The sequence below is a fragment of the Procambarus clarkii genome, chromosome 21, assembly GCF_040958095.1.
Source record: "Procambarus clarkii isolate CNS0578487 chromosome 21, FALCON_Pclarkii_2.0, whole genome shotgun sequence".
Classification (NCBI taxonomy): domain Eukaryota; kingdom Metazoa; phylum Arthropoda; class Malacostraca; order Decapoda; family Cambaridae; genus Procambarus; species Procambarus clarkii.
Genome location: NC_091170.1, coordinates 32,926,554 through 32,998,642, shown reverse-complemented (window position 1 = coordinate 32,998,642; position 72,089 = coordinate 32,926,554). Strand labels below are relative to the sequence as shown.

The window sequence follows — 72,089 nt, the reverse complement described above, 5'->3', positions numbered from 1 at the left end:
TGTTTAGGTTCTGTTCTGTTTGAAAATGTTCTTTCGAACACTTCCGGAACAAGTGCTTCACTGACGAATTTTGTTCGAACCACAACGCTATAAATGCTTCACCCACGTTTTACAAATACAAATAATCGCCTACAGAACCTAAACACCTAACCTAACTTATGCCTATAGCACAATTTGTTAATATATTATAATATAAATTTGTTTGCGAAAATTCCCGCTTTGAATGAACAGCATGTACAAATTTGTCTGTGGGGTTGACCGCTGGATGTAATGAACTTGAGTCGAGGACGGGTTGTTTCATTCATAACAGGGGGGTTGCCGGGTCCACGGAATCACTTTTGTGTCTTTGTTTGGAGGACGGGGTGGTTTATGAATGAAAATCGGTTTACGCATAACTCGACTGATGACGTTCTAACTTTTTTTAGAACAGTGCTTTGCCGACGACCTCTGTTCAAACCGTAACGCTATAAACGCTTCACCCACGTACTTAAAATACAGATAATCGCCAACAACCTAAACACCTAACCTAACAACCCATTTTTTTAATAAATAGTATGTTAAAATTTATGAATGCGTCTGGGGTACGTGTTGGCTGCACCTCGAACGAACTGAAGAAGTTACATAAACAGGGATGTTTGGCGGTTGGATTAGCTAGCCTTTGCCCTTTGTTAATGAGGATTGGCTGAGTTTAAACCTGTAGATCCTCAGGCCAGGCTCGTTAAAGCTGCGGCTTTCTTCCAAGGTGGTCATAAATTGTAAGGTATAGTGTATTAAAAATCGGTTTCTCATTTGTATATTAATATTATAATACATTAAAGTTTTATGTGCTACTTAGGTGTAGGTTAGGTGTTTCGGTTCTGTTGGCGATTACGTGTTATGAAGGGAGGCGAAGTGACTGGGATGAGGAGATATAATGTACCAAGAAACAATCCTCAAATTATGCCTCAATGTACCTGTCGATAATCCTAAAATTTTGCTATAATGTATCTACTAATTTCAAATTAAGTCATTACGTCTATATAGCACTTGGAAGGGATCGGAATAAGGATTTGGGATGCAGTCGATGAGTCACAATAACGTGGTTAAAGCATGTTGACCAGACCACACCTAGGTGAGGGGACGACGACGTTTCGGTTCCGTCCTGGACCATTCTCAAGTCGATTGAGAATGGTCCAGGACGGACCGAAACGTCGTCGTCCCTTCACCTTCTAGTGTGTGATCTGGTCAACATATTGTTCCGTTTTGGGTCCTTTGGTAGGTTAGGATAAGGCACTGTAGTAAAACAGTTTCTTAACGTTTGGGAAATCTTAGGAGAACAGGCCGATTTAAGACCGTAGGTCTGGCAGTCAAATAAGTGAAAACAGTTTACCGTGGCGTTGCCGTGATTGAGGAACGAATTGTCGATGTCTGCGAGGGATTGGTGGTGCTGACCACCGTCAGCTTACTCGCGTGTGTATATATATATATATATTGACACGCATGCGCTTCGGTGGGTTATTATTTATTGCACGCATGCACTCGTAACATGTATCCAACACACATGCAACCGTGACGTGCAGTGATACGCATGCTCATTTACATGCCACATACGCAACTGAAACGCTGGGCGTATTAGTGGCTTTAGGTATTTTATGTACTTGCTCTATCTATAACTCCAACATTATGCTTGTAAATCAACTGTCTGTATTTTTACCTGAATAAACATTTGATTTGAAGCAGTTGTTGTTATAGATTCAGCTGCTCGGAACAAGTTCCAAGTAGCACGGGCTATGGTGAGCCCGTGGTGGACTTACCTGGCACAGGAGCAGGGTTGAAGCAGTATATATAAGAACTTAATTAAACTGCAGAAGGTCTATTGGCCCGCACATGGCAGCTCCTATTTATATCTACCCAAACTCATACATACATATATACACTATGCTTGAAACAATCAAAGGATCCCACAACTCTTATGTTACCTGGTAATTTGTTCCATAAATCAACAACCCTGTTTCCAAACCAGAAATTACTTATGTCTTTCCTAAATCCAACCTTATTTATCTGTTTCTTGTAATATTTTGTTTATATATTTACTAATAATGAAGACAAGGTACAAGAATAATTTCACTCCAATAAATGTGTAATAATAAGAATAGGTGAAGGAGGCCAATAACGTCGTACCAGCTGAGGAGGAGACAGCTGACTTGCATAACCAACTGGGTTTGATCTCACTTGAAGATAATAATACTTGATGAACTTGAAGATCTCATTTGATGAACAAGATGATAATGACAGTGGTGTTTGCAACATTTTGCAAACATAAGACCAGCTTTAAGTATTCCTAACCAGGAATCATTCAGGATACTGTACATCAGGATTGGAAAATTGAGATTGGAGTGTGCAGCACCAATTGACGTGCAAATCACTGTTGAACATTATTGGGTCCAGACATTAATTGGATGGGTGACCGCGTTGTTGTTCTTGACTAGAGACCAAAATAAGCCTAACAGGCTTCATGTCCCCCAACTCGTCCTCCTAATAGTACATTGCATTTTGATGCATTTGACCATTTTCTAGTACGACAGTTTTTGTCCTCGGGTAAAGTATACGTCAAAATGTGACGACCAAATAGGAGAACGGTTTGAAAACAAAGCCATAATGAATAGCCGGAGTCCCCAGGATCCTGCCGGAACCCATATAGCTCTTCTAGAATCACTAGGCTAGGGGTTCCAATGGAGCCATGCTAACCCCTCCCCTGTTCAGCCAGAGGCCTCTGCGTTGTGTCAAAGTGCCCAGTGTTCAAGAACCCCCAGGGTTAGTGCATTGTTGGGACTGAGGTTGTAATTATTTTAATAGCAAAAGGTCTAGAGAATGTGGGGCTACTCATTTCCCTCGTCCGTTTTCTATGGCTACTGAACAAGGGAGAACCTATTCAATGCAACAAAACAAAACACAAAGCCCTAAATGTTTAACCAAAGCTCCTAGGTCGGGCTTGGGGGACTGGAATAACTCTCAGGGCCCACTCCAGGTAAGTGTTCAGCCAGAATCACCGGTGTTCAGCCACATCAACAAGTGTTCGGGTACAGCTTCCCTTCCCCCACAGTATTCAACCAGTACCTCCTTCCCCTAAATGTTCAGCCAGCACACCCCCTCCCCCCCCCCCCAGTGTTCAGCTAGAGCTTTCCTATGTGAATCGTTGCACAGATGAATATAGAAGCAAACGTGGCATCAGACAGCTCAGTAGATTTGCAGACAAGAATCGGAATCTGAGGTTAAGGAAGGAAATTCTATAGTTGGAGACTCTTAAATGGGTGCTCAACTTCACAAAAATGCTAGCCATCCAAAAGGCTTTGGTACATGACAACACATACATAAAGATTCAAGAATTGCCATAGAAACCTTGCAACATTCATCTGACCACAAATGTTATAACATTAATCTGACAATAATGTAAACTGTAAAGCTCTTGCTTGAAGTGGCACAAAAAAAAAAAATCAATCACAAATCGGCTGATCCAGTGTGAATGACTTACTGATTAATGTATTGTTAGACTTACCGGTTACAGGATTGTAGTTTATTTATTAGAGTATAATATAACTTGCCTCTTAACAATACAGTACTGTATTACTGTACCTTACTAACAAAACATTGGTTAGAAAAACTAATCTGAGCTTGTCCCTTTTATTTTTATTATAAACTTTGTTGTAATTTTTTGACTGTTGGGCTTCCAACGTTTTTATACTTAAATATAAAAAACATTGCACAAAAATATTGCTGAAAATAATATGTATTATTTCATCAAACAGATCCAATACATTCTTTTATAAAACTGCACATAAATAACTGAAATGATTTGTATATGAGGTTTATTTCACTCGTATCTTTTACGGCCCCACTCTGCTACTTTTAAAACACGCTTAACTTTCATACATCTAAATTTCTAAACAGTTGAATGCCATCTTACAATACCACCCAGACATGTACTATATACAGTATATATATATTTTCCTACAGTACCTAAACACGCATCTCACTCTTATGCATCTCATTGGACTGCAGTATAAACATGTAGCCAGGCTGAAGTACAAAAGATATTGACTAGTATACAAAGAATAATTTCAAACTAGAAAAAAAGATAGTGATAAGTGCATAAAGAATGTCAGGTTGAAGGAGAGGAAGAAGAAATGCTGACAAGTACAAGGAGGACAATGTCTGGTTGAAGAACAAGAGGTAACGACAAATACATAAAGAATGTTTGGTAGAAAAACAAAACGTACTGACCAGAACATGAATTGTTTCAGGATTAGCCTCCGTTTTAAGACTGCGCATGAGTTATCTTGAGCTTTATCAAATGATTCTCAAATTACAGTATCTTTCTATTCCTTGACCTGTTTTTATCCACATTTATGTGGATAGGAATTTGCAACATTCTCAATAAAAATTATATTTTAAAATAATTTTGCATGAAAATTTATATACATTTCAAAAGGAACAAAGCTAACAAATATAAATGCAGGATTATCAAATTATATTTCTAAAATATAATGTCTGAAAAACTGTAGTGACTTTCCATGTAAAGGTAGCATCATCACTCTAGACACAGATAAGTATACTGTACATTTACTTGAAATCATTTGTATTGCTCTCAATGCTGAAAAAAACTTATGAACACATTTAGCGAGCGTGCACCTCTCTCTCATATTCAAATACACACTCTTAGAACTGTTCATATATTTTATTAAACTGATTACTTAGTTGTGCAGTAAATTGGTACATGCACAAATCAAATACAGTCCACATTCTGTACTTTATAAAAAGTTCCAATAAGTAACAGAGGCATTCGTACATCATGTATATGTAGTGTATATACAATTCACCCAGACATCTACACATGCATACAATGCATATCATTCATTTATTAATGAGCAGTTATATTGATATTTTGTACCTTTGATATTTTACATACTTTTTTTTTTAAACTGAAACTGTGTATTTATCTTTGTTGTCACCGTGGATATTGGCATATAAAATACACAAAGGTACTTTGAAAGTCTTGAACATGTGTTTTGAAACTTGCAAAACACTTGACAAATAATTTTTTTAAACAGGTAGTTATAGCCTCTTAACCATTTTGTCAAAATTTGCATTATTGTACAAGTTCCCTTGGAACTACACAAAACTTGCATTATTATATATGATCCCTTGGAATGACACAAAAATGACAAATCTAATATTTTACCATCTGACAACCTGGCCGCTCCCAAACCTTAGAGTAGTCATTATTCCTGCTGGTAAGATTTTTAGTATTTTTGTTACGACCTAAATGCAGTGATGATCTAAAATAGAATAATGATAAATGATATATAAACGTATAATGATTGTAAAGCTGACCAACTGTCGAGAGGCAAACCTAATTTGGAATGTATGTGTGGATCTTACAGAAAAAGGAGTGAAAATGCTACATTGTACATGAAACGCCAATTGGGCGAAGTTATAAATAAATCTTTACTACAATACTCAGTGCTACTGCTAGAGGTACATGTGACTAGGGATTGTAACATCGTGTGGCAAATCTTAATGTGTCATTATTTGATTACAACCGATGAGTAAATTATCATCAATACAATGTGATATACAATATTAACCAAAATATTTCATCAGTTATGTCATACTGTATCAGAACTTGAAGAGATATGACTTCAAAAATAATTACTGTATACTGCATATGTAAACTGAAATACCTATGCCCACAAGTTAATTTAATTACTGCAGGTTTACCATTCATAGCTATACAGTTTTGGATTTTTTTTTAACAATAAACAGCAAAATTTTTGAATTCAAAAGCAACTTAAATGGCGGGTATTACTTCAAATATAAATCTTTCTTAAAAAGCTTCCTCTTAATATAGACAAAATTAAAAAATCTATAACATTACATGCCTAAATTTTAAAGAAAACCTTTTCTCCCATTTATGTTTCCTTTAAGTATGAATCAGCCAAAACAGTACTTGCCAATACATTTTAAAATGCTGTAATGCCTTTTGAAGTGAATACATTCATATAAGATAAATAAATCCTATTATTTTATCTGGCTTTCTAATCTTGCATTTCCTTATACACATCTTGTTTTTTATACTCAAAAGCATTGGTAAATTCAATGATGTTACAACACAGCAAAATGTAAATTTATAAATAAATAGTTTAAATCTAATGTTTAACTTTCAAAACTTGAATGTGTAAAGGTACTTTCAAACAGAAATATTCATTTAGAGGTTGTAGGCAAGCAGACCAGGAAAATATGATGCCCATATCTTGACTGAGAAGGCATCAAACATACTGGCAGTTTAAGACCTTAGGTATTAACAAAGTAAATATGAAGATATTTGCCAACATAAGAATGCTAAAAGTAGTAAGATGTGAAACAGAATTTGTCATCATAACATCAAAAGGAAGAATTTGAGGAAACTTGGGACAGATCTGTCTGGGGGGAAAAAAAAAAAAAAGAGATTCTGCTAAGATCCCATTCCTTGGGATATGGTAATGATAAAGCATTTAATACTTTTTTGACCAAGTAACATGACACAAGACTGAACCTACAAAAATAAAAATACACTTTACATCCTAAATTTTGTTTAATATTGGATATGGATGATATGTATATAAAGAAAACATTTACACAACATAGAACACATTTGCACTTTATTCAAATTAAGATGCTCATGTGTAATTAGTAATTAATTTTTTTTTGCCATAGCTAATTGTTCCTATGAAGAAATACTCATGTTACAATAAAAAAATGTGTCCTCGAGCTAAGTACAATTATCACACAGTATGGCACAATTGGCACTGAAGAGCTGAGCAGACCCAATATAGCACTTTTTTTTTAAATCATTTGCAAGTCATTTCTCCCAAATTACTGGAAAATTACACACATTCCATGCGATGTAATGCAATATTCATTTGTAAACCGAGAACACTAGGGCAAAACTTTTTTTTTAATAAAGTAATACCCAGAATACAACTCTTGAGCAGTAAGAAACGCACACAAACTTGAGCCATGGTGTACTCGTATCTACAACTTGACAATATTGGAGTACTGTACACAAATTTTTACAGCCACACACACACACACATGCCAATTACAGTACAGTACTATCAAAACACTGTCACACAAATATATTGTCTATTTACAGGTCTCATATAAATACAGTATACATATTATGTACAGTACAGTACACATCAACATGTGCCCAATTACTTTGTAATATTCAAGTGCCAGAGCACCGCTTGGGGTCTACAAAGCTACTTTAAGAAATCCTGATCACTTCTTGAATGCCTGTGGCATATTATACCCGCTCATGGGATGACTCTTAAACAATTTTGATTCAATACATAGTATTGCTATATTGTAATTAAAATATTATTTTACTAAATATTTTTCATGAGGTGTAATGTTCTCCACCAAGAAGTCATGGGAATATTCTGAGCAAAAGTCTATGAACAAAAGATGAAGCTATCATACAAGGTAAGCTGCCACAATGAGCTGCTTAGAATTAAGTGGATAAGCCTCTTATGTAGATGAGCTGCAATGAAAACTGGATGCAACATAGCTCACATGATAAGCTGTCACACATTTCAATTTCCACAAAAACTTATTTTAAGGCATAATTTTGATGACTAATAGCTGTCTCAAGTGAGACCTGATCACTTCTGTGGTCTCAACATCACAAGATTAAGTAAATCACTTTTTACAACTTGTACAATGAATGGCATTGCTGCAATGTAAGGAAAACCCACTGGTATTCACCATTCTTGATCTGCTTTGTAGACTGCTATGTGGGTGCAACCGAGGTACAATCACTTACTACACCACCACTGCTACCAGACAAGGCACATGCAGCTGATATAAGTGTTCCACGCATGCGTCCTCGAGTGGGCCCCAATCCTCTGACAGGGAAGATTGGGCTAGCTGAAGCTGATGCAGGTCCCAATCGGTAAGTACGAACTGGCACTGGGCTTGGACAAGCAGATACTGTTCCCCTCAGAAAAGTTCGGGGACCAGCAGTAAAGGAGCTGGCAGATGGTGGGTGTTGCACTGCTGGGTGATTATCTTGCTGTTGCCAGCTTTCAATGTAGAGATTTGTATCTACAGATGATGATGGACCCAACACTCTTCGCTGTTCTGAAACAGACATGAAGTAAATAATCACTTTCTTCACATCATTCTATCAACATATAAAATATGTATTCCATGCTAATCCTGTCTTCTCTTCACTAGATAATGAGATATAATGAAAGATGCAAGTTTATCAATACAGTAATAATTGAACTTTTATGTACATGTACTATAAACATAATCTGAATGGATTTTATGGACATTGGGAATTTGCTCAAATGGATTCCAATTTTATGAAACAAAACAGATCTGATGCAGTTAACAACTCTGGAACAGTGGCAACACAGAAGAGTAGAAAACTGTGCAGAAACCTAGAATAAGTCCTGGAAACCCCCAACCCCAAACCACAGTCCTGAATAAAGGACCTGCTCACAAGAACCATGTTTTTGACTGACTTCGCTTCAACTTGTTGACTCGCAAACAAGAAAAAGCAAGGGCATCCAGTGTCTAAGAAAATGTTGAGAAAGTTACACAACACTATCAGGTGAGACCAGCTTTAGCTGAATGAGTCATGTATTCACACTTGTGATCAGTAACCCAAAATAGAATAGAACCAGTGAAGAGCAGGGATGTCATAGACACAATAAGAGAACACAGTATAAACATCAGAGGTCTGCGGCTGGTCAACATTCTCCCAGCGAGCATAAGAAATATTGCCGGAACAACCGTGGACATCTTCAAGAGGAAATTAGATTGTTTCCTCCAAGGAGTGCCAGACCAACCAGGCTGTGGTGGATATGTGGGCTTGTGGGCCGCTCCAAGCAACAGCCTAGTGGACCAAACTCTCGCAAGTCAAGCCTAGCCTCGGGCTGGGCTTTGAGAGTAAAAGAACTCCCAGAACCCCATCAACCAGGTATCAATAAAGTGTGTACTCAGCACTAATGCCTTGTCCTGAGACCAAGTTCTACAGAACTGTGAAAGTATTGACCAAACTCAAGAAGAATGAACATAATCATAAATGTAAAGGATGTTTACATAATGTAATGTTAAAGGACGTTTAAAGAACATAAACAAGTTTAAAGAAGAATGACCATACTGTAGGCACAACCCAATTAACTTGCAGGAAAAACAAACATCAGTCAGCAAGAATAACCAGACATGCAAACGAGTGTCACTGTGATAGTAGCATCCATTTAATGCATAACCTTACTGCATATGAAACAACAGCTTGAGTCGCTTGGTTGCTTAACTGAACTGTGACCTGCAGCACCAGACACAGCTGGTGAAATAGCCAGGTTGAATCTGAGGATGATGATTTCCCGAGATATGCTGACACCTGGTGATGGGCTGGAGTGAGCCTCACTTAATTCAGCTTGTACCTAGAAGTACCATCATTTTTACCTTAAGTGTACATATACATATGCAACTGAAGTGAGTAAAGTTTGATTTTTCAGCATTTTAAATTTTTCAGATAATGATTTATTCTGCAAACTTCTCACATTTTGACAGATACTGTACTTCTATGCTCCTGCTACCTCGGCACACTCACTTCTTCCCATATAATATGCTTAATACTATGGCACTTTATAAAGTGCCTATCCCCGTGACAATTTTGGGCAAACAATGTTACATTGAATAAATGCTTATCATGTTGATTTCATGTTACGCGAATATATTTTGACTACTGCATAAGCAATCCATCATTGTATAAATACAGTCCGTACTAATGTTTACAGTATTTACTTAAGGAAATACAGTACTTGGCCTTCTCCTGGATCTACTGGTTTCTTTGTTTCATCTTGTGATTCTTTATATGACTACAAAACAGTATCATTAAAACATTTAATTTTAGCCTGGTTCCCTGCTTCCTTTTCCTACATTTTTATATATTTAGCTCTCGCTTTGAGCATAACAAGCAAAGACTTTATCTTTAGCCTTAAATACTGTAGTGTATTGTAAAAAAAAAGGCTTTGCTGACTCTTAGTTGCTTGTAACTACTTTGTGTGCCAGATTCCATTTGCATTTATAAACTCATGATATGCTAAAATGTTGTCAAGTCTGCTGTTTGTCAACATTTGGCCAAAGTTTTTCCTGCATTTCTCAAGCCATAGAAGCAGAGTGTTTCCCATTTTCAGTAAAATACAACAGTGTGAGAGCAGATCTTCAATAACCATGGGCACACACATTGTACAGGCCGACCAGCAAGTCAGGCCCAGTGTCGTGAAGGTGATCATGCATGATAGAGGACTATGCCAATGTAGTTTGGACAGAAATTAATAAATGGACAGTTCACAGTGGGAATTTCAGAAAGTGAGATTGTGACTACAGTATTACATTAAAATTTATTTTTATTTAAAAGCTGCCACGATTTTATTGCTGCATCAATCAGCATTAAGACAGGATAATTTTCACTTGAATAATGTTGCTAAAATTATTTTGAGCCTAATTAATTATATACTAACGTTTGTGGTGGATGAATATTAATGAGTGAAAACCTAAGATGTAGTGTATTATTTATTAGTTTTGTTGTCTTGCATAAATAACATTGTAATATGAGGTACAGTACTGTTTATATTAAAATGGCCTACAAAATGGTTAAGCTTAAGAGGAAAAATTTACAAGAACCTACAAAATTTCAAATCAAATCAAATCAAATGTTTATTTAGGTAAGGTACATACAAGAGATTTTACAAAGAGTGATGGATTTATAGATAGGGCTAGTACATACAATGCCTAAAGCCACTATTACGCAAAGCGTTTCGGGCATCTGTCATGCAGTACACTTAAGTTACCCTCTGCGACGAATGTTTATTGATTGTGCAAACAAATAAAAACTACACTGTATATTTATTAAATATTTTCCATACTATTAACATACCCATCCAATGGTGATACTGGCATAAAAATTGACCCCATGAAAATGGTACTGTATATATAAATGCTTCATAGTCTTACTAACCTAGTAGTCTATCCATTGTGAATGGAATGGGTGGGTATACATGACCAGATATTTGTTCAGAGTCCAGTACTGCCACTTCACCAGCCGTGGTAGTGGAAGCTGGTGGGACAGGTGGGGTGGTGGCAGAAGATCTCACATAAGTAACACCAGCTCTCCTAGTTGTCACTGTTGATCTGCTTGTAAGTGCAGCAGGATGAGATGGCAAAAGATGTTCCATCACTCTCATCTCTCCATTATTTTCTTCAGCAACTGTATCATTGACTCTTTCTATAATAAATAATAATTATTGAATTAAAATGTTCTTCTGTATTGAAATAAAGTATGGTACAAAACTAAGTCATAAGGTATTCAACTGATATGATGGTAAATTTGAGCAAGTTAGCCTAATTTTCTCTGTAAAACTGAAGCATTTTGCACACCTCGAGTTTAAATTACATATCATTAATTCCTATAAATAAAATTTGTTACAGTATTTATTTCTGAATAATTTTGCTTCAAAATAATTTTAACAAATTTTAATTTACATGATTCACGTGGGATATTTTTTCATCCTGCAAAAAGGAAAAAATTTAGACATACAAACTACAAACATGCTATATTAAATTCTCAAGATTTTCTTGAACCACATGGGTAGTAGAGGGTGGTAAAATTCTACAAACAGAATGATGAATAGTAATATAGCACTAAAGCATTTATCAAATTCCTTCACTTACTGAAACTGATCTAGAAAATAATCATAATTTTCCAAACTCGCAAATTTTCCCCATTGGTTATTTGCTATATGGATTTAGTATCATTAGATCCAATAAGAAATTCAGTACTATGTATTGTATGTAACTGTGGACTGAAGTTAATAGTTATAAATTAACCACTTATAATTTTGTTAATATATGTTCAAGCTTTATGATTACGGTATTGTAGTCCAATTCCGTTTATCCAAATTTCATTATCCTAAATATCCACTATAATCTAATGAAATACAGAATATTAAAACCAACTGGAAAAATTAAATTGCCTTGCAGCAAGAATCTGTCATGCAGTACACTTAAGTTACCCTCTGCGACGAATGTTTATTTAACACTATTACTGAGATAACCAGACTGTGGATATGAATGCATCCATGGGTTTGTGATCCATGAGGAGCCAGATGGTCAGGCCTCAGGGGCATACTCCCAAACACACCAGAGAAGTAACCGTCAGTGGAAGGACAATGCTAGAAGAGCATCCAGGAAAGGAAACCCTGAGCTTATGCAACATGGAGCGTAAATACTGCTAGGTCCACACAAACTTGCCAAAATATAAACGCATGCATGTGAAGCAAGTACCAAAAGAAAACAACATACAAGCAAATAGCCCCCATAGGACAAAGTCTGAAGGATCACTGGCACTTAATTACTTAATTTAAAGTAGTGGGACCTGCTGCAATAGACTAGCCCGGAGAGCACTCCACAAGTGGACAAATCTACATCAGCGACAGAACTAATCCTGATCCAGAATGATTTGCTCTGAGCTGGGACCTGGGTTGCCTTATGGCAGCTATTGGTATTAACTTTATAGGGTTAGAGCTACTTTTGAGTGAATCAATTGTTTCATTTGAATCATTGTGGAGTTGTTCAACAATTTCAAGGCATCATTTTCTATGGCCCTTGCAGTTGTCCATAAAGTTTTACTGGCTTTTTGGATGCTTTCCCGGTGGGGTGGCGGATTGTCACTCACTCTCTGCACCTTTTTGAGGTGACCAGGTTCTGGCTCTGGTTCCCAGTAGGCTAAACATAACTTGTTTAACTGATGTGACCCAGTAGAGGGGAGCCATCTCAGTGAGATAGCATCACAGATATACCAGAGGGATCTACAGAAATAGAATATATAAAACCCTCTGCTCAAAGAAAAAGATGACCCTTCACACCGGGCACCAGAGTTCAACTGAAGTTAAAGAGCACCCACGGACCCTACTCAGGCTCCTCCCTAGAAGCCCTGGGAAATGGAGGAAGACTGGGGTAGAACAAAGTCGCCAGAAAAAACATTGCAGGCCACAAGAACCAAGACCCAAGACAAGAGCAAAAACCCCTATTACTGAAGAAGAGCAAGAAGCTCACTAACTGGAGAACAAAAATCAAGGGCCACCAAGAAGGCAGCCAGAAAATGATGACCAAGAATGAAGGGACCATAGATGAGAGGACAAAGAAAATGATAGACAAGAACAAGAAGGCTCAAGACAAGAGAGCCACCCTGAAATAAGACAGGCTAAAAATAACACCCAAAGTAATGTAGACAATGATAAATAGAACAGAATTATCAATTATCAACCATTAGACTTTCATGCTCATCAAGAATATTTTAATACTGTATACAGTTGTCCTTATTTACAAAGAATTTTTCTACTATGGTTGTCATAAGAGAGCACAAAAAATAACTTTTTTTTTAAGGATAAAAATTCTGGAGACCAAAAAGACCAAAATTCAATCCAGTCCTAAACAAGATTCAGATTAATGGAACCATGCAGAGTTTTTCTATTTTCTACACAGACTATGCAACACGAAAGGTATATAGTATGTACTTACTCAATTTTCGCTTAGTGATGATGTTTCTTAGATGACTAAGTGTAGCGATGGTGAGCCCAACAACACATATACTAATAACAATGACAACTGTGAGAAAAATAGTTCTTTGCCAGTCTGCAGTATCTGGCCGATGTGAGTCACTGTCTTTATCCTTATCACTATTAGCACCATCACTGATGTCCTTTACTGACTCCTTTCTATCACCACCACTTTCTCTGGTGTGGTTAACTGACTCACGAACACTTGTGTTCTCATTCACTGATTCACTAGCACCAATTTTCTGACTAATGTGGACACCACTTACAGCTTCCTCTCTGTTCACCATAAGAGATTTATTTTGTGCTCTATGCTCAGTGCGTTCTCCACTGTGTCTATGACGGTGGTGGTGCTTTGATTTCCCTTTTTTGGTCTTTTCCGAGCCATTTTGGTTATGTAATTTTCTGTGATTCTTTTTGCTATGCATGCTTTTATTGGAAGGTGCCTTATTTGTGCCAGATTTTCCTTCCTGATGACCAGAAGTTTTTCTATGGTTATTCAAATGCTTTCGCTTATCATTGGAAAATGTTGAAATCCTTTTCCCGTGTCCATGTTCTTCTTGTGTGTGGTTTTGCATGGTGGTTGGTGTGGAGAGGGTGATGGGGGCTTGGGGTTGAGTGAGCCGTGACCAGGTAGGAAGGAACTGAGCAGCAGGGGCACATACAGCATCCCGATACACGTAGCATGGAACCACCACCACCTGGGAACCGTGGCAACGTGTACATGACACACACCGGCCCTGTTCGCTGTCGTAAAACTCCTGACCCTGTTGACAAGACAGCCCTCCACATACAAAGCACACTGTCCAAGCAGCATACACTGTCCACACCAGCAACCACCACCCTCTTCCTACCATCTGTAAAATTGATTTCAAATTAGTTTTCATCAAAGTATAAGATTAAAATACTGTACAGTATTCTGATACTTTCTAAGCAGTCTATAACCTATTATGCTTGCAGTACAATAAATAGATGCAAAGATAAAAAAATTCCACTTATGCAAAGTATGGACATGTTGGGTGAGTGTATAAGGAAGCAGGAATTGAAAATTAACATTGCACGGTATATGATAAAAAAAAATTAGGCTGGACGGAAGCTGTTTGTAAGGAATGTGTAAATGTATTATTTGTACATACTGTATATGAAAATTTATAAGGAGCTCTGTACATCATCATGTGAAATGCTAGGGTGCTGCTGCTATTAACAACTGCTAGTGTGGTGGCTCTTGTTTACCCTGTGATACTATACAGCATTAATAACATGTCAAACTGATGACTGATATTATCTTAACATATAAAACCATGATTTACATTTTTCTATACAGTCTTATGACCTGCTCCCATGAAAGTGGGGGTAAAGGGTAATGATAATAGATGAATGATTGAATGAATCATAAATCTTAAGGTCAAGAATGTATAATAAATGATTACATACTATGGGAAGTCATTATCAATGTAGTAACTTATCTTTATGGAGTGAACATCGGTACAGTATTGAAATAGTGGTATGAAATCACAACAGGTCTTCCATGCCATATACAGTACCCAACACGTCATTTTGTTTTATCTCAAGGGGTTCATGCACTATATTAAGCTAGGATAGGGTAGGTTAAGTTGGGATATACAGCATTAGGCTTAATTAGGTTAATCAGAGTGCAAGTGGCTAGAATTATCACCTTAGTAGTGGTGATGTCTGTAGCGAAGGAAAGCAGCTATGTCAAGCAGTGTCAGCCACTGCTATTTGCTGTCAGAGATGGAACAGCAAATAGCCTTGACCTAGAGGTGGACTTCAATAAACTTAAATACAGTGCAAGCTTCCTGTCCACAACAATGGAAAACCCTGTCATCACACTACCACCACTGGTGATTTTGCCGGGATAAAAATCTTCAATGTGTCTTGAGGTGTTGATTATGTGGTGCTACTTGAAACAATTAAGCAAAATTAGAATTTCAGTCAACATCCCAATTAACACCGTGATCTTTTGACATACCTAGGTATATCCTAACTTAACAACTTATGGTACATTTTTCTGTGATACATTTCCCAGCATTTTTCTTTTTCCATATTGTCTGAAAATTATGCACAAGATATTTTCAAAATTAATAATATTAAAGTTGTACTGTACACAATAATTGTATTAGACCATGGAGTTCTAACATAAGCCATGCATAACAAAATTTATTTAACACTTTAGTGCTCCGATGACACTTAAAACGTGTCATCCATACTCAACAGTAAACGTTCCGATGACACTAAAATGTACATTATTATCCAACTTAAATTTACTGAAAGTCATCCGTTCACCTGGACTCTAGGAGATTCAAACCACGTACCCCACGTGTGTGAGGCCGAAGCTCTATTAACCGAGGTATTGAGTAGACTTAGTAAGGAGATTCTGGAAGCAGCATCCTGCCTGCCAAACTGGAATTGACTTTCTATGACTTTTGCTGAAGCTCAGAGGAATTAGTGATCCACACCCACTTCAAATAAATTGTCATCCACACTTTTGTGGAAATAAACATTCCATTCACCTGGGCTCTAGGAGATTCGAACCGTAGACCACACGCATGTGAAGCTGAAGCTCTATCGATAGAGCTATTATTATGGTGAATTTTATGGTTCGATACTGTTTACTTATAAACTAGTAAAATTTATACTTTGACAATGCCTGTCATCTGCATAACTAATTTAAAGACAATATTTGCAATTTTAACAAAACCCGAGTAGAACTTTAATAAAAATGGTGAATACTGTACAGGGTTAGAATAATAAATCTTTATCCTAAAATGAGAAATTGCAAACCGACTAGGGTTCCAGATAAATAGGCGCTGCCTTGTATGAGCCAACAGGCCTTCTGCAGTGTCCTTTTTTTCCTTATGGTTTCATGTTTATAGATTTTATTGAACAAGATTCTAATTAACGATTATCTTAATTTACCTGAGGGCATCCACATCTCTAGTAGCCTTGATGGGAACAGGAAGCCTGTAGCTTGTCAAAGGTACTACCCCCTTTTGAACTACATTAATGTCTTGGCATTTACAGCTTCAGTGAGTAGGCAATTCCATTGGGGATTTATAACCCTTTGGGTGAAAAAGCATCGTCTATTTTTGGATGCAAAATTGTGGCTTATTGAGCTTGAAGTTGTTGCATATTACACAAGGTAGATGGAAAATATTTCCTTATCACATGCAGTCAAGTTTTAGTGCATCTCAAACTAATGACAGTACTATAATTTAGGTACAATTTTACTCTGAGTTAAGGGAGTAAAATCATGCCTAAATTATAGTACTGTACTGCTGTATCAGTAGTTTGAAATGCATTAAGACTAGACTGTACTGTATGTGATAAGGAAATATTTGTCCTTCTTTTACCCAACATCATTTATTTTTTCTAAAGCTCAATGTATTTTATATTAAGGTGACATTGTACTGTGGGTTGGATCCCAAGCAACATAGATAATCAAATTTGCTGCTTATGTATCCAGGCTACGGGGACACTGGTCCTTGGAACCATCTTAAGGTAACCACCATGGAAAGTGCACCGAGCCTTAGATTTTCTCTCTATGAATGAACATATTTGAGCATCATTCTTGTCAGAATCATTTCAAGCAATACTTGTACTCCTGTTTACTCTTCCTATTTGAATGTCAATATTTAAGTCTTATCCATTACCTCAATATGAAAGTGGTATTAAATTTTCCATTTAGCAAGAACATGCTATTGAAAACTGCACAAGAAATACCACGTACAAAATACCTATACAGTACCAGTAATTGCCTTCATGTGCCAGGCTAATAATCATGAGTGAGATGCCCTTCACAGTTTCTCAAATTTTGAGAATTATATTTACCTGAGAGCCACTAACACTAGTGGCCTCGACAAGGACAGGAAGCCGGTGGCTTGTCGAAGGTCCCACCATTTGCCTTGATGATCTTTTCCAGCTGTACTTTAAAACTTAACACAGTTTTGGTATTTACAGCTTCAGTGGGTAGGCAGTTCCATGGGTTAATAACCCTGTGAGTGAAAAAGCATCTCCTATTCTCAGTCCTACATTGTGGCTTGTTGAGCTTGAAACCGCTTCTCGTTGTTATATCTGATCTTTTGAAAAAAAATTCCATATCAACATCCTCCAAATTGTTCAGTATTTTAAGTTTCAATGAGGTCCGCCCTCTCATGCCTGGTTTGCAGTGTTGTTAGCCCTGTGGCCCTCGACCATTCCTGATACCAGAGTTGACTTAATTCTGGAATGATTTTTGTTGCCGGTGCTGCACTTTCTCCAGATTGATTAATGAGGATTAAGCTACCCTAGAGGTGGCCCGGGCATGAATAGCCCGTAATTTCTCTAGAGCAGTGATGTCCTGAAGATGTGGTCTCCATGCTTGGATACAGTAATCCAAATGAAGGTGTACCACAGATTTATACAACTGAATCATTACCTTTTTTCCTTTAAGTCAAAGGTACACTTGATTATTCCAAGAGTTTGATTAGCTTTTTTGACTGCTGTTCCTACCTGCTGTGCAACTTTCATCGAGTGATGGATTTTGACTCCAAGGTCATTTTCTTCATCAATCTGCTGTAATATTGTTATTAATTTGGTAGTTGTAGCGTGGGTTGTTATGCCCAACATGCAGGGTCTTGCACTTGTAAATATTTAAAAGGCCTTTGCTAGTCTTCTGACCACATGTAGAGTTCACGTAGATCTCTTTGTATATCCAAAACTAACGGGGAAATTTCATGAAATGGTTCTTGATCTTGATGCTAAATTAGTTTCACGGGATTGTAATTAGCCAATATAAACAATTTGTATGCATTTCACATTTCTGTGAGAGAGCAGAGAAACACGCCTCCTGCCCTCTCTGTCTCTCTCCCACGGCCCTATCTCGTCTCAGTCTGCCCTTCTGTCCCCACACTTGGCAAATTCACCAGTTATATGGTCCAATTGTAAACATCTGCATATACATTCAACATGCCTTAATTAAGCATTTCTTCTTGGCTAAACCACCTGTTACTTGGCGACCTGCACCTGCCGAGAGTAACCACTTAAATTGCAATGCTTCTTCCCTTGAAACCTCCCTTTTATTACGTAAGGCAGATTTTAGCACTATGCCACAATCCCTTACCTTCGTCCTGATACTTAGTATTTTCCGCTTTTAATCCATCTTATCGGTAAATTCATCTTGGCAAATAGGCATTCACAACACACAAACATAAGACATCTCGCTATAATTACATTGAGACTCGCTGTCTAGTATATGCCCCATACCCAGCCTATGCGACCCTCTGATGAGCTAGCCGACGAGCCTCGCTATAATTTCATTCATTAGGTGTACAAATAGTGACGTCACAGGTGAGGCGGCCAATGAGGGTGCCGTGCCGTACAACCTCAAGGCTGAGTCCTCGCGGGCACTCACTCACACTTCTGGACCTCTGGAGTGCATAGTATGAATGGGGTTACCGTGCCACTAATGTTATCTACACCGGTTCATACGTCTCATCTTCCTTTAACGTTGTATAGATTCGAAAGTTACTGTCGCTAGACTTGGGTATCATGCCCGGGTGAGCCTCCAAGCGCCCGCCACCACTGAATTATTCATGTACTTGTCGGACTACATAATGGCCCACATACCATTTGTTTTTTGTTGTTTTCTACAATTGCACGTTATTGAAAATGTTGATGAACCAGTTGCAGAAACCGTGACATGATAAATGTTGTGTGTTATCTTATTGGCTATATTGCATAGTAATTACCTGTAATAGACTGTAATTACCATATTATGTATCCTCACATTCCCAATGTACCTTCTTGTATATGCATAAATAAATAAATAAATAAATAAATTGTTAATTTTAGCCACATTTGTCAGTTTTCCTGAAATAAAGTCAAATAGGAAAGACAACATGTATATTATATATATATATATGTGTGATTATTATAGGGATGAGATCGCTAGGAATAAAAAGCCATACACTTGACACGAATAAGAGTTAGATAAATATACTGTATAGGCACTCCGTCTATGATCAAACAAACGTTGGCTCGAATTAGTTTGTGTATCCCGTACGCAATGGGCAGTGGTAGAAGGGTTTCAAGGCATAATAAATTCAGAAACTGGACACTCAACTGCTATTTTTGTACAAGAAAATAACAGCAGTAATGAACTACTTACCAATTAAGGCAAGATCTACATTAGCGGGCACTGCAAATACAAACTCAATGTGTACACGATTGATATGCAAAATTTTAATACGTGGCTAAAATTTGTAAGTAGTAGGTACATTTAAATGAATTATTTGGGTAGTTCTTGGATATTTGTTATAAAATTGCCTCTAAATTCTCGAATTTGTTGTACTTCAGTCAAGCACAGAAGAATATTAATATAGCTTTATAGACATAAGAAATACATTTATATTAGATACTGGTAAGTTCAGGTACATTCCCATTAACACACTAGTGGCCTCGACGATGACAGGAAGCCGGCAGCTTGTCAAATGTCCCCGCCATTTGTTCTGATCTACCAGTCATTGAAAGTTGAAGCCGGCAGCTTGTCAAATGTCCCCACCATTTGTTCTGATCTACCAGTCATTGAAAGTTGAAGCCGGCAGCTTGTCAAATGTCCCCACCATTTGTTCTGATCTACCAGTCATTGAAAGTTTCACAAGTGGAAGCTGCCGTATAAAAAAAAATCAAACCTTAAGAAGAGTTAAACGAACTTTTGACTACAAGAAAAAGAAAGTAGCTATTCAACTGTACAAGGAAGTCCCTGGTGTGCCTTCATTTGGACTGTTGTACCCACTATCCAAGTATGGAGAACTCGCCCTCAAAAGGACATATCCTGCTTATGAGAAAGTTCATCTGAGAGCGACAAAAATCATTCCAGAACAAAGTCAACTCCAATACCAGGAACAGTTGAGGGTCACAGGACTAAAATACTGAACAAGTTGTAGGATATTACTCCAAGTTCAATAAGCAACAATTTGGCTAGAAAACACTATATGATTTTTCGCCCATAGACCCGAAGATTCCATAAACCCATGGAATCACTTACCTGCCGAAGCCATAAATGGCAAGACATTACTTTAGCTCAAAATACAGATAGAGAAGATCCTCAGGAATAATAGGGAGACCTTTAATAAGCCGCCGGCTTCCTGTCCCCGTCGAAGCCCTTAGAGAGAGATTGGCCCTCAGGAAAATTGCCTTCATGAGCTAAGGTTAAATCTTGTAATTGTCTTGATAGGCTAATTAATTAAGAATCACTTCCAATTGCCATGATGAGCTAAAAGTTACTCTCATAACTGTCTTAATGAGTTAAGGGTTGCTTATACATTTGCCTTTGAGAGCCACTAATTACATTTACATTTTATTTCACATTTTTACATTATTATTATATTAACATTATTTGTCTGAACTTTGTCATTTTTTCCTCGTTTCACAAAAATGGCCTAAAACCAGCATGTCACAGCTGGAACCTTTGATTTGCATGTCAACTATGCATTCTGTACACAAAGCTGTTGGCAAACGGGAATTTTACATTATTATAGGCACAGTGGTCTACGCCTTCGACTCATTGGTCGAGAGACCCGGGTTCGGTCGCTGGACAAGACGGAAATGGTGGTCTTTTCCGAGTATTTCATTTTGAAGATTACACCTCATCTTCAAAATGATATATATCTGCTTTGGAGAAAGTTCAACACCGTGCGACAAAAATCATCCCAGAACAAAGTCGACTCTCTCATACCAGGAATGGTTGAGGACCACACGGTTAACGACACTACAAACCAGACATCATCGAAACTTTTAAAATATTGAACAATTTGGAGGATATTGATTCAGAACACTTCTTTAAGAGATCAGGTGTAACACAGACAAGGAGCAAATGCTTTAGGCTTAACAAGCTACAATGCCGAACAAAAAACAGGAGATGCTTTTTCACCTATAACGTTATAAACCCACGGATCCACCAACCGTAAGTGCCAAAACATTGCTGCAATTCAAAATCCATCTGGATAAAATATTTCAGGACAAATGGGAGACCTTTGACAAGCCACCGGCTTCCTGTCCTTGTCGAGGCCACTCATAAGACGATGGTCTTCAAGTTCGTAAATATGATGGGTTGATTGATATCACTCATCATGCTGAAGGAATTTGAATAACAACACCTGTCCTTTCATTAGTTTTGTCCTCAACTTGCTACCTATTTGCTACTATGTGGTACTGCACATGCATTTCACATGAATGTTACAATCAACTCACTAGAAAAAACTCAATGAATGTACCATTTATCTATAACAACATTACCCCCATTGTGTACATTATTTCCATAACGTTTCCTTCAGTGAAATATAAATGATTCTGGAAAAGTTGAAGGGTACATCAGACGAAAGCGCTAAACCAGTATGACTATATATCACATGGAAGGGATATGAGGACGGGATGAATGATAATGAAACTAATATACTTACATCCTAGTGTGTGTGTGTTGATGAGCAAGATGCAAAGTGGTAGCTAGGAGAATCCGGGTGCTTGTCTCATTAATGGCTTGCCACTGGGCGGTGTGGCCTTGACGCTGTCATATCAGGAGATACCTGCAGGTGGACTGGTCGAACCGCTCCCTCTCACCATACTAATTCAATTGCTACTTTTGTTGTAAGGAATACCTTTGCCATATATGATTTTGGTTCGCTTCCCGAGCCCATTATGTTTTTTTAAACCTTTCTCCCACCTCTCATTGGATGGATAAGAGGTCCATAATAAATTAACTAAGAACCTTAACTACAACATAATGAGTTACATGCTCGTTATTTTAATAATCTTTAATATTTTAATAATCTAATATTTTATGTTTATATTTTAATAATCTAATATTTTATGTTTATATTTGAATAATTTAATAATATTTTACTTAATATTTTAATAATATAAACATTTCTTCTTACAATAAAAATAAAGAGAACAAAATAATAAAGGATTTAATGCAGACAAAATAACGATATTGCAAAAACCGATTACATATGTGAACAAGATTGTATAAAAAACTATTTAAACTTCCAAATATGTTTATTGATTTTAATAAATGAATTATTCCATAAAAAGATTAAAGTATGTTTAAATTGAAAATTAAATTGAAACAAAAAATCATCTGCAAATAAGTCTTATACAGTACAATTGCCATATTTGTTGCTTTCCCACTTGGAAATTTATAAATGTACAATTTAATTTGTTGTCCTCCAACTCCACTGATCTGCATGCTCTCTTTCATTCCTTTGCATCTGCAATTCCTCCTGCAGTGATAGCAAAGGTGGCTTCGTTTTCGGGTAGCTCTGGACTGTCATAAATTTTGGCGATGCGCGTTTCTCCCCGTCCTTTACGTAACGACACGCGGGTAGTGGAGGCGTGAGCCAAGATGTGGCCACCGATGGGTTTTTTGGGATCAGCTTGGAAAGACATTGTGGCACCTGGGTCAGCAGTCATTTGATTTGTAATAAAAACTGAGACGTTGTATTCCTCACTGATTTTTTGGAGCCGGGACAAGTACTGTGCAAGCCTTTGTTGCCTATCAGCTAGCTCACCCCGTCCACTGAAATCCACTCTGAACAATGCCATTATTGAGTCTACGATCAGCAACTTGAATATGCCTGGCTCCTCGTGGAACTGTGCAGCCACGTGGTCAAGAATGTCAAACTGATGCTCAGATGTGAACGCTCGAGTATACAGCACGTTATCCAATACGGCTTCTTGCTCCAGGTTGAAGCGATCAGCGATAGCACGTAGACGGTCGGGTCGAAAAGTGTTTTCCGTATCAATGAAGATCACCTAACACGAGAAAGAAAGTGATAGTCTTTAGATAAGATGAGCAGTAATTAATAAAATACACAGAAGGATAGGAATAAGAACTTCATCGTGTTTATTTTCATCAAAGTCTAGTCTTCTGCACGTTGTCAAAAGGTAAGATAGAGTAATTCTCAGGAGAAAATACTAAGCCAATGCGACTATACAGAACCAGTTCCTTAGACGTTCTCTCTCTAATACGCTCACTTAAAGTAAAAGTAGACAATCACTCAGAAATACCAACCCTAATGCATACAAAAAAAAGAGATTCAGGTATATCAACACCAGCAATAGCATATCTCTGCAATAAGTCACTACAACTTCAAGCCTTTCCTGACATTTTTAAGAAAGCCAGAGTAACTCCAGCCCACAAAGGATGTGATCATAATAATATTAGTATTCCATGTATGATTAACCACCTTGCGAGATAGGGATATTAGATGAACCATTAGCAAGCTCTTGATCTATACTCTATAATCTCTTAAATTTGCTAATATGTAAAAATATATAATATTAAGAATGAGCGATGAGCATGATGGTGTATTCTACAGGGAAGAATAAAACATAACAAGGAAAGCAGTACTTCTAGCTGAATACTTAATATTATTACAGGATTACTGTACAAAAATAATGGCTTATTAACAATTGTTGATGAAACCACACTGATACGAGCCAATGACCAAAGTGAATGTGATCCCCGATAGCCCCTGAATCTGCACAATTCAGAGACCAATCAAAATTTTTTATTTTTGTCTATGTAAGTCTCAACTTTCAATTTAGTTTTTGTATTTTATTGATTTTCTGTCAATTTATGTGCCACCACTCTAATTGTAAGAAATATGTTTTTAATGCAGACGAGGAGTCACAATAACGTGACTGAAAAATGTTGACCAAACCACACACTAGAAAGTGAAGAGACGACGACGTTTCGGTCCGCCCTGGACCATTATGACAATTGACTTAATAATGGTCCAGGACGGACCGAAACGTCGTCGTCTCTTCACTTTCTAGTGTGTGGTTTGGTCAACATGTTTTTAATTTACCTTCAAATAAAGCTTCATAATCATATTGCTATGCCTCGTTATACAGTTATAAGTTAAATGTTTTTCTATCTTGTCTTTTTAAAATATTAATTAAATGTCATTAGAATTGTAACAATTGCTATGGCTTGAATCGTTTTTCTCATTTATTTGGTATCCTGTCAGAGCAACGTCATTCCAGAACAAAGTCAACTCTAATACCAGAACGGTTGAGGACCTCAGGGCTAACAATACTACAAATCAGACACGGCATGGCTGATTTCATCAAGACCTTTAAACTACTAAACAATTTAGAAGATATTAGTCCAGATCACTTCTTTTAAAGATTCAATATAACCCAGATAAGGGTTAATATCTTCAAGCTCAATAACTGAGCCACAATGTATAGGCCAAAGCAGCTGCATTTTCACCCATAGGATCAGTTACTCGTCAAAACAAGTTATTACTTCTGTTAAAAATTCAGCTGGTAGAAAATCTTCAGGATTTTCAAATAGTCACAAACCCCCAACCACCGGCACCAAGAGTAAGAAGCCCCCAGCTGTACAAACCTCCCAGCGACCTGGCACTTTTTACTGAAAAAACAACACATAAACCACATTCTCCCACGACACATCCTCCGACCACTCCCAGATATTCAACACGGTGTACTACTGGCAGGTCAAAGAAGACCGATGTAATCACATCCCAGATGTAAAAATTCGAAATACGACATCATAACCCATCTTCAACTAACCTACTCCAATCTAATCTTATACACATTAACACCATGTTACTAAATGTAGTCTACCTTACCCTACCGAAATCTATCCTAATCTATCTGAATTGCGACTAACTCCCAAACATACTTCGACTCACAAACTCAGTCTCTTGACTAAACCTCACACTTTTTTCGAAAAAACAGCAACACTTTGATACAACCATTAGCACAACTCCTCATCTTTGTTATCCCGAGTCCATTTCCACTCATATGTATATTTTTCTCATTATCCTCACACAAATAGAATACATTGATAACTTCCAATCTCTGCCAAATTATGAACATTGAACACTCTGTCAACATCACCACTCGTGCAGTCAGCGGGAGGAAAACCCTTCATGCAAACTGCACGTATCCCGAAAAAGAAGAAAACGCGGGTCAGTGTACCTTGCCTCCAGTGTAAGTTCCGGCTTCATTGGGAATCTGCGCAGTGACACAAAGTGTGTGTGAAAGTTGGGTCTTGCCGGTGCGGAACTCCCCGAAGACCTCGGTGATGGCCATACTCTCTATGCCGCCCCCCAGCAGGGAGTCAAGCTCCGCGGACCCGGTGCTCACCCGAAAGATGTGTCGACGGCGTTCACACACCACTAGAGCTGTCACGAACCCGTCTCCACCACTCAGCTTGGCTGCTACCTAAAGGAATTATATATATAACTGTTAATTGATGATATCACTGTTCATTATTAACATTGCAATATATATAGAGATGCATCACAATAATGTGATATCTTTGTACACGTGTAGTGAATAAAACTGGTATATCACGTATAATAATTATAAGAAGTTTCAAATTTGTCAGCATTAATATTGAAATGTACGCACACTTTAACCTATATAGTTACACTATAACCTATACAGTGAATATAAAGATATATCAAGTACGCCAAGCTGAGACAAGCTGCGCGGGAGGGTTAACACAGTAATTCCAAGTTAACTAGTTCCTTCCTTCTATGTCAAGTTCCTTAGAATTTGGCATAACCATAGAGAGTATTAATTAAATATCCTTAAACAAACAATATGGCATAACCTAACATGACACTTCCTTAATCATCACTACAGCCCTGCCAAATGACATATCTTAGCCTAATTATAGCATCACTGCGTCGTGCTGCTCAAAGTCATTTCTCACGCCCATGATAAACACTGATTCTCTTCAGCACACTCAATGGTAAATCGTTATAGTAAATATACCACCAATAAATATGTCAGATAAGTTGTCAATCATCATCTTGTTACGTAACCCTTTAAACACTACTAGTTTTGCGAGTCAAAATATTTCCAACCAAAATAGGCTTGGTTATACACAAGAATTGTGTTAAATGTAGGCTTGCAAAGAACTTAATTATGAAATTTAAACGACAAAACCATACAATACCTGTCGTACCAAACCTAAGTTACATTTAATAGTCAAGACATATAGATTGTTGTAATGTTGCCTTTCAATGAAATGAAATAAACAATTAGAGAAAATAGAAGATTGTGATAGCTTGAGGCGCTGGATCTCCACATACATCACATATTATTGATTATTATTACCCCTACCTCCTTTATCTTATCTACTTTAGCTTCAGATAATCCCTTGATAGTGCACATCTTGCGTCGAGTCGTCATCTGGACTCCGCGGACAGTGCAAATTCCAGCAGTTTTCAACTTCTTGATGTCAGCAGCGTTGATCCCGTGTGACTGTAACTCGTCTATGTCCGTGAAGAAGCTGACGTCCTCCTCCAGGGCCCCCACCTCCACGTCCAGCGCCTGGTCTTCCATCGCAGAGAGCTTGTCTTGCTATTTGCAGTAATAAAGCCAGGGAATGAGAAAGATGTGGACGCCTTGGTGCCACTGTTTTTCTAGTCCGTCAATCACTCGACGCTGGAGTCAAATTTAAATCTATTCCTATTTTATAAATGTTATTATTCCAGAATAATATATTGTGGGAAACTTGGTTGTGAATTAATAACATTAAATATACTTCAGAGATTCGTAGAATTTAAATTATGGGATTATATAATGTGAATTAATTTGCAAATGAGGATGTTATTTGACTTGGCCATTTTTCCCGCCCATAGCGTCATCGGTAACTTAAAAAAACTTGTTTGACTATGTTTAATCTCGGTCTACAGTCAACCCATATACATTTATTTACAGGCGTCCATATTTTATCATGCAATTGCCGGCTAATATATAGACGCTAATTGGCGACATCACCTTTAAATTAGTTAGATGGATACCATTAAATAGACAAAAACAAATGTTATTATGGATTATACAGTTTGCATGTGTGCTCAGCTGGGAACGAATTTATAGACACGTACGTACAGCGTTTTTAATGCAAATCTTAAACCCAATTACACATGGTTTCGTAACAAAGTTTAAAATTATTAATATGGCACAATTAATATACAGTTTAATACCGAAAAAAAGGTTCTGAGTAGGGCCGGCCCTAGGGTTGCTGGCGCCGAACTTCAGCGCCCTGATATAAACTATAGCTGGTCTGGGCGTTAAAGGGAGATTATTGCACTGGATAGGGCGACGGGAGACATCTCCCATCACGCAGGGTGCACTCGCACCTCCACAGATATCCAGTATTAGCTCTTGATACTGGTAATGGCTCGAAAGGGCCACCACTTACGGGCTATTCATGCCTGTGCCACCTTTTGGGTGGATTTATCTTCATCAATCAATCAATCTGGATAGGGGATAATCTTCATGAGCTCAGATGTAGTATCAAGGTTGTATTTCAAGTGTAAGATCTTTTGAGTTTGGTACGCCTAAAGGAGGAGTATTAAGTCCACGCTGTTTAATATATTAATGAATAGGATAGCATCCGGCAGTTACCACTTACGGTTTATTCATGCCCATGCCACCTCTTAGGTGGCTTAATCTTTATCAATCAATCATCCGGCAGTTCTGTCCCAACTGCTGTAGAAGACGAACGTGCGTCGGGAGCGCTCCTGTAAGTTGTGAACCTGTGCTGGGCGCTACAGCAAACAAATGCTCTTCGATTGATTGATGAAGATTAAGCCACTACAAGATGTGGCACGGGCATGAGTAAGTAACCAGTAAGTTTTTTTTTTTTTGCAGGGATATTCCTGCGCGGACCCTGAGCCTCTAGCTGGCCCACTAAGTGTTGCTTGTTTTTGTTTTACTTGGGCGGAGTATGAGTATGTATGACTCGTATGGTCGCTTCAGTAAGATTTTGTCCCATGTGTTTAACAACTTCTGCTCTGTTGAATCTAAGTTGAAATCTTAATGGATTTGTAACTGTGCGCTGTGTTAGATAATGTTCCAGTGGTCTGTCGGGCATTTCTCCACAGTGCTGACATTTCCTCTCATCTTCAGGAACTTGTAAACCTATTTCCAATGCACATGGGTAGCCAAGCCTGATGCGATGTAAGTGTACTTCTGTTGCTCTACTGTTCCCTTTCATCAAACTAAGTGGTTCGTAGTTAGTTGAATTCTTTTGGTTGACATCTTTTGCATTACTCTGTTTCTAATTACTTTCTTAATCTGTGATAGACTCTGTGGTATGTAAATATCTCTTACATCATTTTGTTGCATAATTTTTAGGGAAACTTTGAAAATTTGTATTATTGCACTAAATACATTTGGGATAGAAATCTGGCAACAAAACCTTTATTATATGCTAATGTGATAGCTGAATGTCATAGAAATGATTTCGGTTGACACTTGTGTTTGTAGTTACACGTTGAAAAATGTTGAAAAATCGCCTAAAGTACGTATTATTTTTCTCCCTTTCTATTTAGGCTGCGATGCTGAAACTTGGACCAGCTGCAGCCCTTTTTACATATAAAACGTCAATAAATATTGATTGTACTAGAACAACTTAATATTAAACCACATGCCCCTTGAAATGTGTAAAAGTCTCCAAACTTGATGCATTAATTGTAAGTGACTCTTTATCATCCTTAATGCTCTCAACTCTTTAAGACATAACTGTAACATGCTCGTGTCCGAAGCTAGACACAAATACAACAAAATTATTAATGATGGTAACAGAGTCCATTTCATGTGGTCTCCATCTCATGTTGGCCTCCGAATGCATGATAGAGCTGATGAGTTAGCCAAAGAATCTGCCTTTAAAGGAGACGTTGAGTGTAACCTTGGAAAGTCAATGAGGAATCTGAGAGCAGCAGTACACCAAAAACTTCAACAAAATCTTGTAGATCTGAGGCAAAGTGAAATCGACACCAGTAATTCCATCTATCATAATACTTTCATGCAAGAGGAGCCACATATCTATGGTTCATCCAATAAAATCAGCAGACTTCTAGATGTTACTACTGCTCGGCTTAGACTTGGTTACAAGTATCTCTGGGAATTCTCATTATCTACTGATGTAGACCTGACCAAATGTAAACTGTCAATAAAATTATTCGCACACCTTCCGTCACTATGTGATGGAGTGCGAAAAGATAGGTGAATTCAGAGATAATTCTATAACCAATGTTCCAGCAATGTGTAAATATTTCATTCAAAATGATCTGCTACCAGAAATTTTAGCCAAATATCCCCAGTTTGCTAACTAGGTAGTAACTAAGTGACCTATCCACCGCTGCGCACTGGATGGGGGGGGGGGGCGGTGTGCAGGACAAACATATCAATTGTGACACAAGCTCTCCTCATATGTCAGTTGCTTAATTTAGAAACTGTACTTGTGGTCGATCTCGAACCTATTTATGGTGTGATAACTTATACTGAATTTTGTAACTAGCTCATCAAGATTGTAACTTGCTTAGCTAAATGAATTGTGGGGTTCAGTCACTGAGCCCATTATGTGCCTCTGTAACCCTTTCCACTACCGCCCTCAAGATGGGTATGGGGTGCATAATAAATGAACTAAACTAACTAAAATTGATGACCAAACAACCCACCAAGAGATGAGGAAATGACGACGTTTCGGTCCGTCCTGGATCATTTTCACAATCAACTTGATAATGGTCCAGGACGGACTGAAACGTTGTCGTCTCCTCATCTTACGGTGTGTGGTTTGGTCACTAATGGCCCTCAGGTAAATACTGTGAGATCCATTATCGATAATGCTGCGTGTGTCATTTCTTGTTTTGGTAAATGTAGACCATATAAATTGGAGAAGGTACTACAAAATGAAGCTATGTGAATTATGTTAGTATGGCCAATAAATGCTAATATTGAAACAATGAAGATGAAATTGAACTTATCGAGTACAGTATTGGGGATAAGATTTCGAAGATCCGGCAATTAGACTAACGAGAGGCGGGGACCTAATGCGATAACCCTCTCAGTTCAAAAGAAGTAAGGAATGAGCAATGTATTTTATGGTATAATAAAAGAGCATATATGAGGAATTTATGTTCTGTTACAAAATATGTTTTGCAAGAATGTATTTGCGGCAATGAAACAATTAACACCACCATTGGAGTAATGCAAAGCAGAGTTAGTTTAGTTTAGTTCATTTATTATGCATCCCATACCCATCATGTGGGCGGTAGTAGAAAGGGTTACAGAGGCACATAATGGGCTCAGGGACTGAACCCTACAATTAATTTAGCTAAGCAAGTCACAGTCTTGATGAGCTAGTTACAAAATTCAATGCACATCGTCATATCAACAATAGGCTCGAGACCGACCATAAGTACAGTTTCTAAATTAATCAACTGACATATGTGGGCAAGAAGGTACATTGGGTTTATGAGAGTACATAGCATTGAAGTTTTTACATTCTTGTAAAGCCACTAACACGCATAACGTTTCGGGCAGGTCCTTAATCTAACAGATAATTTCAAGTAGGTAATTTCTTGCAAAATTGAGAAATGTTAATAGATACATTGTAAGGAAATTTGACGAAGATTAGTAGGCACATTATAGTAAAATTTGAGGATTATCAACAGGTCCATTGCAGCATATTTTGAGTATTATTTCTAGGTATAATGCAGTAAAATATGCGTTAAATATAACAACCATGATATAAGATGATAGCAGTGATTACAAGGGTGACGTTGAATGGCTTAGTCACATATTGGGGGAATGGGTAGCACAAGATACAGTGCGAGTTTAAGGTACTAGGTAGGAAACTATGTTTTAGTTTAGTTCATTTATTATGCACCCATACCCATCCTGTGGGCGGTAGTGGAAAGGTTACAGAGGCACATAATGGGCTCAGGACTGAACCCCACAATTCATTTAGCTAAGCAAGTTACAGTCTTAATGAGCTAGTTACAAAATTCAATGCACATTGTCACATCAACAATGACCTCGAGACCGACCACAAGTACAGTTTTTGATTTAAGCAACTGACATATGTGGAGATTGATTGATTGATTGATTGAAGAAGATTATTCCACCTAAGAGGTGGCACAGGCATGAATAGCCCATAAATACGTAGAGAGCTACTGAAAAGTGCACCATTTGGTCACCACTTGGTCCGGGAGACATCTCCCGTCACGCAGGGTGCAGTTGCGCCTCCACAGATCTCCAGTATCATCTTTTGATACTGGTAATGGCTCGAAAGGGCCACCACTTACGGGCTATTCATGCCCGTGCCACCTCTTGGGTGGCTTAATCTTCATCAATCAATCAATCTTGATCAGTCACCACACACTTGGTCCGGGAGACATCTCCCGTCACGCAGGGTGCAGTTGCACCTCCACAGATCTCCAGTATCAGCTCTTGATACTGGTAATGGCTCAAAAGGGCCTCCACTTACGGGCTATTCATGCCCGTGCCACCTTTTCGATGGTTTAATCGTCATCTTGGACACATTCATGGGAGACATCTCCCGTCACGCAGAGTGCACTTGCACCTCCACAGATCTCCAGTATCAGCTCTTGATACTGGTGATGGCTCGAAAGGGCCACCACTTACGAGCTATTCATGCCCGTGCCATCTTTTGGGTGGCTTCATCTTCTTCATCTGTTTAAAACACGGGAGACGTCTCCCGTCACGCTGGGTGCAGTCGCACCTCCACAGATCTCCAGTATCATCTATTGATACTGGTGATGGCTCAAAAGGGCCACCACTTACCAATTCATGCCCGTGCCACCTATTGGGTGGCTTCATCTTCATCTTAACACATTCACAAGGGAGACATCTCCCATCATGCAGGGTGCATTCGCACCTCCAAAGATCTCCAGTATCAGCTCTTGATACTGGTAATGGCTCAAAAGGGCCACCACTTACGGGCTACTCATGCCCGTGCCACCTCTTGGGTGGCTTAATCTTCATCATCATCTGAAAAGTGTCACTATTTATACGTTTGTCCTGCACACCGCCTCCCATCCAGTGGGCAGCGGTGGATAGGTTACAGTCACTCAGTTACTACCTACAGTTAGCAAACTGGGGATATTTGGCCAAGACTTCTGGCAGCAGATCATTTTGAATGAAATATTTACACATCTCTTGAACATTTGTTATTGAGTTGTCTCTAAATTCACGTATCTTTTCGCACTCCATCACATAGTGACGGAGGGTGTGCGAATAATTTTGTTGACACAGTTTACATTTGGTCAAGTTCAAGTATGTTTTTTATTGAGGTAAGAAAAAAATACATCTCAAATGGATAGAGTAGCTTAGGCTATTTCTACCCCTCCCCTAACATTTGGTTAGGTCTACATCAACAAGTAATGAAAATTCCCAGAGATACTTATATTAGAGTCTAAGCCGAGCATTAGTAACATCTATAGAAGTCTACTGATTTTACTGGATGTTCCATAGATGTGTGACTCTCCTTGTATGATGATAGATAGAATTAATGGTGTCGATATCACTTTGCCTCAGATCTACAAGATTTTGTTAATGTAGTGAGTATTCCCTACAAAAAAAAAATGTAACACTGTGCAAGGCGGGGTTGGTTTAGTGACATAACTCTGTATGCCATTTCATGAGGATTAGCAGACACGAGTTCATATAGTTGAGAAAGCTTGCACTCCATCACATAGTGACACAAAACTAAATGAATCACTTTTTGTGATTATATTCTTTCATACATATAATAGTTACTCATATTAGCAAAACTCGTTTTCTATAAATAAAACTGTAATTCAAAGTTAGCTGTTCTGAGAACCATTAGATTTACTTGACTAAACTTTACAAAAAGTACACAAATGAGATAAAAATATAAACTTGTTTAATATGTTTTAAGACGTGGATGCTCTTGGCTGCATGACGACACTAAAGAGACGCGTAGCCGGTCTTGACTTTTAGGAACTCCCTCTATTCCCGATTATGGGACATTCGTTTGTTGTTGCCATTGTAGCATTCATTGATTCTGTGATGCTATCGTTATTTTCCAGATATTTTGAGGTTTAAACGCCGATTGAAGTGAAAACACGAGCTCACAATACTGTTTAGGAGATGGCAGAGTAAGTACTGTTTAGGTAAAGAACACAGGAAAATTCTCAGGTAAATACATGTTGATGTTAAATAGACGGCTGGTTGTTTTAGATTTTATTTTGTGTAACTGTAAGATTTGCTGGGTAAGTTATGTGTTAACTGGTTCACTACAACTGTATGAATGTAGGTAATATACAGTTAATATAGGTTCTACTGCTGCTTGAAATCTTGTTAGGGATCTGCACTGGAAATCATTTACGTAATTCCCATATTAGAGGACATGAATCCTGTACTTAGGCTTACAAGGGAACCCTAGGTCAACAACTGACCTTTGTCAGGATTCGAATCATAAGTTGCCAAACTCCTGGGTATGTATTTACTGCTAGGTGAGCAGATATATCAAGTGAAAGGAAATGTGCCCAATTATATCTGTCCTGCCAGAACTAAGGTGAACCTTAGTCCTGGCTTTGTTGCTGTTGACTCTTCCCTTTCACAGTACATACCTAAATGCTCAAACTTTCTTAACAAATGTGACCTAAGATTATGCCCTTTTCTTTTTCTTACTCTCCCTTTAGTCTCACCTCATCCCATTCTTCATTCATCCCATTATTACACTCAACCCGTTCATTTCCATCATCCTATTCTTACCTCCTTCTAGGAATCACCTTCTCTTACCTGTTCTTCACCTTAAACCTAGTCTTTTTTTTTGTGATTATTCTTGCACCTTACCTCTTAATAGAAATTACCTTATTCTCTTACCTGCACCTCACATCACTTTCCTTATTGGCCTGTTCCTTCCTCTTCTCCCTTTACGGGCTATTCATGACCGTGCCATCTCTTGGGTGGCTTAATCTTCAATCAACCAACCTCTCCCACTCCACTTATGGCTTATTCATACCCATGCCACCTTTAGGGTTGCTTAATCTTTATCAGTAATCATATGCAGTCCTGCTGCATTGGATTGCAGCAGGTTTGCTGCAGATTGGATTGGCACATCAACAGACCCCATCCCCAGATCTCCAATATCAGCTATTGATACAGATAATGGCTCCAAAGAGCCACTTACAGACTCACCATAACCCGTGCTACTTGAAACTTTTTGTTCTGAGTAGCTAAATCTAAAACAACAACAACCTCTCTCCTTTCACATATGGGCTACTCATACCCGTGCCACCTTGTGTGGTGGCTTAATTTTCATCAGTCATCCTCTATCCCTAACACATGACTTGATCATTGTCCAGGACGGATCGAAACATCGTTGTTTCTTCATCTGATGTGTGGTTTGGTCATCGTATCTTCAACCACATTATTGTGACTCATCATCTGCAAAAAAATTGTTATAATGTAAGTCCCACTTGGATGCTTCTAGAGCCAGAGCCCATATGGTCTACCCAGGTATCCATGCCCCTTTACAGTGACAACTAACTTTGCAAATGCCTCACCCCCCCCCTCCCCCCTTCAAGGGTTTTGCTGTCATTGTGAGAGAGGTTATCTAATAATAACTTGGATGCTTACTGTTCTGGGCTGATGTATGTCACTCTGAGGGTTGGGGGAAGCGTGTCATTCTGGGGCTAGTGGGGGTTGCCTTGGCCCCTCTCACCTTTCCCTCTCCTGGCATTGTATGTGCGAAGTTACCATGTGGCATACTTGTTATTGGCGTGAGAAAGCATGCTGGAGGGGGTTGGCTTTGAGAGGTTGATTCCAGAGGTAGGTTTGAGTGTCTGGGCTAGGTTGTGAAGAATAAAGAGGTCTTTGTACCAATGTTGGAGAATGTTCAATGCAGTAGGATTGCCCTGTTGGAAATGGGGAGCACCGCTTGGGATAATACTTCATTTCCTGCATCAGCCAATACTTGGGCCTCCCTCAGCTCCAGAGTGCAGACTTTATTAATCATAATACATCATAATACATATGGTAAATGAACTCCTCGAACTTAAGCTATTGAGGCAGGTGACCAAACTCCTGAATCTGACTGAAATCAGGCTCCATTGCTCCAGGTATGTTGGGCCTAGCTTAATCTTCATTTCACTCTGCTGATCCTTTCAATTCCCTAGCCACTTCCTTGGCAGTGACAACGCCCAAGTCCACAGCGGTGACTACCTTGTCACCTGAAGTGATTCCATATTTGTTTATTAAAACTGCAGTGTTTGCCTCCCTCCTTATTGGAGGACCATGGTGCTATCCTTGCAGCCGAACATGCACATTTCCCTCAATGCTGCAATGTACCATGACGTTTTTGGCTCACTGTGTGGCCTAAATATTTTTGTCACTCCTGACGACCTTAACTGCGCTGAATATTTACTTATTCATGAACAGTACAATCATACCTCAGCACTCCAAGGACTTCAAACTCAAACAATTCTGCAATCAAACACTTTACTGTATTCAAGGAAGAAATACACGGTAGTTGACCATTTGCTCCGCACTTGACCATACAAATGCATGTCACAACACACGGCAGCCGGGGAATTGGCTTTAGAGGAGGAGAAGGAGGCGTGGTAGGATGTCCCTAGTTGTGCCAAACTGTGCAGGCGATGAGTCACAATAATGTGGCTAAAGTATGTTGACCAGACCACACACTTCACCTTCTAGTGTGTGGTCTGGTCAACGTGCCAAACTGTGCTATAGACCTGTTGAATGACAATGCAATGTCCCACTTTAGTAACATTTTTAAACACAGGCAAAAATATATATGATGACCAAACCACATGACAAAAGATGGAGAAATGACGACGTTTTGGTCCGTCCTGGACCATTATCAAGCCATGTGTCTTGATAATGGTCCAGGATGGACCAAAACATTGTTGTTTCTCCATCTTCTGTTGTGTGGTTTGTTGTTTCTCTATTTTCTGTTGTGTGGTTTGGTCATCATATTTTCAGTCACATTATTGTGACTAATCGTCTGCAAAAATATGTATGTCTATGGACAGGGGACTTCCCTGCCAAACGATAACATCTCTCCTCTTCCCTACCACCTTCCACACATACCATCAACTCTTCAACTGTACAGATAAAGTGAGAATAAATGTGCATTTATTTCATATATTTATTGTGTTTAGATTTTCTGTATAATGCATGTTCGGCTTGTAAACTTTGAGTTAAATTGAAGTAAAAATGCTTCTATAAGTGTATTTTTTGGGGTCTAGAAAGGATTAATCTATTTTACATTACAGTATTCCTTATAGGAAGAAATTTATTCGGTACTCAAACAGATCGGCACTTGAATAGCGTTCTGAAACTAATTAAGTTCGAGTACCAAGGTATCAGTTTACTGTACATAAACACTTTGTTGACTCTGTCGATGTGCATATTTCCTTTAATCCCACCCGGACTGTCGTATGCGTTGTTGAAGCCCCTTCTAAAGAGGCGGCCGACCACCTAGCTGTTTTGTCCTGCATTGGTGAGATCCTGGTTCATGTAGAATTGTAACAAAAATACTTCAATTTTATTATTATGGAGTGTATACTTGTACTGTACTGAATTAGCGGTCAAAAAATTTAAACACTGTAATGTAGACCTAGGGCTACCATGCCATATTTTCTGCATCTTATGTATTTGATTGCAAGATAAAGTTAGAATGTGTTAGGATGCATTAGATTATGTTATGGATAGGTTAGATTTAGCAGGATATTGTTTAAGGGAGCAATCTAGTACCCTGCTAGGAGAGGAGATTTTCATGTACCTTACTCTACATTCCAAGTATAATTTTTGTTATCTTGATTACATAGTGGTGGCCATATCATTCATTCCTAGAATGTTCCTCCTTGACAGTATACGTTAGTGGTAAAATCAGCCTTCTGATTAATGTTATAAAATTTCACCCATTTTTTTTATTATACAATATTGGTATTGAAAAGTTATTAATTATGCAGGTTAGAAGACGAACTAATTGGAGAGGACTTGGATTATGAATATGATTTGGATGAAGAGGAAGAAGAAGCTCTCTTGGCTGGTGAAGATCCATCGGAGGAGGTTAGTCAATGCTCTCTCTCTAAAGCGCATTAGTTTTTAAGTACATGTGTATTGGTATACTATTCTCTGGGACAGGCAACCTGCTGGATTTATTGCAGTCCCCCCTCTAGCTCAGTGCCATGCCCATTGTTTTGCAGAAAAGTGGCATTATGTTGTGAAAACCATGTAATGTATATTCAAAATGGTGCAAATCAAACTTAAAGGTACAGTATACTTTGTATTATAAAAATGTGGTTAGGTTCTAGAGACTTTCAAAAGTAAATGTTTTTCACCTTTACTCAATTGAACACCTGCTTTATTGATATTCCTATTTATCAATACCTATTCTTTATTGCTTTATTGTTTTCGACTTTCCTTTTTCTCTTCTCGGTTGTTGTGGCCTCTTTGGTTCCGGTTTGTTTTTCTAAGGTTCTTTTCCTGTTGGCTTTGGCCTCTGGGGGTCAGTTGGGGGAGCTTCATGCTCTCCTCCGGCGCAGGGGGTTTCTGCTCCTTCGGTCCTGGTAGTCGGTTTGTTCGTTTGTAGACGTCTCCATCTTTTCTGGCGAAGAATGAGGCACTCCGGAGGGGCCCTTGGGTTGTTGATGTTTGGTTGGTCAAGCCGGGGGTGCATCATGTTGTGTCTGGTTGCGGCCTCCCAGGTCATCTGCAGGGTTATTAAGTCTCGTGAGCCTGCAGTCTATCCTCATGCCCATGATATTTGTAAGTTTGCTGCTTTGGCTGCCGTCTTCGGTATCATGTTTTGGACTGACATTCATTCGTGGGGATTTGAGAGGTCGAACAGGGTCCTGACCGCTCGGTATCTAGTCAACGTTCCTGGTCCAAGTTGTTTGTGTGTGGCTTTGGGTCGCAGGTTGCAGCCAGTCGTCTCAACTTCGACTTGAGGAGCGAGTGACGGCTGCCACCCGGTTAAGTCCCTTTTCTACTTTTAGCTCCATGGAGCCAGAGGGGCTCCCCTCAGAAAAACCAGCAGTGAATGTAATGAAATGCCATTTTCTGTGTGAGCCCCGGAAACTCCCTGGCACCTTTCCTCCCTCCAGTTGGTGGGTTTTTGTGTGGGTTTTGATGCTCAGCCTCTGAACTGGAGCTGTTGGGAAGCCGGCACGTTGGGTTCAAGGCCCCCCTCTCCCCCTCCCGGGGAGGGGGGGAGGGCTGCACGGACAAACAGTGCGGTGGCAGTGTTGCGTTTGTTTGCTTGTTTGTTTTTAAGTAGGGGGGAGTTCTGCCTCTCTGTGCAGTCTTCGGTTGCAATTTTATTACCATGTGGGGTCTGATTTGCTATGCCTACCTTTCTGGGTGCCAACCCCGGTCGATGGCAGACATGGAATATCTCCAAATACATAAGGGTTTCAATAGGCCATTGCTCCCTGTGCCAATGAGGGGGGGGGGCAAGGTCTGGCTCATGGTCCCCGGTAGGCTGAACTCCAATTAACTGATGCACCAGACTAATATAACAAATATCAACCTTATAGCCCCAGGGAGCTTCTGGGGCTCACCCAGAAAATGGAGTTTCATTTCATTCAATGCAGGTTTTTTGCATTGTTAAGTAAATAATGATTCAGTACTATATTTTTGAGGGGGGACATTATATTGTGTTTATATAATTTTACACAAATCATATCAGGAAACCCCAAAATAATAAAATAACATTGGTAACATGGGATCATATATTTAGCTGTTCTGGATTTGTTATGCCCTACTGTGCTATACATACATTTTTGCTTGAAACACTTACCTTGTCTCTTATTAAAGCTTAAAATTTGCTAATAAACTACTAAATCTGAAATTCTCCAGGTTGCAGTTGAAGACATCATTGAGTTAGGAGTTGAAGATGAATTTGGTGAAGATGATAGTGGGCAAATCAGTCACTCAAAAAATGTTCATAGTAGATTACAGACAACTGAATCAGTGTATGAAGAAGAGCTTCAAGAACATTATAATGAGTCATCACTTGGTAAGCAGAAAGAATGTTTCTCAAGTTGGTTTTGAATGCAGTGTTTTGTGTCAAACTAATATTATTACAGTATGGATTTTATAAACAAATTTAGATTCATCTTATTCAGTATACAGTATATTTCTCTACTTTTGTTTGTTAGTGATAGAAATAAGATCTTTATCAATAAGTAAATAATTTGTTTAGCTGTTTATCCAAATTCAATATTCCATATTTTTGTAGTATTAAATGAATCTGGAATACTGTATAGTAATTGCAAAATCTTGCATTAATTTTTAAGTTCAATTTGTTCTATGGGCTGATCCCTCCCTCCCTGTTAGTTGCCTAACAAGCTGAATTTCCTGAAATTTATTTTTCATTTTTTTGTGTGTGTAAAATCAACAACTATCATGTGATGAATAATGTGAAAATATTTAATCATGTAGGAGAAATGAAAGCAGAATGAACTTGAGCACTTTTGTGTCGAATCAACACATTACGAATTGTGATTTTTGAACCAAGGATGCAAAGGACAGTTCCTCTCTGGATTGCCACACTGAGGCACTGGAAAAGGAAGCTCACTGTTCTAGGGTTTCTTGTTGTTTCAATGGACCCAAGATCCTTGAGAAGCCTCCTTGCACTCTCTCCCCATGGACCAAGGGTCTCGGATCCTATTGGAACTAAGTTTTACCTGTGCTCTATTTTTGGTGGATACTTAAGTATTGTCACCTGCCAATTGTTTGCCATTTCTTTATGGGCATAGTGTCATTCCATTTGGTTGACCAGCAAAGGCAGTAGAGTCAGGGTACATTAGATTATGAGACACTCTCTTTGTTGGACACTGGGCAGAGGCAAGGCTTCTCTTAATGATGTCATTGACTTTGTTGTGTTTTGAGAACCAACCCCCTGATTTTCCATAGTGAAAATACCAACCCCCTGATTTTTCACATGAATGTGAGCCACATTCATCAGCATATACCTCACCACACATACATTTATATGTAGTGTGGATTTGAGCAGCAAGACTGCAATATTGAACTGCTGCAGATCAAGACATGTGCCTGTCACTGACATAGGGACAGCCAATAGGACATTCCTGCATGGGGAGCTCACACAGCTGTGAGGCAAGCACAATCACCTTGGGGGGGGGGGGTTGTTTTTGTGCCTCCAGCAAAGCTGTGGCTTCTTTGCCTAGGATGGGTCTGTCCTAGCTGGATTGTTTGTTGGCTTTCAGTAGGATTGGTCAGTCTGAGTGAGTGCTGGGTCTGCTAGGGTACCCTATTTTGTGTTGCTTTCCATGAAGTGGGGGTTATTTAGGATGTCATACAGTATGTACAGTATTGGATTTGGCAAACATTTAGATGCATTTTAGGTACATGGCTGAAGAAAAAAAAACTATGTATTTTGAAAGTTGATGAATGAATGCAGAAAAAGTGTCTGAAGAATGAAGGTGTTTTAAGATGATTTACACTATAACAGCTGCCTACATGAGTTACCACAACCACAGATGTTTACGAAGAATTGGTGCTAGTGACCTGCTATTTTTATCATTTCAGCCTCTGTAAAAAATGATTGAACCCTTGATATGATCAATGAGAGATTAGCTTGTGGATAATAGTGGCGATTGAAAGCTGATAATGAAATAAATATGGTTTAGTTACAGTTGCTTCTGAGGAGGGTGGTCATGTAGAGACTCAGAATATTGTAGAAGAGGAGGAGGAAGAGGAAGAAGAGGAGGAGGAGGAGGATGAGGAAGGAAGAGGGCGTGATCGGTTCAAGAGTGAGCGTTCCAAGATCTCCCTCACCAGTACAACTGTTGAGCGCATCATTCCAGATTCCTTAGGCAAGTGTGTTTAAACCAGTCTTATTAATAGTTGGCATGCTATCCCCTGATGGTCAAAGTGATTGGGCATCATTCCACCTCTCTGTCCTATTCCAGACCTTTGTTCTTATCTCTCTCTCTCTCTTAAGTGCTGTATTGTATAGTTATCCTGTATAGTTATCCTGGCTAAGTACTTTCTCCTGATAATTACCTAATCTCAGCCATTCAAATATCTTTAGACTTGATTTTGCACAGAATGTCTTACATTTGTTTTGATTAATTATATATTTAGGTTAATTTTCATGACTTAGATTATAACATGTGTAATGTATATACAGTATATAATAAATAATTCAGATTGTGTATCTTGTTTGTGGTTATCTAGGTTTCAAATGTAGTATAGGATTTAAACTCGTTATATTTTATGGATACTGGAGTCCAGTTTTATAATGTAATAAATACTTATTTTATAATAATATTTTATTATATTTTATAATATTTTTATTATATATTTATAATATTTTATTAATATTTTATAATAATAATTAAGTATTATTTTATAATACTTAATTTTGTAATAATATTAAAATTGCAAGTTTGTCTTGAAAATTATGAAACTTAGCTTAAAATGCTGATTTAAATTTGTTATACCTTTGTTTTACTAACAAAATTTCCCTGCATATGCCTGCTTTGAGTTTTAGATTAGAATTTTCCAGGAAATCATTCCTGGAACACAAGAGTTGCACAAAAGTTACATGAGAAACCAAGGCTGGCCCAGTCTTGGTTTCAGGTGCTGTTTGCTCAGTGTCCACACCCGAGGCTTTTTCCATGGATCTGCCTCTTTCAGCAGCTCGGGACCGGTCCAGTACATGGCTGGTTTGGTCTTCTACACTCTTCGCGTCTGGTCTTTTTGTCGCGGGTTTATCACCATTTGTTTGGTGATCAGGTGGCTTTGTTGAAGGTGTCCCACTTGAGAGTTTTGTTGAAGGTGACAGTTTGAAGTTTCCTGGCATTCTTTCTGCCATTTTCTCTCTCTCTTTGTCGGTTGTCTTCTGTATCTGATTGGGTTGTCTTTTCTGTTTTGGCTCTTTCAGGATTGTCATTTAATGCCTACTACTGTCATCTCATATCGTGCGGAGCTGGCGAAACAGCTGTAGCTTGTGTTAGGGGTCGATGTTACTTCTGCCTCGTTCTGTAAGCATTCTCGTAGCTTGTTTCACCTCCGGCCTACTCATGCGCCGCCTGAGCCGACCTGGTTCTTAGACAGGGTGCATTCCTATCTCTCTCCTCCTCGATTCGTGGTGGCCCCTTCAGTTCAAAATTTTTTTTTTCCGAGGCGCTCTTTCTGTTGGCATTGGCCTCTGGGGGGTTGGTGAGCTTCATGCTCTCCTCCTTCGGTATTGGTAGTCGGTTTGTTCAGTTGCAGCTTTGTCCTTCTTTTCTGGTGAAGAATGAAACGGCTGCTTTCCAGAGGAGTCCTTGGGTCATTGATACGTGCTTGGTCAGGTCTGGGGTGCATCATGTGTTGTGTCCGGTTGCTGCTCTTTGCCATTGCCTGCGCGCCTTGGCTTCTGTGGCTCGAGATGTGCTTTGGATTGATCCAGTTGTCACTCTTTTCCTATTCCAGGGCTCGGGTCTCCCTGGTCATCTGCAGGGTTATTAACTCTAGCCAGCCTGCGGTCTATCCTCGTGCCCATGACATTCAGATGTTTGCTGCCTGGCTGCCGTCTTTGGCGACATGTCATGGGCTGTTATTCGGGCGAGGGTATTTTGGAGGTTGTACAGGGTCCTGACTGCCCGATATTTGGTTCACATTCCTGGTCATGGGCGCTCGTGTGTTTGTTTGTGTCACAGGTTGCAACCAGTTGTTTAGCTTTCGAGTTGAGGCGCGTGTGGTGGCTGCCTCCTGGGTGTGTCCCTCTTTTACTTATCATTGGTTATGTAGCTCCAGGGAGCTATGGGGGCTCCCCATAGAAAACCAGCATTGAATGTAAGGAAATGCCATTTTCTGTGTGAGCCCAGGTTGCTCCCTGGCACCCTCCTGCCTTCCGGTCGGCGGTTTTGTTTTGCTTTTGTTGCTTAGCCTCCGAACTAAGGTTGGGTAGCTGCTGTGGTGGGTCTGGGCTCCCCCCTTCCCCTCTCAGTGTGGGGGGGGAGCTGTGCAGACGAGCGACGTTAAATATACTGTTTAATAAATGTAACCAAAGCCATCAAAGGTTGAGGAAAGATGTACACTTTCGTAAGTACAGTACTTGTGTAACTGCTTCGTGAATCTGGCCCATGGTCTAATGTATTGCATATTAACCCGATAGCTCCAGAGAGCCTCCAGGGCTCACCCACAAAAAGGAGTTTCATTACATTCAATGTTGGTTTTTTAGATGAAGTCCAAGTGAAAAAGTCAGACTTTCGAGACAACCGACGAGGTCGTGGCAATCGAGGAGGTTGGGGTCGAGACAGAGGTGGCTGTCGAGGTGGACAGTTTGGTGGGCAGAGAGGGGGCCTTAGAGGTGGACCAAGAGGAGGACCTAGGGGTGGACCCAGAGGTGGAATGATGCCTCCTCAGGGAAGCCCTCGAGGATGGCTGGGGCCTCGTCCAATGCTTGTAAGTAGTATTTTTAAGTTAAATTTTTAACTCTCGTATTTTGATCCTTAATACCTCTAGAGCCTCCATGTCTTTGAAGGTCACCACTGTTATTTTACCAAGACATTTACCCAGACATAATTTTTATTGACCAACAAGTCTTAGTGTAACCTGGTGTGGTTAAATTGTACAGTATCATCACATTAGCCAAGTGTGGATCATGTGGCTAATTTTTGGAAGATAAGCATTTACTCTCATTTTAACCTGTTTGATATAGTATTACAAAGTACTGAAAGAATGCTTGTAGTTTTTAAGTAACAATCACATGCAAAGAAATGAGTGAATAATTATTTTAAGGGATATAGCATTTTAAAGCACAATGTCTTAGTGGAGAGATTACAGCTAAAAGAACATTTCAATACATGTAGCATAGCAATTTATTTACATGTATGTATTTGTTTTTATCTCCTTGAAGGCAAAGGTATTGTAATGATTGTGTATTAGTAATTCAGTCTCTTTTTTTTTTTTATATTAAAACTGACATTCCATCACTGCTTCAAAAGCACTTATTGTATTTACAGGTATTTCCAAATTCTTGAATTGACCATGTTTTATACCATCACCTGGATTTTACCTCCCCATTTTTTTTTTTTTTTTTTTTTTTGCAGATGCCCCCTTGGGAACGTCCACCTCTGTTACTAAATCCACAGATGCGAATGTCACAGCCCAATATGCCCATTCCTAGAAATGGACCTCCCATAATGCAACGACCACAACTGCCTATGGTCTCCATGCCTGGTTCGATGCCAAGAGGACCAGCTCCTCAGCTAAATCCCAATCCTCTTTTTCCACAGTTTCCTTTTAAGACCAGCTCACAGGTTACTATCGTAATTATCCATCGCTTTCTATTTTGTTTCCTCTAATCCTCTTAGGCACTTTGCTTCTTTGACATTGAATATTACCTAGATATTTCAATACAATTAGAAATGCACAAATATTTTTTGTAGTCCTGATTTATTGAAGGTGTTCATAAATACTGTACTTCACCTTTGAATAATGTACTTCAGTATATGAATACTGTACTTCACCTTTTTCTTTTATTATCAGTGGAGTGCAGGAATTGTTCCATACGGGGCTGGTGCTATACTCGAGCAGTTGGTTGCTGGGCCAACTGGGTTTCCACCACAGGATGATTTACGAAGCTCTCTCAAGAGACGTTCTACTGACGATCCTATTAATGCTTCTCCTCCTAAACATCTGAGAATGATTCCAAATCATATTAACAATCAACATTTAATGGCTGTAAGTGGTGGACTTTACATAGTTATAGTTATGCTTTTCTATTTTACAGCACTTAACCCCTAAATTGCACAGCGATTTAAAACTGGCACATCGAGGTGTATAAGACTAAAAGTAGTTAACAAATCAAATGGGAAAACTGCATGTGGCAATTAGAGCAATGTCAGGGTTAATGATCATATCTTGAATAAGAGTATAGTATCCTATTACTCTACATAAAATTAATCACTTAGCTTATTCTTTTTGTACATTTGCTTGTTTGTAAATGTTTGCATTGACACAGTTATATATATATGGTAAATTATAAATATGCCTGTGGAATATTATGCATCTTCCATTCTTTATAATATATTCTAATACAATTCTTTTAATATTGGCATCATTAAGCTCTGATATTCTTCTTTTAATTCACGAGGATTTGACATATCGAGGTAGTGTAATTCTGTTTAGTTAGTAGACATTGATGGTTTCAACTGGGTACTCTGTGGCATTTATAAATTTTTACTTTATTTGCAGAGGAAGAAGCTTCATAATGCACTGAATCGACAGCGTGGAGGGCTGTCCAAAAAGGGCCCCATTTCTAGTAGACTGTCTATGCCTCCTGTCAATAACAACCCCAATTTAACAACTATAAAGACAGTGGACATCAATCTTGTTCAGAAGCAAAATCAAGCCAACAAACCACAGCAAAATCAAGTAAATAAACCACAACAAACTCCAGGCAACAAGCCGCAACAAAATCAGGTCATCACTCCACAGCAAAATCAAGGATATAAGCAGCAACAGAACCAGGGGAACAAGCCATGGCAAAATCAAGGAAACCAACAACAGAGTTTTGGAAATAAGTTTTTGCAGAGTCAAGGAAATAAGCACCAGCAGCAACCAAATCAAGGGAATAGGCAGCAACAAAATCAAGGGAATAGACAACAGCCCATTCAAGGAAATAGACAATATCAATATCAAGGAAATAAGCCACAACAAAATCAGGGAAATAAGCCGCAACAAAATCAGGCAAACAAGCCACAACAAAATCAGGCAAACAAGCCACAACAAAATCAGGGAAATAAGCCGCAACAAAATCAAGGAAATACACCACAACAAAATCAGGGAAATAAACAGCAACAAAATCAAGGAAATAACCAGGCCAACACATCTGTCAGAGAGCCAGCAAAACCAGCTAAGCCATCAGATAAAAAGGTAAATATGTTATTTATTAACTTATTTGACTTACTCATACTGCACCACAGATTTTACCCTTCTCTTGCCTACAGGTATACAGTACAGTAATTAAATGCATTTCTCCAGGGGCTGAATAAACAATAACTTTAGAAATTATGTACTGGGTGGTACTTGGCTGTACCCAACCCTCCCAGTCACATACCACCCACTAATGCATACCACATACTCAAGTCGCCCACAAAGAGCACCGGAAGAAGTAAGCAATAAGGCTGAGTACAAGCAGTTTCTTAAGAGGAAATGAATGTTTTACATTTTCATTCATAGGAATTGCCATGGTACTCCATGTTTAGTCTATAAAATGGGTGGAGATACTGAGATGTGGGTGATCCCCTATCACCCACATCTAGATATTTAATATTTATTTTAATAAGATATTTAACTTGATATTTAATTATGCAAGAGCCGTACATTGAATTTAGAAGTTTATGGAAATGTTTTGATTTTATTTGCCATTGTTACCTGTATTATATTTTACAGCAAGTCGCAGATTCTAATGAAGATAATGAATATCAACGGAAGATGCAAGAGCAAAAGAAGCTTCGGGAACAGATACTGGCCAAAAAGGAGGCACGTAGGAAAGCTGCTGCAGCAGTTAAGGCAACTGAGATTGCATCAAGGAAAGCAAAAGAAGATAAAGAAATTAATAAGAAACCTGATGAACAAAAGTGGAATGAGCGGCAGAAGCCAACGCAAGATCAGCAGCAATCACAACAGCCAAATAAACAAGCATATGTACCACTCAAAAGAGCATTGAAAGGTGAATTTGATCAGTTTGAATGTTATTTTTTAAAGTTAAATATTGTCAGTGGTGTTTATACTTCAGCAGATTGCTCGGTTTGTTCGTTATTACTTCTTTTTGCATATTTTATCGTCTGACCTTAGCTGCCACCTGGTGGTGTGCTTCACCTGTGCTTTCTGGCCCGTTTTACTCCGCTTTGGGGCTGTGAGCAGCAGATTCTGGTCCTGATTTTTGGGAAGCCTCATGAGTGGGTGAAGCTTAGGGGATCTCCACTGCTCTACCACACAGCCCAGTGCCATAATACAGTTGATAGATTCCAGAATATATTTCTCTTTACTTTCAATATTTATTGAATAAATATTATTCAAGTAATTATTTCCTTTTACAGTAATATCATTTGTGTCAATCAATTGTGCATACTGTATATACATACAGGTACTGTACTGTATATTAAATAAATATTCATGACCATAAATAGGTGCACAATGTAGAAATACTGTAGTTATAAATGTTTTTAAGCTTAGCAGTGCATTGTTGAGCAGGCAAACATTTGGAGTCCTGACAACCAGCTAGTGTACTGGGTTGTAACCCTTTCCACTACCACCCACAAGATGGGTATGGGGTGCATAATAAATGAACTAAACTAAACTACTGGGCTGAACTGTATTTTGGCATGTTTGGTGAGTTGTGCCAGTTATTACACTGGCAGTCTAGGGCTATACTTAGTGGACAATAAAGTACATGTTTAGGCTAGAGTGGAAGTGTGTCATACCGGAGCCCATCCTTCTAAAATGAATGAAAGTACTTATAGCAACTATTTGGTCAAGCATACAAATATGGACTGTTGCAGCCACCATTGTTCAAATTTTTATTAGCCAAACCCAAACATAAACATTCCTGGTTCTAGTATAGCATATTTATGTATGATATTAGGCCTAAGATAGCATATATTAGGCCTAGGATTGCTTGGACAAGTTTTATTTTCAAATTTGTTAGTATGCCATTTGAGCTAACTCAGTAATACAAATGTTAACTGTTGTGGCTTCAACAGTCCATTTCTGTATGTTTGACCATGTTGTTGCTATAAATATTATCATTTTAAGAGGATGGGATGCATACTGTATATGAAGAGATGAGTATCTGTATGAACTGCATCAATGTTCAGCAGTTGAACAAGACAATACCTGCATATGCTGGCAGGGCTTTCAGAGTGAATATGTTCTAAAATGAAAATCTTGAGGCAAATTGTTAAATAATATATTCAAATTCCCTAAATATTTAACATTTTGTTTACAGGCCCTGGTGTAGCAAACACTGTGCAATCTCAACAGCAAAGCAATCCCCGCATGCCAGCTCCACCGGGCCAACAAAGACCTCGCTTCATGAGGCCACGAATGCCACCAATGCAGCACCAAAGTGGGCCCCGACCTTATCCTAACCAGGTTCGCTTTCGTAGAGGGTCAGGGGCTGTAGATCGATCACACCATCAAGAACATGCGAATCGGTCACGTGAGAACACAGGATTCCAAATGAGATCAATTCCACCAACATTTAATGAACCACCACCCCGCGACGCAGATTCTATGTTTACACAAGATATTCAACGACAGCAGCATTTTGGTCAGCAACATCAGCCAGGGCACCACTTTAATCAAGGTCCACCGCAGCCAGATATGCCACCTCACCAACATGGGCCTCCACCACAGCGCCATTTACCACCACCCCATCAACCACCAACACATCAACCACCACCACCACTTCATAGTCAACCCCCTCTCCATTCCCAGCCTCCACCAACACATCATCTCCACCCTCCACCATCCCCGCAACATCTTCATCATCAGCCACAACATCATCATATTGAAGCACAGCAGCAGCATCCACCGCCACCACCCCATCAGATCCCGACAGATTTGCAACATCATTCTAATGTGCCACCTAGTCTCCCTCCCTCACAGCAACATGTGCCTCCACCCCTCATTCAGAATCCTGTTAGGCCTTCCCACCCTGCTCCCCATAACACGCATGTACCTCCTCCAGAGTTTCATCACAGACCATCAGTTAGCCAACATCATGATGCATTCATACCCCAACCTGACACATTTCCCCCAAGAGGTCCACCACCTGTTATCACCCAGCATGAAGATAGTGGAAACCGTGATTATAATACTGAACAACAATATAATGAACCACCTCCATCATGGGATAATCCACAAACATACAATGATTACAGTAAAGGATACAGTGAATCTTATGATGACAATTATTACCAGAAGGGACAGCATCAAAATGTTGAAGTATATCAGGATCAATATAGCAATTATCCATCATACAATGAATCTACCCAAGGATATGAAAGTAATTATCAAAAACAGCAGCAGCAGCAGGACAGTGACTACCAACAAGGTCAGTATCAACAAGAAGAGTACGATGAAGATAGTTATGAAGATTATCAGCAGAACTATGAAGGTGTCACGAGAACTAGGGATGTTAGAAGCAGACTTGGTGGGCGTCTTTCTTTCAACCAGAATCCCCATCTTCAGGTAATTTACAGTCCGTGTCAAATTTATTCATTCTCATTATAGCTGTACTATAACTGGACAATGGTTATAATAAAACACCAAAAAAAATATGTTGAATTAATAAATGAAAGCACAAACATAGTAAGCGTAAAGCTATTTAGTATAAGATGTAACAAAAGTCTATACAAAATATTTGCTTATTTTTCTAAATGCACAATTTAAAATTTAGTCATCCTGCGAAGTTGCAGAAAAAAATCATCCCATCAGTGAGTAGTGTGCTATGGGCCTTAGCCTTAGGGTGGTGATAATAGTGAAACACTCATTTCTAGGTCAGATCCTCAGGTGCTTTCCTTCTCTTCCCTTTCCATCTTTTATTTTTCTGTCATCCCCGGCTGTGATTAGGTGGTCTAGGCCTTAAGTGGGATTGCCAGCTACCCAGAACCTTTTGTGATCATGGTGGTGATATCTGGTGGTGCCCAATGTAGTTTGGATCTACTAACAGTAGTTTGTAGAACAGTATTTATGTTTAATTATATACTAATAATTTTCACATACAAGGTGTGTTTCAAGGGATTTAATACCATTCCTTTGTACTACGGCCAGCTGGTGCTTTCGGTAATATCTTAAGTTACACACACTATTGTCACCCTTCCTTAAATTCATGACAGGACATTTGCAAAAATATAAGTCATTATGGGAATGAAGGTCACAGGAACCTTGTGGGCTATATGAGTCCTGGGTGGACAATACAGAAGCTGGCTGTGAGAGTAGCCGAGGTCCACTTTGGAATGGAGTGTTTCACTACACTCAGCATTTTGTTTGTTTTCTCACGATGTGATGGAATATGTTTCTATATTTCTATACTGTGGGTGGCAGGTGCACATTTTTATATACAAAGGGATGGATACATTGTACCTTCCCTTCATAGAGTACATTGTTAATGCATATATACCTGCCTACTTATAGACTAGTAGACTATAGTCTACTTTTAAGTAGACTATATATAGTCTACTTAAAAAAATTATTAATGGTAACTTATTATTATTTTTTGGGTGTTTTAACACTGTTTTAATTGTATCTTTATTTAAAAAAAATTTGTTTTGAATAATATCAATAGATAATGCTTTGGCTCACTCACCACTTGCTATTTTCAGGTTAAAGTAGTGCAAACATCTCCACAAGAACACGCAACTTCTCTCACACAAGGCCAGGTTGGGCAAAAGATTCAGACTGTCCAAAGACAGGCTGCAAAAATCTCACGAAAATTTCGTAGAATCACTCGAAAGAACTTAAAGGGAGAGATAGTCTCGGTGAAAAAGGTAAGGAAAGAAATGAAATAAATTTCATGTGCAAATTTGGCTAAACAGTAGCACCTCCCAAATCTGGACCCTATAATGTATCCCTCTAAATGACAGCCTCCCAGATTTCCCCTCCAAAATGTGAATTTTTCTGAAAATTGTCCTGATTTCAGAGGGGGTCCCTGTGAAATCTGGATCATTTGGTTAAGTAATTTCCTGTAGCTCCTATTTTTTCTAAATATTTTGTATTCTTGTGTTTTTTATCATTCAGTAGAGGTCAGAGTTTAGGTCAGTGAAAGTGCCAGAAATGTTAGTCTGAAAATGATTATGAAACCATACAATATTTCCTTAATTATTTTATAGAACACGTTCTCAAGATGTCGTAGAAAATTTTGAATTAAAGGAAGGGTTTGGGCATGGAAAAGTCAATGAGCCTGGTTCATTTGGTATCATCGTCCTATTTTAGAAAAATAAGCTTAAAGAGGCTTAATCCTGAGAATTACTAGCACTGAGGGAGAAATCTTTTTAGTTGTCCATCATGCAATAGATTGAAATTAAAATTTTGCTCATCTCAAGGTAATAGGGCATGGGAAATATTAGGATAAACTTTTAATGAGTTTAATTGCATTTTTAGCACAACTTAACGGGAAACAGTTGGTGCCTTGGGAAAATCATTGAGTATATTAAAACAATGTTCTATGATTCATTTTCATTTTGAGTTTCACATGAAGACTAGAAAATTTGGCAATAACTAGCCACACAAGGTCAAATTTACATAAATTCAGATTTCATGTAAATTGGGATTGGGTTCATAATTACTGTATACAATCAGGATTTTGGAGGTGTGCCTGTATGCTGCATTGACAGTATACAGGCTATCTAAGTATAAGATCATATCTAAGATCATTATCTAAGGTCAGTATAAATATCTAAGATCATTTAATATTAATTAATTGGGTGTCGGGGAAGAATACTGCAAATAATTTGACAACGAGCAACGAGTCAGAGGATTGTAGACATATCCTGGTAATACTGGTACATACAATAGTTTTACAAAATTTGGTTAATTAAACTACAGTACAGTATCTGCATTCCATATTGAAAAGATACAATTCAATAAGACTCATAATTATTTTTAAAAAATTTGAATAAATCAATCTTAGGAAGTAAAGTAGGTTTTTCAAATTCAGTCTGCAATTTTATTAAAAATGGCCTGTAAGAGGAACATTAAGAATTTTATGTGCATATGGAAACATTTTTATCGTTCAGTGGTAGAGTACTTAGAATAATTACTCTACCTGTTTTGATCTTTCTTTAATCTAATAGATTCCTGTTGATGAAGAAGGTAACACAATTGGACCAATAATAACAGAATATGAGGCAAGTGAGTCAATCTCGGATGGAGTGGAAAGCACATCATCTTTAATGAACCAGCAGCAGCAAGTGAGTATAACATATGTGCAACTTGTTAAAAAAAAGGTATCCTGCATGTATAGATCATATTCTGTTGTCATTTCATTTGAATCAAATATCTCGGAAATCTACACGAAAGCTGTTCACCCTCAACTCGGGTTGAATAATCCAAAGTAGTTCCAAACTTCAACATTCCTTGATTGTTCTAATACTTTTGAATGGCTGTTAAACAGTTTTCAGTGGGACAATTGTATCAGTTTACTGCTTGAGTTATACAGGAAGGTTATTCAATTGTTTATTATTATTCATTATCCTTTGTTCAATGTACTCCTTGATCTTAACAGACTGGTAAATTATTCATGCTTGGAACACTGTTTTGAGAACCATTTGTAGAATATGATCAAGGCCTGAAATATAACACTTTAGATTTAATTATTACACAATTTAATTGATGGCCTCCCTCTTTGGCATCCCATCAGAAAATTATTAGTCATGGCAGTGATACAATACAGTATTGGTATTGTAGCTGGAAATAATTAAATGACTTAATTCTTTGACCAGCTTATTTGTGAATATTTGATTGTATCATTGATTTTGTTTTGTAAGATTTTATTGAGATGTGTTCAGTAATATAAGGCCTCAGTAACATGTTTAGCCATATAAGAAAGATTATTGAAGAAGGAAGACCAGAAGGAGGGAATGGGAAAGACAAGGAGGGGATGAGTAAGATTAAGAGAGAGGAGGAAGAACAGGAGGGAGAAAGGGAAGAGTTGAGTAGTAAGAGTCACAGTTGGCCTGGTTAGTGTTGTTAGTCAAATCAAGAGACTAAGTAGAAACAGACTTTGTAATGAGATAGATAGTAATGAATTGGATTTTGGTGAAAAAATAGATGAAATAATCAGGGCAATTAATTTAAAAGAGATTTAGACTTTATCCAGTTTGGACAGTCCACAGTTTTGATAGTGTAAAGAATGGCCTAAAAATTTTGTTTTTAAATAACAGTTGTAATAATGCAAATGAAGAGTATAATGGTGTTGAGGTTAGATAAGTGTTGAAGCATAAATCGTTCATGAGATAAAAAAGTAAAAAAGCATAGAGAGAATAAAATATTGGCCAAGCTGTTGAAGCTTCTGAACGCAAGAGCATTCAGAGAGTGGTGAACATATATTAGATCGAGTTAAAGATGTTTATATCTTGCAAATGTAAAATTTTGGAGTAGAAAACTTTGAATTATAACTTGAAAAACAGCATTTAATACAGAAAGATAAAAAAAAAGTGGAATGTAAATATAAAGGAAAAGATAAAGGTAGAGAATATAAAGAGAGAGGTTGGTTATTCCAATAAAAAATTAATACATCAATATAATCAATTATAAAATATTCACTTTAGAAAATTACTCCCTGCCAAGGTAAAATAATAAGACAAGAACAAAAAATAATTCCATGAAACATTCAGGGAATTATTTAGAAAATAAAACTGATCAAACATTTTCTGGTTGCAATTAAAAATAATGAAAAACTGGACAGTAAACATATTTCTGAGAGAAATTGTGAGTGTTAGGAAAAAAAGAGTGTGTGACTGGGACAATGATTGCATATTGATGCATGATGCCAGAGTGAATGGAGATACAAATCAGCTGTTTGTGTGTATATGTATGCTGTAAATAATGGTGAGATGCCCTAATACTTTGGACAAAACTTTGGACTTGATGTTACAGTGTGATACTGAAGGACAATGGGTGCTACAAGGCTTTGTACTAGGCTTCACCCTCCCGATTTCACTTGGGAGGGAACATGCATATACCTGTAATAGAAAATTTATGATAGTACACATATTACTTCTCATTGATTCATCTAAGATTAATATGGTTTATTTTACTATTTCTATGCTAATTGAAATCATATTTGTACAGCAGCAACAACGTGTACCTGTAGTCAAGACCTTACGTCAGATAGTAAGAAAGGTACCAATGCCTCAGCAGCAACAGCAACAGCAGCAGCAGCCACAGTCTCAGATCAAGTTACGGGAGATCCCTCAAATGAATCAGTCCACACATCAGCAGCAACAGCAGCAGCAGCAGCAACAGCAACAGCAGCAGCAACAAGTTAAAGTTGTAAAGAGGACAGTTGTTTCTTCAGATGGGTCATCACAGGTTAGGAATTCATTTTAATTGGACTGTTTTGACAGATAACATCTGTCTACTTTATAGATGTAAATTCTGGGCTAAACAGTTACATTATGCTATTTGTACAGTATAGAAGACAAAATGTTGCAGACATATCAAATTAACCCATGATAAAAATTAAAGCTAGATTGTTTTATTTTCAGGCAAATACTGGGGGTCGGCGCATAGTGACAGCAGGATCCCAACAGCCTGGCAATAGTGGAGTTGTGCATCGTTCCGGTGGTGGAATCCGGCGGGTAATCAGTTCAGGCTCCACGACTAAATCACCTGATGAACATGATCTGCCCACTGTCCAGCTCTGTGATTTGCCATCCAATCTTACTTTGTCTGATATCAATCGAATGGTGGCTAATACAGGGGTAGGGCAACCCTTGGTATGTACAAATTTAATACGACATTGTTCTACTTCACATTCTTTCTATTTGACTATATTCAATAAACAGTTTTTTAATATTTAAGATCTTAGGGAAACGTATTATTCACCATGTTGTTATTACGTATAGCACTTTCTTTGCCTTTTCATACTTTAATCAATATCCTATTTTTATACTGTATATGGATATGGCTGCATTCCTTTGTTTTATACTTTCTTTTTTTACTGATAATTTTACCTTTATGGTGTGTTTGTAGATCTCTTGAATCAGCATCATTCAGTTTACTTCTTTGTAATATAAATACAGTATTCTCATTGGTATCTGTTGATTTATTTTTCTCTTAAGTTTGGAATATCTTGGTCTACATTTTTGGGTGGAGCTTTTTTGAGGCAATTTTTAAATGTGAATACAGGCATGTATTGATTAATGAGTGAGATATGTTCCACGGATATTGTTTGGTTACTGAAAACTGGTTAGATGATCATTGTTTTCCCATTAACTGTGTTGAAACTGTGAACTGTATTAAAACTTGAAATTTAAACTTACCACACAAAGAATCAGGGGTTTGCAATGGCTTGGCATTTGTATTACTTGGAGGATAGATGGCAGTGATTACCAAAGTTAGTTATGAGATGAGAGCTATTCTCATGGTTTCCCATCTTCCCCACAATATTTGTCGTGTGATACCTTGAGGCTACTGTCAGTTTTAGCTTACACAACCCTCTTGTTTACATTTTTCCATCCTTCTGCTACACTATTTGCAATCATCTAGGTATTTTATGCACTAGCTTAACTCCCCTATAGTGACTATAGTAAAGTGAGGTCTAGCTCCATATAGCTTTGAAGTTATTGATGGAGGTTGCTTCTATGACTTTTTTCAGTGCTTACCTGGTTATCTATCAGTAACAGTGGAGGGAGTGAAATCTTGCTCTTTATGCCCCGCATCCTAGTCGTTTAAATTGGACACACTGATTACCTCTCTCAAACATTAACGTTTTCATAATTTTTTTTTTAAAGTTTTGCATGAAATTGGCTTCAACAACCTCCTCTTCAGTGCATACAAATTACAAACTACCTGTAAGGGGAACCAGAACTTCCTTGCCCCTCACCGACACAATTGCATGTACAACTTCCACTGATGTCCCTTTGTCCTACCTCTTTTTTAATTTAAATAGGCTTCCTGTATCCAGTTTTTCTATTCCCCTCACGGTCTTATATATGTATTGATCATGTCACCTCTGTTTCTTCTCTAAAGTTGTTGTAAAGGGTAAGTTTTCTGAATCTCAACAATTTGAGCGGCTTATTACAGCGAATTCTCATAATTAGTATACTGTACTTGTTGAAGGAAACACGCTTGTTTGTGTTTTGTCTCGAAATCTTTTATAAGAGTGTTTGTTTTCATGTACAGTATTGTAGTATTTCTTTAACCTCCCATGAGAGTCTGAAATAGATTTATGACATGCCATTGTTTTACTGGATAGTTTATTTTTGGTCTTAAGTTATATACTTTATTTAAGTTATTAAGATTTGCAAACAAAATGTAAAGATAATGAATGGGTTATTTTTTTTTTTTTTAACTTATCCTGCCACTTTTCACCAGACCATGAAAATTATGGTGAAATATCAGTTTCACAATGCAGGAAAGATAAAATACATTTGTAAGTCTATGGAACTGGTTGTCTATTAAAGGGTAGATAGTGCTACAGTGGGGACTTGGATTTACAATTTATGGCTTGCAACTAATAGGTTATGAGGAATACCCACCAAGTAATAAATTGAGAGGCATAAATTAAAATCCACTTAGGTTAAAATAATGGTTTAAAATTTTGTCTCAAAAATATTCGCAGTAATTTGGAGAAAACGTTTTTAGTAAGTAAATAAAAGTAAATAAATCTTTTTCAGAGTGTTGACTATGTGCCGGGTTCTCGTGAGTGCATCATAAGATTTAGGGTGGCAGAGGTTGCTGCTAAATTCTACCAGAAAATTAACAGGAGAATGGTAAATATGTCATTCATAAGAGCAAATATAATGCTGTAACCCATTTTCAGTGATGACATTGTTTGGACTGCCTTTAATACTGTACTTTTAATTATTCGAAGGTCTTGAAGGATAAATATAGTTTTTCGTAGTGTTAGGGCATTTTGAAAATGCCTTCAAATTTGTATCGATTATTGTGATTGTATTTCTTGATAGGTCCCCTTTTATTTACTGTACGTGTAAGTTGAAAAGTAACAGAATTTGTGGCATTAATTTCAACCTACTGGTATCTTTGATGCCATGTCCCTTCCAGGAATTCCCCTTTCTTGAAAGGGTAGCATATCTTGGCAAAGTTTTATTTTAATTTGTAAATGTGACTTACCTTATGTAGCTGCAGACATTTTAGTATGCACTTTTCTCAGTTATGCATAAATATCTTTTTTTAAGTTACCAGTACTTGTACCTTCTTGACTAGAGATGAAGTGATATACTGAATGAGAAGCGCTTGCTTAAATGCAATTTTGGTTAGTCACGTTTTGTTTCTCATACATGGTTCAAAGTTTTATTCTAAGTAAATAATAATTCATTGGCTTGGGAAAGCTATTTTATGTGAGTGATGGAAACTTTCCTTCTTGTTACTTTAAACATTCAGGATAAATGTTCCGAATGGAATGACATTGTCAGTCATGATGGTTTAGTGTAATGTTTGGTTAATTATGTAAGTGGATTTATTGGGAATCGTGTACTATCAAACAATTCCTGTCATCATAGAAGACTACAGTTCGACAAGAGAATCATCTTGCACTCGGATCCCTGAAAAGCACTATAGCACCTCTGCCCTACCTCTGCCACCATGAGGTGTACAATTTATGTTCTGTGCTGTACTGAAGTACACTCCTGCTGTCACTGTGCTGCCACCTGTTATTATTTGACTGTGTTTCATGTACTGTACTTTGTGAGAGAAGCATAATTAAAATGTATATGTACTGGGTACATATTCTTTTATTCAGACTAATTATAGTTTAATGAAAACTATAATTTTCATGTTCATTACATATTTGGAAAGATTAGTGTTGTGAAGTCTTCTTTATTGGTTGATATTTCCTTAGTAGGTATGAATATATGTATGGAAAATCTTCCATTTTGAGAGGATTTTCATAACATAATCACAATCACTGAAATATTCATTGAAAGCACTTGCCATGATTTGTTATATTGCCACTAATCCACATTTGTGAGTGTGGTGGGTGCCAGTGTGTTGATGATTATATAGCTGGTATTGTCCTGTAAGTTATATGTGACCCCAAGATATTTGTTTTTCCATATGATTTACAAGTCAATAGGCTATGAACCATGCCAGACTGAGCATCTCTATTGTTGGAGAAATTAACATGGATATTTTAATCTGCATTCTTGATTCACACTCGTCCTTACTCGGATGAGTTGTCTCGGGAGCAACAATGTTCATGCAAATAGAGGCAAGTGTTAATTATGTTATTTTGGCATTGAAAGCAGAACTCTTGTTTAACTGTGACTAGAGAACATCTTACACCTTTGAAAGAATTAAGATTATGCTTCTTGGTCTTACTGTTGTTGCTGTAGCTGCTGTGTTTTGCCATGGCCCATAAAAGTTATTATATCATCCTTGTTACAACTGGCTGCTGCTGCTGTGTTGCTTTTTCTGGATTGAAAAAAACCAAGGAATGCATGTGACTTACCAGTTATGTAATGCTATCAAGATGTGTTTTCTAAACGTTAGAAGGCGACTCGTTCATTCTCATGTTTACACTGAAGGTGAAGTGCACCACGCAGTCAGATCTCTACTTGAGAAAGATGATCAGCTTGACTCTTGAGGAACACTAATACAGTTGTTTTCTCTGGTGTTAAAAATGTTGTTGATTATAGGACTACTATAATGATTGATCAGTTCTTTAATACTGTACCTGCTAATGTTTTCCTCCATTTGTTAGGGCTTAGGTTTTATTGCAGAACTTTCAATTGTAATTATGATATTCATCATCTTTATGAATTGTCATAAGAAACAGTTATGATATAATTAGAATGCAGAGTTTGCCAATACATGAGGGCTAACAATCTAAGAATATACATACATTGTATTTGCGCAATATAGCTATAAGAAATATATATTATATTTAGTTTATGTATAAGTGTTGTTGGTGTGATATTAAAAGACACACATGCAGCCAGTTGTTTTAGAGTCCTTTATTGTAAAGTTCTGATGAACCTAATCAATTAAAGAAAGAGAAAATTTTTAAAAGAAGTTAATGAACTGCTAATGTATGATGATAGATGAGGTCCAGAGAAGACTAACAGCATCTTGGAGTCTCATGTGCGGCTAACATATTATTATGAAATGGTCTCTACTTTTTGTGTGTGTGAGATAATTTAAGAATCAAAGGGTGAACAGATCCTTCAATGGATATATGTGAATAGAATTTTGGTTGACTGCTATTTAGTAATCACAGTAAATTTGGTGCTATATTATTATTGTAATGAGGGCATTTTATGCAAATGTATTGCAATAGTTTTCCAATGATATGCTTTCATTATAAACGCTAGTCTATATATATATATATATATATATATATATATATATATATATATATATATATATATATATATATATATATATATATATGTATATATTTTATATATATAATATATATATATATTTTTTGAGCAATGAGCTCATCAAATAATTCCTATTGAAACTGTATTATATGTTACAGTACTTTAAATGAAGTCCATATTGGATGAAAGAGTTACATATCATACTTAAGATATTTATTTGTAAAGCATTCTAATTGAATGGAAGAGATCTTCAGTGGCTATGTCATTGACAGTGTATACCTGTTTTAAGGGTAATAGTTGCAAATTATATAATGGCTCTTTGACCATATTAGAGTCATCATAATTTATCAGTAATCCCTGTGGGATATTATTAAGTTAAACAATTAAGCAAACCCAGTAGATAGATAGGGGGTTTAGAGTATGTTTTAATACTGTATACATACAGTATGTATGTATGTATGTCTTGTGTATGTTAGGTATATGTTTTGAAGTATCAGCAGAATATATGAAGGAAAAAAGTGGGGTTGCATGGACTAAATAGTTTATAGTAAGTTTCGGGCTTGGAACTAAATAGACACCAAAGATTATATAGTATGTTATATCATACTATTTGCATTGTAAATATACAATTCCTGCAAGAATTCTCATGAATTAGTTTCGAGAAAACAAAACTTTATGATGCCATTTGCTTGGTGTTATAATGTGTTCAGTGATGATTAAGGTATTATGGAGAAAAGATAAAGGCAAGTCACTGCAACTGAACATTTAGTAGGAAAGACAACAATAACAGTACAAAAAGTTAAAAGTTAATGAACCATGAGCTGCCCAGTTTTGCCAGTATTTAAGTACAGTATACTGTATATAGTAGGCATCAGTTATGTGCTAGTCATTTTCTTATTTACTGGCACATATATATATTCTCTTTTTAGAGGAACTCTCCTGGGACATGATATCAGCTGGCATATTAATAGCTGAAGAAATGCCTTTTTATTTTTCTCTCTCTCTATATCTTTCAAAGTATTCTCTTTCTTGTGATCTTAGGATAGATTGGCTGTTTTTTCCCTTCTTTTTGGTAGTATGATACTTGATATGTATTATCAAGTTATGAACAATACTGTATTGTACAGCCAAACAATTTGAGAGCTACGGGTACAGTTTTCTCTTCAGTGTTTAGTTTACACAGTAGAATCAATTTTGTGGAATTGCATTTAGTTTGTTAGTATGTATATATTATATAATAGATGTTGTTATTTGAACCTGTTCTCTCACTTAATTTACCAGTTTTTATGTTATCAACCCAAACATAAAAATTACGGTGGTTAAGTGAAATTTAAAAACATTGTAAAATTAATTCTTCCTGAAGCTAATGAGCATCAGCCTCGATAGAGGGGTTGCCCGAGTTCGTATGTTTCTTGTTAGACAAAAGTGATATTACAGTTGACAAATAGTGAGAACGAGCTCTGGGTTATTAGTTGCCTTCCTCCCATTTAATGACCACTGCAAGTCTAGAGGCTTATTTTTTCTATGGGTGAGACACTATTCTCATTATTATTCTTCCTTATTTGAGAATTTATAATCTTTAATGTAAATTAGAGAAGCTCCGATCTCTTTCTGAATAATCTTATCTACAAGAGCAAACGGTGGATAAACTCAATTCTTACTTTATTGGAGATATTACCAGTCATTGTTGAAGGTTATTGTTTGGTCAGAATTCCTTATATACTCTGGTCATACAAGATTGAAGCCATGATTGTACAGTTTACTTTAATTGTCTATTACTTCACTTCCTTCTTAATTAAGATTTATGAAATAATCCATTAGGTATTAAAAAAAACAAAAGAACTGAGATATTACTGTATATGCAGAAATTACTTTTTGAAAAGTAATTAGGTGTGGAGACACTTAATACTGCTTTGATTTGTCGGCTTTGCCACACAATAATTCATGTTTTGCATTTGGTATAGCAGTATCTTGATATGTTAAAGTTATCTTTAAATGTCACTTTTGATGTAAAGAGAGTAATGGCATTTTTTATTATTTTTTGTCCATGTTATATATATGAAGAAAGTGCCACCCTAGTTTAAATGTTTTTGTAGGAAATAACTCGTTGAAATTCGTAATACTGTAGTAAAGCATGTCGCAGTACCTACGTCTTTAATCTTCATACAGACACGTTAGATCATCTTAATATTATTCATTGCTGTTTTATTTTGGATAAAAATATGTAAAAAATGCATTGACCTATCTCTACACAATCTATTGCAATCAGCTTTCTATAAAGGATGATACAGCTGAATCCATTTGACTTAAATATTTTTCACTACAGTTATAGTTTTGTGCTTGTTGCTGCTGACAGAAAGCTGTATCAGGTCTTCCATTATGCATATACTCTAATGTTTCAAGACAGTTGTTTTTATCAAAAGTCTTCACAATTTAAAAAGAATACAATCAATTCTAGAATGCTGACCTCTGAACAGAAGAACTCTACTATATACTGACTGCAGGATAATTTTTTTCTAATATGGAGTACATTGTCTAACTATTGATCTCACTATAAATAAGGTATATGGAATAAAGCAAGTGCACCAAGTTTCTCAGTGGATTAAAATTTAGCTGATGATTTTTTCTCTTTCGATAGTGAAAGAGCTTATTAAGGCTTTCATGTTGGTTTGTGTGTTTCAAAAGTATGTTTTACTTGCTGTAAGTTTGTGTGTCATATATAGGACATTCTTTTAAAGTGTTTCATAACATCAGAAGAAGAGTAATGTTGCTTTAAAATACTTTGGTATTCACAAGATTCTAAAAAAGCTAACCCATTGCATTATGAATAGTTACTTATTGAACTTTTGGTCATTTTTTTAGGCCTGATCATGACAGAAAATTGCAATAATTATGGAAATGTTGGTACATAAAAAAAAGACAATGTTATTGGCAGTAATACCACTCCTTGGTAGACTCAGCTTGTGAGCGAAGTACTAGGTTGCCAGATGTGTGTACCTGTAGCAAACTAAAAGACAAAGTTACTCGTCGTTGCTAAATTGTTTGCCACACCAATGTGGCAGTAAGTACCCAACACAAATTGGTACTTTCTTATCTACCCATCTTAAGGAAGGATGAATAGCTAAGTGAGCTTTATACCTACTACCCCATGTCTGATAAAACTTAGATTGATGGATTGAGAATCAGCAGCCTTAATTCATACACTACTGTACCATAGTGGCAGTGGTGTAATTCATACACTACTGTACCATAGTGGCAGTGGTGTAATTCATACACTACTGTACCATAGTGGCAGTGTAATTCATACACTACTGTACCATAGTGGCAGTTGTGTAATTCATATACTACTGTACCATAGTGGCAGTGGTGTAATTCATACTGTTGTACCATAGTGGCAGTGGTGTAATTCATACACTGTTGTACCATAGTGGCAGTGGTGTAATTCATACACTGTTGTACCATTGAGGTACTACTGTAATCAAGTATAGTTGTATAGACTAGTTTTACATAATAAGAAATTAAGTTCACTATATTTGCAAGAGATGATAACATTTACATGTCAGGAACTTAACCATTTTGCCAAAAACCTTAACTAAACTAAATACTTGCTCAGAAGACAATATGTAGTACATTATTATGCTAAAGATAACAGATTTTTATAAGAACAAAATTTCTTTAAATATTGGGTAATGATTCAAAACCATTTCTTGCTACTTGACAAACTTTATGCCGGAGGAACTATCATTATTGATGTTGCACCTGTCTGCTTGATACCTGCTTGATGGGGTTCTGGGAGTTGTTCTACTCCCCACACTTGGCCCAAGGCTAGGCGTGACTTGTGAGAGCTTTTTCCAACAGACTGTTGCTCGGAGTGGCCCGCAGGCCCACATATCCACCACAGCCTGGTTGGTCCGGCACTTCTTTAAATAATTGTTCTTGCTCGCTAAATCTAGACAGTGACGTATATACATATCATGGTTCTCTTTAGCACTTACAACCTTCAGGTTCTAGTGCTTGTCTGTCACTTGTGCTATATAGTCTCTCAGGCTTGCCACCTTCTTTGGATGATTACTTACTTGTCTCTTACAGTACCTATATTCCAGAATTCAATCCAATATCAGTCCTCCTTATTACAGTATGTATGTGGTAGTCCTCCCCGTCCCCTAGTTAAATATAGACAAAAATTCCATTATTTGTAAGCTTTTTCCAGGCCTTCAAATAAGCAAATGAATTTTTCAACAATATATAAGATTTGGATGGCTTATACTAGTGGATAGTAGTGCTGCTTTTATTGTTTGTGATGTAATTACTGTACTGGCAAAGATGTACTGTATCTATTTCATTTTTTTTATTATTAGGGTTCCATAATCAGGGAAAATAGGGACAAAAATGATAATACAAAAACTTTATTTTCACTCCTGGCAACTCTTTTAAATTTATGGATTTTATGTGGGTGGATCGGATGGCTGTAAGGGGAGGAGGAGGCCATCTTTGCCAGAAAGAGAGGATTGTGTGTTTCTCTTTCGTATCAGGTTTGTCTATACAGTACTGTATTCTTATTTATTTTTGTAGTGCAATTTTAAATTTACAGCCTGTTCATTGTAAACAATTAAGAATTTAGTCACTAAAACTCAGAAAGTTTGCATAGAAAAAACCATTGGATATGTGTAGGAACCCTGGCATATAGTACATTCAAAGATTTTAATATTATTCAGAATTAAAAAAAATATGTTTTTCTATATATCTGCCTCCAGGATTTATATTCTGAGGAGGCAGCCACAATAGGCTGTGTACCTGTAGCTGTTCCCTTCAGGAACTCCTTTTTAAACATTGATCTTAAACCTGCTCTCGTATTTTTATAGGTTTTCATAGCACCTTTTTCATGTGTACTCCACTACTTTCTCTCTCTAAAAAGTTGGATAACTTTCTACAACTCGTGATACTATGTATTCTCCTCTTAATTCTGGTACTGTATTCTTATCATTCGTCATTAAGCATGTCAAATAATTGTTATGTAATACAGTATCTTATCATTTACCAACTCCTCTGCTCTGAACATCATTTCTTTGCCTTTCATTTTAACTCACACTTCCTGTTATTTGTTTCTACCCTCTTTCTAATACCACATGTATTCTTATGCTATTCAGCTCATATCAACTGCTTGAATTTTAGATTTACTTGTCTCTTCTCAGCACTGAGAAGAGTGTTGAGTGCTCAGCACACTCCTGTCCTCTCCTCTCTCAGGTTTGCTCCAGGTACAGTATACTGAAATATACCCCTATCCCAGCTCATTGCCATTTGTCTAAATTCCATCATTCCTACTGGATCTTAAACTCTGTTATTTCTTTCTTAATCTTTCTATCATATCCAGTCACCTTTCTTCCTTGAGCTTTCCCTCCGCTGTTGTCTTTATTTAGTACAATTTCAGTCAAAGTTATTAAATTTCCTGATATTCTCCAGTACAGTACTTTATTTCACCACAGTATGTTTCAATTTGAAATTTCAGCACATCGGGCGTGTTTATTTTGTATTTAAAAGCAAATTTCACCAATTACCCTTCCATCCTTACATTATCTGTCATGATAGGAGTTGTGGATATTTTGGGGTAATTGTAGCTTTAGTTTTCTCCAAGTGGCAACCTTGTAATAGAGTAAAAGGTTTCCTGTTTTTGGCTTTTCCCAATATTTATCTTCAACTTTGGGGTGTTGCATGGAATACACCCCTGGCTGTAAGTTTTACATTGAGATAGAAATTGTATGTTGAAAGGTTGTGCATGTTCAAATTAAATCCAACAAGTAGAAATGTGTTAATTATTAAGCATAATCAGTCTGACATACAGAAAATAAGACCTATAATGAATTATTGTGAGAACTGTATTTTGTTATAAAACATTTTTGCTTGTAATGTGCATGCATGTATGTGTGCGAGTTTTTATTTGTAAATTAGGAATTTTTCCCATCTTCTAACCTCAGTTAACAAAGTTGGGGCATTATTACTTTTCTCTGGGGAGCCCTTTGTGACTCCCTGAAGCAGTAATCTCTGATAATGTTCCAAACTACTAGTTGCCAGAAGTCACAGAGTTCTTTTAGGTCTACCTGGAGACTACAAGCCAAAACCTGGCGCCCCTCAAAAGAGGTGCAGGGAGTGGTGGCACTTTGGGCACTCGTAATTCTGTGGCGCGGGTTCGATTCCCGCACGAGGCAGAAACAAATGGGCAAAGTTTCTTTCACCCTGAATGCCCCTGTTACCTAGCAGTAAATAGGTACCTGGGAGTTAGTCAGCTGTCACAGGCTGCTTCCTGGGGGTGGAGGCCTGGTCGAGGACCGGGCCGCGGGGACACTAAAAGCCCCGAAATCATCTCAAGATAACCTCAAGATAACTTATTGTAAAATTACAATACTATGACCTTATTTGTGTTTGTTTCCACCAGGGAAGCACCCAAAAAGTCAGTGAAACAAAACAGACAACTGCTGGTTAGAAGCTAGACTGCAGCCTTGAGAATTGCAAAAAGAACTCCTCTAACAATGTAAACAAATGATAGAAAATTAATAAAACTTGAGCGAGATCATTCTCCCTACCTCACCATAGTTTGGTGGGTGGATGAGGGAGGCAAGAGTCAGCCGGCTGATCCACCCTCAGTTCTTTCTAATGGCAGTGTGTTCCTGATCGTGCTTTGTCACTGGCTCTGGTTTCCTGTTTTCAGCTAGGGCGAGATTTGGCTTCAGATGCTATTCTGGTTTCTCTGGGGGCAACCCCTTTTGCTGCTGCTATGATCATTGGCCCTTCACTGGTTGCTGCGTCACTGGTTTCTTCTTCAGGCTTTTTGGGGTTGGTGTCCTGGTACCATCCTCCACCCTCTCTTAATGTTTTGACATGACTCCTCAGCTCTCAGTTAGGGCTTTATGACCAACACTCACCAAGCCAGCCAGGATCATTGGTCTCTACTCCTTCGTCGAGTGCACAGTACAGTTCGGGAGCTGTGGAGAGTTCAGATTCCTCCCAGCTGAATAGTCTGGCTTCAACAGACTGTTTCCCCCATGGTTCATTGTCTCAACCAGGGGATATTGTCTGTAGCGAGTAGATTATCCCAATAATATACTCGCTCCAGTTTTGGTCCCCGCCTCTTTGGAGCTGGACTCTGCATGTAATGAAAATTGTTGGATGAAATGAAATGCCAAATTCTGGATAAGCCCCTGTGGCTTCCTGACACCCCTCCCTCCCCAGAGCATCCTAGGTGTTTTCATCATTTGAACTGAGGGTAGATCAGCCAGCTGACTCCAGGCTGCCTTCCTACTCCGACCAAATGAGGGGGGGGGGGAAGTTGGGCAAGCGAGCTACTGTACTGCTAGTTTTGGGAATTTATCGTTTGTTTATCATTATTGTGGGAGTTCTTTTGGTGGTTCCTGAGGCTGCAGTCTAGCTTCTAACCAAACGTGGTTTGTTGTGGCGCAGACAAATAAATTCACAGTACTGTAATTTTATAAGTGCCACAGCTCTTTGTACTTCTTTTGAGTGGCCAGGTTCTGTCTTGTGGTCCCGGCAGGCCTAAAAGAATCCGCAACTGATGGCGCCTAGTAGTTTAGCACACTATTAGCGATAGTAGTAGCTTCAGGGAGCCACTGGGGCTCGCCTAGAAATTGGCATTTCATTACATTCAACGCTGGTTTTTATACTGAATATTACTCATAGCAACTTTGAAGGTTAATGAAAATTTAAATACTGTATACACACAACACTCTAATAGTACAAGTTCTGAATAAAATGGGAAATTATTAAATTTGCATATACAGTATAAACATTAAATTTGCTTCATTGTTTGCATTAATAATTACATACAAAATGGGAAGGACTTCATAGAACTGTCAGATTGTTTTCATTAAATTAACTTGATTCTGATTATGGAAAAAGAATGTCCTTATTCAAACTTTTAAGTACAGTAATGGTACTGTCTTCTCGCAGATATAATAACTTAGGATAAAAACCAACACTAATGTAATTTGTGAAAAAAATTACTTTAAAAACTTTTAAGAGTAAACTTATAAAACTAGAAATTCATTAGCAGATATAACCCCCCAACCCACCCTCCCGGGCAAATCTAGCCAGATGACGTTGGTGTAACAATGAATATACAGTACATTGAAAACTTTGACCCAATGTTGATTAAATATTATGCAATCATGTTTTGCATGCTTGTATAAGAGTATTATGTATCATTTTTTGCTGATCTGGTTATCAATCTAAATGTTTTGGCACTATTTATATATGTGAGAATGTTCATTACTTGTGAGAAGACCCAATACCTTTGGAAATTTCCATTGTCTGTGAGAATGAGCTCATCTCAATCTCGATGAATGATGATTACATGTGAGAATGTCCATTACCTGTGAGAATGCCCATTACTTGTAAGACTGACCATTACCTATGAGAATTCCTATTACCTCTGAGAATCCCCCATTACCTGCAATAATATCAGGTACCTCTGAGAATCCCCATTTACTGCAAGAATGACCATTACTTGTGAGGAATTGTCACTGCCTGCAGAATCCCCCATTACCAGTGAGAATTAATATTACCTGTGGAAATTATTATTCAATATGAGATTGCCCATTACTGGTAAGAATGATCATTCAGTATGAGAACTCCATTACCTACAAAAATTACCTATTTGTCACTATACCTTGGTATAGTGACTTAGTGATGTAAGAATTGTTAATTGTTGTAGTGTTTTAAGAAGTTAAACAATACTGTACTTCCAATTTTAATACAAAATAAGTTTGTGGTACTTTTTCACAAATTTAATGGGAATGTTGAAGCTTGTGAATACCATTAGTGTTGGTCAGTGCTCATAGCATATAAGTGTGACTTTGGTATTGATGTTATCTAATGCCATATGATATGAATATTTCTGTTGGTTGATATGTCAGAGAGAGTCATTCACTTGAATACAATTTTGTTTCATTTTGCACAGGTTCCAAATTAATTGAAAACTCTGACATTCTACATTGTAATTCAGTATTGTATTTAATTAAAATTCATGATACAACTAATCTGTGTCGTACGGATGCATAATTTTATAATAGGGGAATTATAATACTTTTTACGATATTAAGTGAAGCTCTGTAAAATAAGTTGGTTACCAATTATTTGCCATGCATATAGGTTTTGAATCCTTTGCCACTTGATGTATTCATGACTGGTGAATGGCCCAAGTAAGTTGACATAATGCCATCTGTGACTGATGTTGAAAGTCAGACATATTGCAGTGCTGTAGGTGTGATGGAACTGGGCTGTACACAAGTCCAAACCTAGTGCATTCAAGGAAAACTTCTGTTGGCACATTGTAAGCCAAGTGGTGAAATAGCACACGTGCAGAACACTATTGGAGTTGAGAAGCAACTATGGAGAGAAGGCTTGAGAGTGGATAACTTCTATTTTATGAAATGATGGTTATTGGAGGCAATTTGAGGTAAATGTTGCACATTTATCTAAGATGGTAGCCTGTGCTACTGAATGCCTTCATTGAATACTTGCTCCTATGTAACTACACCTCAAGATTCTACCAGTATGCGATAAAAGCATCACATTTATTCTTCAGTGTCACAAATGTTTTTGATAAGTTATGAAATTTATGTACTATTTTATCTTTGAGAATCGTTGTACACAGAGGAAATACAGTTTTAACTGAATATTGAATGTCTGCACTTCAGTTCATAATCATAATGCCTGACTTCTTTAAAATGTGATAATACAGTACTCTTAACTGAGTTAAGGGATTATGATTCAGTATCTACTGAGAAACTTGGTACTGTACTATCGTTTTCTATAGATAATAATATACCTTATAGCTTATAATTTACCATGTTGGTATATGTTAAAGCATAATTTAACCACTATAAATTTCTTCCCTTCTGACTCTGGGTAGCAGTTCTTCTGTTCAAACATCAATAAGGATACCAAAATTTAGCACTTTAAATATTATACTTGCAATAGGTAGGCCCATATGCAACCATTTCAAAGCACAGTTGTATAAAATATGCAGTGTTTTTAAAGATTGCTAGTGTTAATACCACAGAAAATCATTTGGTTAACTTGTGTAATTTTATGAAGCCTTACATAGGTCTAATATGTTACTGTGATTTTAGCAGCAGTTCCTAGTTGTTGTGATGTGATTGGTAATGAAACGATTTGACGAATGTTACATATCTGGTAATCACTTGGTGATGCTTTTTTTTTTACTGTCAGCCCTCTTATTGGTGAAGTTTTTTTTTCATGTCAGTGCTGTTGCTGGTGTTCCTTTATTGATGCCAGCACTCTTGTCTCTCTTAAGCTGTCTGCTACAAAATTAGCATTACCAAGTGAAACATTAATCAAGTATCTGTAATACCATTTATATTAATAGGAAGGTAAATTACTACTGTTGCTCAGTGCCTCATGAACAGGAGATTTTATGGAATTTTCTCTTCGACCTGTGATATTGATGACCAAGCAACAACACTCAAGTGATACCAGTGAAAGCTGAAACAATGCAAGGTGAGCCAACATTTTTCTTTTAATGATATAACTAACATTAAAATAAGGAAACTTATAGCCCAACCCGTTCTCGCAAATTCGTAAAGTCAATATTGACTTATTAACTACGTGCATAGGTGATATACTAAACATAATAGATACCCTTAAAAAGATTCATAGAAAACACCGACCTTACCTAACCTTGTTAGTATCTTAAGATAAGCATCTTATTGCTTCGTAATTACAATTATTACTTAACCTATACCTATTATAGGTTAGGTAATAATTGTAATTACGAAGCAATAAGATGCTTATCTTAACATACTAAGTAGGTTAGGTAAGGTCGGTGTTTTCTATGAATTTTTTTAAGGGTATCTATTATGTTAAGTATGTCACCTATGCACATATTTAATAAGTCAATATTGACTAATTAAATTTGCGAGAACGGGTTGCAACGCCACAGGAAACCTACAGAAACAACACCACAGTACCTTACAAATAAGGTACTGTGGTTGGGTATCCCAGGTAGAAATACCTAATAGTTTCCACATTTTTTTGTTCACCTCCCTACCCTTTTTCCTCCACCTCCCTACCCTTTTTTCGTCCCTCTCTCTTCGCCTCTTCCTCCAAGTGTGGTGGTGGCAGTTGTGGTGAGTGTAGGTAGAGTGGGCAATAGTGTTGGTGGTGACATCTGTGATTATGATTGTGATTATTAACGGTGGTGGTGATAGTGAGTGTGATGGTAGTGGTGGTGGTGGCTGCGGTGAGTGTGGTGAGGAAGGCGGCATGAGGTTGGGCGGGCCGTTATGTGACCACAGAACACTACCCCTGGCCTCAGCTGATCTCACCACACACACATCGAGCCGGCCGTTCACTCACCTCCCCCAGCACCTGTTGTTGTTGCTGTTTAAGATTCGCTACTTGGAACAAAAAGTTCCAAGTAGCACGGGCTATGGTAAGCCCGTAGCGGACTTACCTAACACAGGAGAGGGGCTGTAACTTGAACCCAACACCTCTACACAATGCTTTTTATCTGTCCTTGTTAGTCCTTTTGTTCCGTATTATTTAAATATGCATTTGTAATGAATCAGCCTGCACAGTATATAATGATAAATAGAATAAGATAAAGGCACATTGGTCATGGGCAAGCAGCGCCAGCCGGAGACGATCGAGGTGTCTGGTGGTTTCCGCGACCATGATCAAGGTCTAGGTGAGGCTTGAACTTGTGGTTCAGGGAATATGAAGATCTTGATGGTAATCCCGCCTAGGTATCAAGTTAACTTGAAGGGCGTTACGGCTTTGTTGCACTTGACGTTGGGAAGTATATTATGTCTTCAGTTACTGTCACAGGAAGACGTTTTATTTCCAGGATGATAGAAAATGTTTCCCCATTAATCCCCTTAAATCTGATGCACTTTATATTTGTGCGTAGGGGATATAGATTGACCAGACCTCATACTAGAAGGTGAAGGGACGACGACGTTTCGGTCCGTCCTGGACCATTCTCTAGTCGATTGTGAAACGAAACGTCGTCGTCCCTTCACCTTCTAGTGTGTGGTCTGGTCAACATAGGTGAACATTGTTTCATTAGATCAGCATGGATTAGAGGTCGCATGTCGCGTCGTCTTGAAAGCCTCAATAAGTTATACTCTCTACGCTGAGCGCTATTTACACTCTCGTAAAAAAAGAAGTTATTAAGCTTTTCTTCACGTGAATTGCGCCAGACTCCTTCAGTAAAAAAAAAAAAAATGCTGGATCATTGCAAGTAACTGTTCGGTCAACGGGCTCCACAGACCGTAGCCTCACCCACATGCTTCGTTGGCATTTAGTAGTAGTGAACACGAAATATTGATATAGAAACCAGAAAATAAGAGCAGATATAGTTTATAGATGGCGTTTCGCATGTATGTCGACTGTCAAATCAATTGGTACTTATAAAGGAAAAACACCGAGGAAGGGATGATCAAGATGGTGGTGTGAAAGTGAGACATGAGGGATTATTCAGCTTATTAAGGAAGAATGAATCTTGTTAAATTAGTAC

The 72,089-nt window shown here is 37.8% G+C and overlaps 4 protein-coding genes across 6 annotated transcripts in view; 2 read left to right on the top strand and 2 right to left on the bottom strand.

Moving 5' to 3' along the window:
* Positions 1-3,646: 3,646 nt before the first annotated feature.
* Positions 3,647-19,015, bottom strand: wgn (Tumor necrosis factor receptor superfamily member wengen). Its single transcript, XM_045746373.2, has 4 exons — positions 18,769-19,015; positions 13,615-14,506; positions 11,054-11,320; positions 3,647-8,160 (listed from the first exon to the last, which is right to left on the bottom strand). Exons 2-4 carry the CDS (start codon positions 14,504-14,506, stop codon positions 7,811-7,813), a joined length of 1,509 nt encoding a protein of 502 aa, XP_045602329.1. The 5' UTR covers positions 18,769-19,015; the 3' UTR covers positions 3,647-7,810.
* A 3,669-nt stretch (positions 19,016-22,684) lies between these two features.
* On the bottom strand, positions 22,685-27,133 carry LOC123760826 (meiotic recombination protein DMC1/LIM15 homolog). The gene is made up of 3 exons (XM_045746611.2): positions 26,814-27,133; positions 25,659-25,904; positions 22,685-23,459 (listed from the first exon to the last, which is right to left on the bottom strand). The coding sequence occupies exons 1-3, from the start codon at positions 27,033-27,035 to the stop codon at positions 22,902-22,904; spliced, it is 1,026 nt and encodes a 341-aa protein (XP_045602567.1). The 5' UTR covers positions 27,036-27,133; the 3' UTR covers positions 22,685-22,901.
* A 6,292-nt stretch (positions 27,134-33,425) lies between these two features.
* Positions 33,426-59,150, top strand: LOC123760634 (RNA-binding protein 33). Of its 3 annotated transcripts, none has more exons than XM_045746377.2 (15): positions 33,426-33,625; positions 37,469-37,568; positions 39,360-39,519; positions 41,156-41,341; positions 43,699-43,922; positions 44,570-44,779; positions 45,009-45,203; positions 45,717-46,397; positions 46,917-47,196; positions 48,475-49,721; positions 50,855-51,019; positions 52,325-52,441; positions 54,324-54,563; positions 54,740-54,970; positions 56,873-59,150. In XM_045746377.2, exons 1-15 carry the CDS (start codon positions 33,618-33,620, stop codon positions 57,005-57,007), a joined length of 4,179 nt encoding a protein of 1,392 aa, XP_045602333.2. In that variant the 5' UTR covers positions 33,426-33,617; the 3' UTR covers positions 57,008-59,150. The 3 variants fall into 3 exon arrangements, with proteins under 3 accessions (XP_045602333.2, XP_045602331.2, XP_045602332.2); XM_045746375.2 differs by having other exon boundaries at positions 33,487-33,625; positions 44,570-44,788; XM_045746376.2 differs by having other exon boundaries at positions 33,487-33,625; positions 44,570-44,788; positions 54,327-54,563; positions 56,873-57,158.
* A 10,777-nt stretch (positions 59,151-69,927) lies between these two features.
* The window catches only part of Gcat (Glycine C-acetyltransferase), a 16,143-nt gene continuing 13,981 nt past the window's right edge, over positions 69,928-72,089 (top strand). The window contains exon 1 of the mRNA XM_045746378.2: positions 69,928-70,069. The gene's annotated coding sequence lies outside the window, so the exon portion shown is untranslated. The remainder of the gene's footprint in view (positions 70,070-72,089) is intronic.

Bases quoted from the DNA above. Each gene is read 5' to 3' on its own strand.
- wgn (XM_045746373.2), bottom strand. From the start codon at position 14,506: ATGGTAGGAAGAGGGTGGTGGTTGCTGGTGTGGACAGTGTATGCTGCT. The intron at 11,321-13,614 runs GTAAGTACATAC...TATTTATTATAG, and splicing joins CATCACTAAGCGAAAATTGA to AAAGAGTCAATGATACAGTT. The intron at 8,161-11,053 runs GTTAGTAAGACT...TGTCTGTTTCAG, and splicing joins CACAATGGATAGACTACTAG to AACAGCGAAGAGTGTTGGGT.
- LOC123760826 (XM_045746611.2), bottom strand. From the start codon at position 27,035: ATGGAAGACCAGGCGCTGGACGTGGAGGTGGGGGCCCTGGAGGAGGAC. The intron at 25,905-26,813 runs GTAGGGGTAATA...TAATTCCTTTAG, and splicing joins AAGTAGATAAGATAAAGGAG to GTAGCAGCCAAGCTGAGTGG. The intron at 23,460-25,658 runs GTACACTGACCC...TTCTCGTGTTAG, and splicing joins GAACTTACACTGGAGGCAAG to GTGATCTTCATTGATACGGA.
- LOC123760634 (XM_045746375.2), top strand. The intron at 43,923-44,569 runs GTAAGTAGTATT...TTTTTTTTGCAG, and splicing joins TGGGGCCTCGTCCAATGCTT to ATGCCCCCTTGGGAACGTCC. The intron at 45,204-45,716 runs GTAAGTGGTGGA...CTTTATTTGCAG, and splicing joins ACAATCAACATTTAATGGCT to AGGAAGAAGCTTCATAATGC.